Below are 72,089 nucleotides of genomic sequence, written 5' to 3' on the forward strand. Positions count from 1 at the left end.
AAGATTGTCCAACACTATCCTTTTCTTTTCTCTTTTTCTCAATGAACCTTCAATATTATCCTTTTTTTCTTTTCTTTTTTGTAAATTTCATGCATTTTAAAATATAAAACAATATATCATTTTATTTTATTTTCCAAATAACACTGCTCAATTTACAAATAACAATAAAAAAGGGCCTCCTTATAATATAGGCCCTCTGTTTTAGAAAAAGTGCATTTCAGTGCATAATATTAAAAAAAAATGCAAATAAGCCCCTTTAATTACTTTTTGACAAAAAATAAATATGAAAAATCTGATTTTACCCTTTTTATTCCTATTTTGCCCCTCACATTAATCATTAAATTACATATATGCATAACCCTCCCATTTGTGTTAGCTTTTGTTAATTTTCCAAGAGTAAATTATATGTAATTTAATTATTTATTTTATCAAGTATAATTAGATTAATCTTAAATTGCATTTAAAACATCTTCTCATCCTTTTTGCTCATCATAGACTTAAGTTGTTGTAAAGCTAAATATTCACAAGTTAAAAATAAAATGTGACCACAAAGTACATGTTTCTTTAATTAAACTATCTTAATTCATGTTTAAATAACACCTTATAACTATTTCCTAATCACGTTATCAATATTAAAAGTCTTAATCTGAAATTAGCAAATAAGGTTTTGTAACTTGATGGCATCTTTAATACCAATTCAATAGTTAGAATATGTTGTTAGAATGTATAGGTAAGGTGTCTAATAAATGTTGACTTATAAACTGGTGACCGAAACCTTTAAATCAAAATAATATAGAGAAATTAGTGAAAATAACGGGAAGGGATGAAAGTACGGATATTTCTAAGAGAACGAAATACTCGTATCAGATACGTATTGAATATCGATACTTGTAGATTTATGTTCGATACTTTTTAAACAAATCCATGTTTTTAAAATATATATATTTTTTATTTTTTAACATACATTCGATACTTCGATTACGTATTTGATGCTTTTCAAATATTTCATAACATATTTTTAATAAATTTTAAACATTAAAATGTACTAACTTATATATATATATATATATATATATATATATATATATAATTAATGAGAAAAATTCAAAATTTATTAAGTAATGACTACAGATGCTTGTTATATTAATGGTTGCATTTAGATTTATAATATAATTAAAAAATTAAATAAATATTATTTTTTTATATAGTTTTTCAGCTTTACAAAATATATAATTTTCTTGTCCCAAATAAACAAACAAACTGTACGTATTTATAAAACACTAGGTTTATTTTATTTTTGTCCCGAACAAACAAATTTCTACACAAATTGGACAAAGTTGTCATTTTGTATGGCCTAAAATTTATACTTATTAATTTATTATACTGAAATGAGTGCATTATCGTTCTTTTACCTAAAAAAAATCACACATTTAAGTTTATTTTCAACACAACCTCTAAAATTCACTAGAATAACAATTCACACCCACTTCCCTCGTATTCTATATTTCTTGGCCGCCAAATTCACAAAGCTCTTCGAAACCTCTTAGCTAAAACACGGTTAAAGATCGTCTGATCAAGTCGATTCGACTCGAACAAGAAGACGAAGAGTCTGCAAATTGTGAAGCACAGGAAAATGTCGTGGCAAACCTATGTAGATGAGCACTTGATGTGCGATATGGAAGGCAATCAGCTCACTTCTGCTTCTATCGTCGGCCAAGACGGCGTCGTTTGGGCTCAGAGCGCCTCTTTTCCCCAGGTCCTCTCCTCTATCTACTCAGATCTAATTAATTAAATCAATAATTTGTATTTAAATCATTCATAGTTTGAAGTGTTTTCATGGAAACGACGAAAAAACGAGTAAGTTTTATTACTAGTATTATTGAAATTAATTAGATATCGCTAATTGTTTCGGGTTTATATGATATTATATATGTGTTTAGAGATTGGGGTTTGTTTGATTTTGGCGATTGGGTTCACATTACATACAGACTTATGTAGAACATGTATGTATTCGGTTATTGTATTTTCTATACTAGTTTTTGGCTGCTCAACTTGTGTTAATCTATGTGTCATGCAGACTATATTGCTTCAATTGGCCAATTGTCATACCCCAATATATATATATATATATATATATATATATGAACTGGAATAGTCTCATGCTTAAATTGTTCTTTCTTTTTCTCAAGCTCCCACCACTATCCCCCAAGCATGGCCACCAACAACCATTCCTAACATTTTTAATGCAAAAGATAGAGTGATCGCCCAACAATGACATCTAGCGTTGCAGGGTTCTAGTAGGATAAAACGAATTATTTGTCATGATAATGTAGATTGGAGTGAACTTGAAATACTCACTGAAATAATGGAAGTGTAACATATGCTAAATTTAATTAGATTCATGTAAATAAAAAAAAAAAAAAATTGGATTAAATAAATAATGTAATGATAAATAATTGTTTTAGGAAGATTGTTGCTGGGTATTGTGGCCCTGAAACGACTCATTGATTCTACTTGCAAAACCATACCAAGTATATTGTTACTATGATAAAATTTCGACCACAATTGAAACGGATGAGTGTGGATCTAGTTAATTTAAAGCTTTATATAGATGCGTGACTAAGTTTAGAATTAGTTTGGAAAAAGATTATCAATAAGAGAATTGCAAGGACAAGCCATGTGTTATTTGGATTTAAGTATTTATTTGAACCATAAACTACAGTGTTTGATAACCTAATTGAGCACTTAATTTTGAACGAATTCAATGTTTGTCTAAGTAAGTGCATTTAATAACGCAATTTGAATATCACTTTAAAAACTAAGCTTTTTAAGTGACAATAACTTCATATCAGAGAATGTTGAACACTTAGAATTCAAAAAAGGTATAAAAAAATTTTAATTTTTAATTACTACCTAAAAACTTCAGCACTTAAAAAATTTAACTCTTAAAATTTTTAGTTTATCAAGCACCACCTTATTAGATTCATATAATTTTTTAAATTCTGGACAAAGTTATCTAGATTAGAGATTAAATGAAAATTAAGGTCAAAGATGAACAACTCTTTTGAAGGCTGTCAATGTAGCTGTAGTAGTAGATATCCGGAATGTTGTCGGTGTCAAAGATTGTGGCTCACATTTCTTTGAAGGCAGCCTTCTAGATGGTCATCAGTTGCGGCTCGTCAACTTAATTGTTGGTTTCGCATTCTCAATTTCTCCACATGGTTGGCACCAACCATGCAAAATACTTCCACAATTGCGGCTCCAATTTGAACACGGCAGTTCTTGCTTTACCTGTAAATAGATGGGCAAATGGAAGGCTTTATGTAGAGTGCAGAGAAGAAAAAAACATAAGTGAAGCTCAATAGCTCAGATTAGAGCAGAGCAAGTGAGAGATAAGAGAGAGAAGAAAGGAGAGAAATACAGTGTGTGTATTTTTCAGAGAGTGAGCAAGAAAACACAGAGTGTATTTTTCAGGAGTGAGAGAGAGACACACGGTGTATGTGTGTGTGGGATTTGCTGATCCACATCTTGGAATTACTCAACAAATATAGTGAATTTTTGGTGTGCACTGTGGACGTTGGCAAAGTTGGCCGAACCACGTATAATTCTTGTCTTGTGATCTTGTGCATGTTATTGTGCGTATTGACGGCAGGGTCCTAAAGGAATTAGTTGCGTCTAATTCCCTAACATGGAAGGGGTTCGGTGAGCGAGTAGTACTCTCGTAATTGGTCAAGATGAGTTAATGTGTTGGTACCAAAGAGATGCCAAGACTGATTGAGGACGAGTAAGACCACTTCACCTTGGAGGCATTTGACTCCTTGCCGTTTGTAGAAGGCAAAACTAATGTTGCATTAATCTGAGCTACTAAGCTTTACTTGTGCTTTTTTCTTCTCTGCGCTTTACATAAAGCAGACCATTTGCCTATCTATTTACAGGCAAAGCAAGTACTGCCGTATTCAAATTGGAGCCGCAATTGTGGAAATACTTTGCATGGTTGGTGCCAACCATGTGGAGAAACTGAGAATGTGAAACCAACAATTAAGTTGGTGAGCCGCAACTGATGACCATCTATAAAGCTATCTTGAAAGAAATGTGAGCCACAATCTTTGACACTGACGACAGAGAATTGCTTGATTGGAAGGCTCTTGGCACTATTAGATTAATGTTGTCAAAGTTCGTTGCCTTCAACATCAAGAACGAGAAGATGACGAAGTCTCTCATGGCGGCCCTTTCTAGTATGTATGAACAACCATCTGCAGCCAATAAGGTACATTTGATTAAAAAATTGTTCAACATGAAGATGACCGAAAGTGGAAGAGTCAACGAGCATCTAAATGTGTTCAACGAGATTGTTGGCCAATTAGAGTCTGTTGAAATCGACTTCAAAGACGAGCTCCGAGCATTACTGATTCTAGGGCAATTACCCGAGAGTTGGACTGGCACAGCTACTACGATTAGTAGCTTTGCAGGGAAGTCTATGTTGAAGTTCGACGATGTTGTGAGCATAATTCTGACCGAGGAGATCAGAAGGCAAATAACATGAGTTTCTACTAGTGGTTCGGGTTTGAATGTTGACAATAGAGGCAGGAGTTCAAACAAGAAGAAGGGTAATGGTAATAAGAACAGAGACAGATCCAAGTTGAGGAACGGAAGAACGTAGCCTCAAAATGCCAAGAATTCCACAGACCACAATGATGTTGAGTGTTGGAATTGTGGCAAAATTGTTCATTACAAAAACAAGTGTAGATCTCCGAAAGACGGAAAAGGAGAACAAAACAGAGGCGAACGTGGTCTCAGAAGAATCAGACGATGCGCTGATATGCTTTTTGGAGAGCAAGGCGGAATCATGGGTCCTAGATTCCAGAGCATCATTTCATGCAACCTCAAGTCGAGAGCTCTTTGAGATTTATGTACCGGGTAACCTGGGAAAGGTGTATCTTGGCAATGATTAACCCTGCAGTATCGTCGGCAAGGGTAAAATACAAATCAAGCTGAATGGATCTATATGGAAATTGAAAGATGTTCGACACATCCCTGACTTGAGGAAGAATCTGATTTCTGTGAGTCAACTGTCATTAGAAGGTTTCGTTCCAACCTTTAATAGAGACTCGTGGAAGGTTTCCAGAGGCGCTATGACCATTGCACATGGTAAGAAGGCTGACACTCTCTACACAACCACTAGTGCTTATGGGTCAATAGCAGTTGTAGAAAGCAAGAAGGATCACAACCTTTGGCACCAGAGGCTAGGTCGTATGAGTGAAATGGGCTCAAAATCATGCACTCAAAAGGGAAACTACCAGGCATACAGGAGATTGATATTGACTTCTGTAAGAGTTGCGTGATGGATAAGCAGAAGAGGGTTAGTTTCAAAAGGAGTGGCAGAACTCTCAGAAAAGAGAAGTTTGAGCTAGTTCACACAGATGTCTGCCAAGCATCAGTCTCATCAATTGGCGGAAAATCTTACTTCATGATTTTCATTGATGATCATACGAGGAAGGTATCGGTTTATTTCTTGAAACACAAATCTGAAGTGTTTGAGGTGTTCAAGAATTGGAAGGTCATGGTGGAAAATGAGACAGGTTTGAAGATCAAGAGGTTGAGATCAGACAACGGTGGAGAGTATGAAGACACCGGGTTTAAGAAGTTCTGTTTTGAGAATGGAATCAGATTGGAGAGAACTGTGCAAGGAACCCCACAACAGAATGGGGTGGCAGAATAGATGAATCGAACATTGACGGAGAGAGCCAGAAGCATGCGCATACATGCGGGTCTACCCAAGCAGTTCTGGGCAGAAGCAGTCGACACAGCAGCCTACCTAATTAATCGTGGACCTTCGGTGCCTTTGGAGTATCGGATACCGGAGGAGGTATGGAGCGGCAAGGAGGTAAATCTTTCGTGGTTGAAAGTTTTTGGTTGTGTTGCATATGCGCATATTAGTGACCATGCTAGGGGAAAACTTGACCCCAAGGCACTAAAATGCATCTTCATTGGGTATAATGGAGATGAATTTGGTTATCGACTTTGAGATTACCAGAAGAAGAAAATCATCAGAAGTAGAGATGTGATTTTCAATGAGAAGGTGATGTACAAGGGTAGAGATACAACAGAATAAACTAATCCGACACAGAGGAGCCTTGAGTATGTCGAGTTGGATGATGATCCAGAAGATGTTGAGGATCAGACAGTTGAAAGTTCACAGCAGGAACTCATCGATCAGAGTACATCACGAAGTCCAACTCCAACACCCAAACTCTGAAGGTCCCCACGACTTCCTGTTCCAAATCGAAAATATTTGGATTATATGTTGCTTACAGATCGTGGTGAGCTTGAATGCTATGCCGAAGCATGCCAGGTTGAAGACGCTAGCAAGCGGGAATTTGCAATGGAAGATGAGATGAAGTCCCTTATCTCAAACAAGACATGGGAACTTGCCGAGTTGCCCGTGGGAAAGAAAGCTCTTCACAACAAATGGGTCTACAGGGTCAAAGCAGAATATGGCGGTTCCAAGAGATACAAGGCAAGATTGGTGGTCAAAGGCTTTCAGCAGAAGGAAGAAATCGACTACACCGACATTTTTTCACCGGTTATGAAACTGACAACCATTCGGTCAATTTTAAGCATTGTTCCAGCAGAAGATTTGCACCTTGAGCAGTTAGATGTCAAAACTGCTTTCCTCCATGGAGACCTAGAGGAGGAGATCTACATGCAACAACCGGAGGGTTTCTCTGTTAGGGGAAAGGAGAAACTTGTATGCAAGTTGAAGAAAAGCTTGTACGGTTTGAAACAAGCCTCGAGGCAGTGGTACAAGAAATTTGATGGGTTTATGCAGAGACATGGCTACAACAAGTGCAACACTGACCATTGCTACTACTTCAAAAGGTTTGAGACGAGTTACTTCATCCTCCTACTTTATGTTGACATGTTAGTAGCTGGTTCTGATTTTGAAGAAATCAATAAGTTGAAGAAACAACTATCGAGCGAGTTTGAGATGAAAGATCTTGGTGCAGCAAAGCAGAATCTTAGGATGAGGATTAATAGGGACAAGTAGAAAGGTACTTTGCAGCTGTCTCAGGCTGAGTATGTTAAACCGGTTCTGAAAAGGTTTAACACGAGTAATCTAAGTCGGTAAGTTCATTCTTAGCTAATCGCTTCCGATTATCCCAAGATCAGTGTTTGAAGACAGATGATGAGGTGAACTTCATGGCAAAGATTCCGTATGCCTCAGCCATTGGAAGTTTGATGTATGCCATGGTTTGCACGAGACCAGACATTGCATATGCAGCGGGAGCTGTAAGCAGATTCATGACGAATCCAGAAAAGCTATACTAGGAAGCAGTGAAGTGGATATTGAGATATCTACAGGGTACCACAGAAAGATGTCTTTGCTGATGAAGTGGATCACAGAAGAAGTACTACCGGGTATGTTTTCACGGTAGGTATGACTGCAATTAGTTGGGTTTCGCAGATACAGAAGATTGTAGCGTTATCTACTATAGAAGCAGAGTATGTTGTTGTGACAGAGGCCAGCAAGGAGATGATCTGGTTACAGAGCTTGTTGGCAGAGTTGGTATTCAAGCAGGTGAAGAATATTTTGCATAGTGATACTTAGAGTGCTATACATCTGGCAAAGAATTCAGCATTTCATTCGAGGACCAAGCATATAGGACTTCGGTATAAATTCATCAGATCTTTGTTGGAAGATGGGATGTTGACACTTGACAAGATACTTGGCACCAAGAATCCGGCTGACATGTTAACCAAGATAGTGACTACAGAGAAACTGAAGTTCTGCTCAACTTTAGTCGGTCTTCTAGCTTGAAGACAGAAATAAGCGCACCGTTATCACTAGAGTTGAGTTACTGGTTCAAAGTTCGCCAAGTAGGAGATTGTTATCGGTGTTAAAGATTGTGGCTCATATTTCTTTCAAGGCAGCCTTCTAGATGGTCATCAGTTGCGGCTCACCAACTTAATTATTGGTTTCACATTCTCAATTTCTCTACATGGTTGTCATCAACCATGCAAAGTACTTCCACAATTGCAGCTCCAATTTGAACACGACAATGCTTGCTTTGCCTATAAATAGATGAGCAAATTGAAGGCTTTATGTAAATCGTTGAGAAGAAAAATGCACAAGTGAAGCTTAGTAGCTCAGATTAGAGTAGAGTAAGTGAGAGATAAGAGAGAGAAAAAAGGAGAGAAATACAGTGTGTGTATTTTGCAGAGAGTGAGTAAGAAAACACAGAGTGTATTTTTCAGGAGTGAGAGAGAGATACACGGTGTATGTGTGTGTGGGATTTGTTGATCCACATCTTATAATTACCCAACGAATATAGTGAATTTCTGGTGTGTGCCGTGGACATAGGCAAAGTTGGCCGAACCACGTATAATTCTTGTCTTGTGATCTTGTGCATCTTATTGTGCGTATTGACGGCAGGGTCCTAAAGGAATTAGTTCCGTCTAATTCCCTAACACGGAAGGGGTTCAGTGAGCGAGTAGTTCTCTCGCAATTGGTCAAAGATGAGTTAATGTGTTGGTCCCAAAGAGACGCCAAGACTGAACCCTTTGGGGACGAGTAAGACCACTTCACCTTGGAGGCATTTGACTCCTTGCCGTTTGTAGAAGGCAAAACTAGTGTTGGGAGAGAATGGGAATTTGTCAGTCAAATCGACTTCAGACTTGAATGATAACAGAGAAGAAAGACTCTCGATACATATTGGCATTGCAGCAGCGAAATGTCTGTCTCATATTTGACATCAACTAGTGTGGTTAACTTTATCAAAGAATTTAAAGAAGGATATCAAACACACTAAAGTTATAGTTAAAATAAGCGATCATAAATATATATAAATCCAAAGTACATTTGGTCTGTTCTTACAACCTCAAATTGATTATCGTTCTCCATGCTTATTTCATACGTAGTCATGTATCTAAAGGCTTTAGATAAACTAAATTGTACACACGCTTATCCCATAACAATTTATCAATTCTTGTTTTGCAAGCGAATCAACTCCTCACCTGGGTTTACGAGTGGTAGTACGTGGCAACAGTAGTCCAACAAATTTTTTCATAAAATGACTATTGGATCATCAACTCAATTTTTTAATCAAATAAATAGTAACACACATTAACATTACACATGCTGCAACCTTCTTGTTTTATTACTTCATTGAGTAATTCAAGTTCACTCCAATGATCCAATCTACATTGTCTTAGGAAGTCATGTTATTCCAAAAAAGAGCTATTAATTATGAATCTTTACAATATAATTATATGGAGGAATCATTGCATAATATGCTGTTATTTTAAAAATAATGTATATCAGTTAACTAATTCGTCTTACCTTACCACATCTTATCCTACTTGCTCTCAATGTTGGTGCTCCTCTTTTGTTGTTTTTTTAAAAGTACAAGTAATGATTGTTGGTGGCGGAGTGGTTAGGGTGGTGGTGGGTAGGAGGTTGAGAAGAGAGGAAAAAAAAACGAAAGGAGAGAAGGGAAATAATTATAATAATTGGTGAGCAAAGATGTCAATCCACAAGATCTGATTTTTCATTTATAATATTATTGTAATAGTTTGGGTATAATACTAATTTTAGACGCATTTCAAATGGATTGGTGATAAGTGCAACTTTCTTTAAAAAATTGTGCTTGTATTTCCGCTAAGCATAGGAGTGAGTGTGTTTTACCCTTTAGGTAATCGTTTAATCGTATCTCTTCTTTCGTGAAGCTTATTTTTAACGCAACCTTTAGATTTCACAACCCCTTCCCTCGTATTTTTTATTTTTTATCCCCCAATTTCGCAATGCTCTTTGAAGAATCTAAACTAAAAAATGAAGATCATCAGATCAGATCAAATCAAATCAAATCGGAAAACACAGTGGAACTGTTGTGGCAAACCAATGTAGATGAGCACTTGATGTGCAAAATTGAAGGCAATCACCTGACTTTTGCTGCTATCATCTGCCAATAAGACACTGTATGGGCTCAGAGCGCCTCTTTCTCTCCGGTCCTCTATCTACTTAAATCCAACTAATTAATCAATAATGCGTGTTCAAATTGATAGGTTGATATGTTTCTATGAAAACGACAAGAAAAATGAGTGATTTTTTTTGTTAGTACTAGTTGAATTAATTAGATCTCAGTGATTATTTCCAGTTTATATGATATTATATATATGTTTACATATTGAGTTTTATTTGATTTTGGTGCTTGGGTTTACACGTTCGTTCTTGTAATCTATTAATTTATTTTTTTCTGAATCATATATTTAGGTTGGCGTTTCTGGTGAGCATAGAGTGTATATGGAGATAAATCATACATAAATATGTGTCTGTATGTATTCAGCTGTAGTATTTCCTATACTAGTTTTTGGCTGCCGAACTTGTGTCAATCTATGTAATTCATATCATATAATTTCCCTCGAAATGGAAAAAAATAAAAATTTGAATACCCACTTCAATTGGCTAATGCTGCTCTTCTGATCTTAAGTAACCAGTGATGCTTGTTGTTGGGGAAAAGGAGCTAATTGCTTGACATCGTTTGACACAACTGCATGTGTGTAGCAATGCAAAAGATTCAGTTCTTTGATGGTGTTGAACTTCATTAACCAACTTCCCAAAATGAACCATTTAAATGCAAAGACTCGCATTAGTTTTCTAATTAATTGCAAACAGACTTTGACATGTCACCGGGTTCGGAGATACATTTCGCACTTTCATTTCATTTCAACCAGTTTGCGTTCTTTTCCTAGTGGCATTTATCTCATGAGGTGCATCTTGCTAACCAGTATTTCACGAGGGACTCGTATCAACCTGCTTCGACACCTTATGCTTAACTTCTTGTGAGTTGAATAACAGGCTGGTTGGATGTGGTGGAGTTATGAATTACATTGTGCATGGTATAAACATTGTGCATGGCTCTATTAACTTGTAGTGGTAATTAATTCTAAATCTTCAATACTAAAATCTTGTCAATTTCATCTGTCATTTGTCCAAAAGAGTATTTCCTATGAATACACGACCCTGGTTTTAACTTCATCTATATACGACTATGCTTGTGTTTGGATTGTGCATCCCATGCGTGTATTATTGATACATGTACAGAAAATTATACTTGCTTAAATATAATGAACAATTTTGGGTACTCAAGTTGGTGCAAGGTGGATAATAGATTGGAAATCCTTTCACTAAGAAAGATGACCAGAATGCATCACATGGTTGTATATGTATCAGGAATGTTGGTTGTTATCTTTTATTATTTTTGTATAGAATCAAGATTAATTTTTTTATTTTTCAGTTTAAGCCTGAAGAAATAACTGCTATAATGAATGATTTTTCTGAACCTGGGTCGCTTGCACCAACTGGCTTATACTTTGGTGGCACTAAGTATATGGTGATCCAAGGTGAACCAGGGGCCGTCATACGAGGAAAGAAGGTGATGACTATCAAATCCATACTCTTTCACTTGTTTTATAACATTACCTTGATTGATGGTGACCTTTCCAATGTTCGAACATGTTGTATTGATTGAACAAAAGATTGTTCATTTCATTGACAGTAAGAAGTGTTATCATTGGATGGTTCATTTATGGGTGCATATTGGATGTCCCTTGAATCAGAATGTTCTTATTCATGTTTGACGTAGTATTAAAATGAAAAACTCCATCATCCTGGATGGAACTTTTTGGAAAAATGGCAATCATCTCAAAAACAGAATTCAAGTATTTTGAATTTTTATATTTATTTTTTGGGGAAACTCGAAAACAACCACATACAAAGAGCTATGGTGCATTCTCCTAGCCTTCATCGTGACTCAATTTTGTGATGAATTTTCATTTCAAATACAATGAAAATCGCAATGCTGGCATTCAATATTTTAACCCTTTGAACTCCCTTCCCTTTCTCTGGTGTATACAAGTTATGAGCCTATTTTTGCCAACAAAATAAATTCGTTTTGTTGGGCCACTACGGCAAGATGGAAGGGTTCTGAATCATTATCTATTAAAAATGTTTTTTTTAATTTTTTTATTGATGATGCAGCTGTTAATACTCAAAAAAGGATTGTATGGTTTGTTTAAAATATGTGTTTCTATTCAAACCATCTTTGTCATACTGCTGAATCTAGGATCATGCATACTGCTGAATCCTATTTTATGCCACCCGTGAATTTTGAAATTTATGCCACTTTTGTTTTCTTTTCAGTTTGGATAACAATATAACCTGTCCGCTCACTCACATTGAACAGTTTTTAGCTAAGCAGCCAAAATTGCCTTTTTATGCATTAAAAGAATATAATATTATGGTGCATGATTTGCCCAATTTTAATAACAAAAATGTAATCCATTTTATGTTGAAAACTTTTGCTGTGAGAAGGCTTGATACTATTGTTGGGGTCGACACTGTTTTCCCACATAATATGTTTTTGAAACCCTAGTGGTTAAGAAGTTTAGAACTTGATGAACGATTATACCTGCTCCCCATATATATATATATATATATATATATAGATATATATATATTTCAAATAGGAACATTTTGATCTGATGTGGAGAGGGGCACTTCAACCGCTGCAATTGTTTCTATATGTGATAACGTCTTATTCAATCATTGATTATAATTAAGGTGAATATTCCACAATAGTTGTCCCTGGTCTTCCCTGTTTCCTTTAGTTTACACTTATTTCAGGGCCCTGGTGGTGTTACTATCAAGAAGACTAATCAAGCTTTGATCATCGGAATATATGACGAGCCTATGACTCCCGGGCAATGCAACATGATTGTTGAAAGGCTAGGGGATTATCTCATTGATCAGGGTCTCTAGTTGTTCTAGTTTGTTTACTTTTATTTTTATCTTTTATTTTTTTTGACTTTTTTCGGATGAGGGTCTGTATTTTTTTTTCCCCTCTGGGAGCTTGCATCAACCTATTTGAAGTTGGATGGTGTATTTTATGTAATTAGAAGTGATGCTGGTGAACTGTGTGGATTGGTACAATATATATATATATATGTGGTCTCCTGTATGAACTATTTGTCATTGTCCTCTCCCTGTGGAAGGGATTATGTTAATGATATGGGATGTTCATGGAAATGGAGGTGTTCTTGGTAGACTTTTTTCATATTTATTTTATTCATTGTTGCCAGTTGATCTGGAAATATATGCCCTTGTGTTAGAAACTTGAAAGAGCCAGTTTTATTAATTTGTTTCTGAAATTTACTGATGATAGTATGAGAAAGGAAAGTTTGCTTCTTCTTCTTCTTCTGTGCTGCTTTTCTTTTTCCACAATGAGAATTTGGGAGCAATGAATTGGGGTTTTGGATTTGAAACTGAAAGAAATTTAGTATAAAGTGTAAATTAAATTTTCTTTAATTTCAAATTCAAAGTGCAATTTGGTATTCCCAAAAGTAATATATGGACACCAAACACATGTCTAATAAAGCACAAATATGGACACTGAAAGCTCACTAGCAAAGTGATGCGACAAATTTTTTCTTTTAAATTCTTTAAAATAAATAAAAAACAAATAAATACGGGTACAACAAGAACACATCCAAAAACAATAATATAAATGCTATTTATATAAAAAATAAACTTTTGTTGATTTTATCTAAACTACCATGAAAAAAAAAATCACTAATTTTGAACTTAAAACTAGATGAATGTTTTTTTAAAATTCTTCTAAAAATAGATAATTACACAATTATACTTGTTTCAAACGTATTCATGCCACGTTCAAAAAAAAATTCAAAATATTTTTTTTCGCTAACACATATATTTTTTTTTATTATTTTTTTTTAATTTTATAAGTATATAAGTTAAAGTGCTAATATTATATTGTCAAAATATTTTTTTTCGCTAACACATATATTTTTTATTATTATTATTTTTTAATTTTATAAGTCTATAAGTTAAAGTGCTAATATTATATTGAGAATTTTCGGAAAAGCAATATTTCAGTCAAACAGTCAAAGCGGGTTTTGTACCAAACAAATCATAGAAATTGTGGGTGTCACCGCTTCAGCCTTAATACAATGTGCGCCGTCCATACCAGACGCTGTATTTTCTACCTTCAATCCAATTCATATATATATATATATATATTACACACACAAAACACACACCAATGTGAGTGAAACTGCAAACCTCAACACGACTCTCGCCATCTCCTCCTCTCTCCTACCTGCGTTCGCGGTAGTTATTTAGGTTAGAAAACGAAATATTTGTTTATTTTTTTCTTATGCCTCTGCTATTCTAATTTCATCAAATTCGATGCTAATTTTCTGGGGATTCATTGCAATAGAAATTCGAATCAGAGAACAAAATGGTGATTCCTTCGAAAATGAGGGACGCATTTACAGGTCGAAGGAATTCTCCGTTGATTGCTTCTCCCGCTGAAGATCAGAAGATTTTGAGATCAAGGAATTGTACTCAAGGTTTGATTATTTTATTTTCTTATGTTTGTTTGGCAAGAAAACAGGAGGAAAAATAAAAATGAAATTTATTTATGTTTGCTGTTGTCATTTCTTCTGTAAACACAGACCTCAACCCTGATAAATCTGCTAGTTCATTTAAGTTTAATAATGGGTCTTTGATATTGATAAATTTAAGATTCAATATTAAAACTTTAATATTTTTTGCTTTATTTTTTGCACTTTCTCGGTAACGAAACGTGAGATTTGTTGTTGTTTTAGGCTGTATTTGCTAAAAAATTGTTGCATTCACGTTTGATTTGATTTGAATTAATGCTGAACTTGATGAACTACACTATATGAAAGGCCTCATTCTTCCTTTATTTGTTGAACACATTGATTCAGTTAAGAAATTTGGCACCTTATTTTCTTGTTTAAACTTTTTACTTTATGGTATGATTGGTTTCTGAGAAAAATGAAAGAAATTACAATTTAAATCATATAAGTTTTATAATTTGGGAAAGCACATAACTAAGGCACAATTTTTTTCACCAGTGTTTAGTATAACACTGGATTCAGTTATTGATTTTGTCTCCTTATTATCTTGTTTAAACTTTTTACTTTATAGTATTATTGGTTTCTGAGAAAAATGAAAGAACATACAATTTAAATCATATAAGTTTTATAATTCGGGAAAGCACGTAGCTAGGGCCATCATTCACCAGTGTTTAGTATAACTCCTTGGCTTAGTTGAGTTTTATATTTTAGGAAAACATAATGTGTGCCGTTTGTGGAAAAGATAAAAAAAAAAATTGACCTAAAAGGTAGAACTCAGGGAGGGGAAAGGGGAAGAAATTCAACTTCCCGAACCAACCTGCAATTCTGCACGAAGTAAATAAGCTAAGAAGCAAGGACACTTTAAAGAAAGAGCCCTATATATGTTTGACACCAACCCTTCTTGGATACTTCTATATGGGAGGAGGAGTCATTTTAATTGTGTACATATACATAACACATACATAAACAGGGAATGTGCATAAGATTCAAAGTTCAAGTCTCAATTGGTATTGCATTTTAAAACTTATTTCGTTTTTTAGTTTGCGTTTCTGAATAGGAAAACATAAACATATGGCCATATCTAGGTTGTTTTCTGTTTTTAATATACTCAAGTTTTTGAAAATGTGAAAAACTATCTCAAATAGTGTCCTGAATGTCCTTTTTAGGAATTTTTTTATGAGAGTTATTTGAAGATCCGGTGCCAAACACATTCCACATTGTTTTCAATTTTTTTCTGTTTTGAGAAGAAACTTATTTTAAAAAGATACTTTGCAGGCCCTTATTTTCCTACGCTAGCAACACAGGAATAGTGTTTTTTATAAAATTTTCAACGCGTACTGTCATTCATTATAGACAAGTGGAAGAGAAATGTATTTTTGTTTTATGTGATAATTTTCATTTTATGTTGTCATTCATCAAAGCCCCGGATTTGATATTTACATAGTGTTTATAATTAACAGAAGGTGTTCGGGAGGGAGTCAAGGCAGCTTCCATTGCATGCATTGCTAGTGCGGTGCCTACGGTATGTGATCTTTATTTTCATTTATTTTACATGTAATTATGATATAGCATGACATAATATTTTCTTTCTCATCATTTCTCTGTCAGTGTGAGTATATTTTTGGTAGCAAATGAGAATTTTATTAGAGAAAAATGGGACTGCGTAGTGGAGAAGGATAAGAGATTCATCTGAGAGAGAAAATGCTACTTAAAAGAGGAAAGAAAGAAACATAGATTCAAATTACACAGCTCCCAACAATCAAAAGAGCCCCATACTCCTTAAGGAAAAATTGATTTAAGAGTGGCTCTTCTCTGCTCTATATGATCTGCCCACAAAATCATGTAACAACCACATGAAGGAAAATATATAAATTCGAGATCTCCCTCAACAGATTGGCATAGGTGCAAGAATTAAGGATTTGCTTTTTCTTCAACCTCACAATATGTTAATCATCTTTGACTAAATAATACTGAAACTCCACAGTGCTTGCCTCTGTAAGGCCTTCCAACTTCCAAGAAAGCCAAAATATTTTATTTAGTGGCATAAGTGGTTCCATTAGGAAAAATCCAATTTAATTTTGGTTCTTCCTTTCGGGGAGGCTTCCAAGTATACCCAAGGTATTTAGAAGTCATGACTCTTGATAGGTCTTCTTAAGAGCAAAAGGTGAGTATTAGTAGAGATTAAACCAGCTTCTCAGTCAAACAGCCACTAGTGATGTAGGGAAACTAGTGTGATGTTTATCTAGAGAGGAGCTAGTTATGCAAAGCAAGGGAACTAGACTAGTGGTGCATATTTTTTAAGGTATGAAAGCTGCATTTTCCTTGATCTCAACACGAACGGAGTACTATTGAAAATTTTCACATTTCTTTTTGACTTGTACCCCATCGCTGCTTAATCCTTATTTTCAACCTTTTCTAACTAGGAAATGGCCACCAATGAGATTTAGGGACAGGGCGACCCCTTCCCTTCTCAACCCTACCTGGTATGGAAAAATGATTCCTGAACCTGTCTAGAACCAATTTGGGTTGCAGGGGGTTTCTAGTCGGGTCACAGACTATTCAATTCCATCTCTATTTTACACTGGCACTATGAGAATACTAACATGTGAATATGCTGCTTACATGAAAACCTTTAACCTTTGGCTATTCAACCCGTGGAACGTTGGATACGTCGTGTTAGAAGCTATTAAAGCACATGAAAACAATAGCCGCATGTGTTTGATGTTTTGTCTTCCATTGTGAGAGAGAATTTAGTGAAAGCAAAAGCAGATGTAGTAACAGTCATACTCTTTGGTTTAATTAACCATGTGGACCTGCTTTCCTCACTTAGGAGTCAAGAGAGAGAGAACATACAGTTCGGAATAGCACACGTGGGAAAGGGCACCTAAAAATTAACTTTTGAAGCTTCAATGGTATATTATCATTGATGTTGACGCGGGTGAATTAGGCTTTTTACTTTCCTGTACATGGAAAGGAAGCTCATTGTATCTGTGCCTAATGTTTTCCTCATTCATATTGTTAGTTGGTTGCTGTTCGTATGCTTCCTTGGGCAAAGGCAAACATCAATTATACTGGTCAGGCACTCATCATATCAGCTGGTATGGTTGAAAATCACATTTTTACTCAACGTTTTGTTAGCTTTAAATTTGTTATCTTCCTTTATACCCCTTCTGATTGTATGCTTGACAGTTTTGGGGAGTTGAAGAAATGAACCTTGTCCCATTATTGTTTATTAGGATTTTCATGACTGGCTTGATATCTTTAAGGAACTGTATTGTTGACCTCATAATAATTATTAGTTCTGGGCATATTAGACTGCCCACATCGATAGATATGACATTGGAATTTATTCATAAAGCAATTTGATGGTTTTTTTTTTATTTATTATTTTATTATTATTATTATTATTTATCTCAAGGACCCTGAGAATGATTTATTATTATTATTTTTTAAAATAGTGGCGTATATAAAAAATTGTTTGGTAATATGTTTTTACAGAACATTTTTTTGGCAAGAATAGTTGAAGCACTTGTAGAATTATACAGTTTCAGAAAACCTTTACTTTTTCCGGTTAAAACTTATGAGAAACTGTTTTCCTTTCCCTAGAGTGCTGAGGCACGACCATTATCTATGCTTGATACTATTTCCTTGTTTTTAGGTAATTAAACAATTAGGAAGAAAACACATTCTATATCCGCAAAGTTAGAACACATTTTATACTGAACTCCTAGTTTGAGAGCATCATACTTTTTACCATATTATTGCTTTATGTGTGTGTGTGTGTGTGTGTGTATATATATATTTCCCCTTAAGTTCTCTGATTTTGTATTTATAAAAGTAAGAAATTCACTAAAAAGCACCAAGGAAGTGGGACCCACTTGCATGTCACATATCCATAGGAACAAGGGAAAGAATAAGAGAAAAGCAAAAGAAAATTATTTATTTGTACCCATGTCTCCAAAAATATTAATCCAAAAAATAGGGAGTCCGGATAGCCAAGCCAATTTATAAAGGGTGCTAAGAAACAACTTTTTCAAGTCCAAATCTTACATTTCCACCCCTTCACACAAGCACCTTTTGAATTAATTCCACTTGCACCACCGTAGGCATAAATGCACCACTGCTTACAAATCTCACCTCCTAACATGGATCTGGCTATGGCCTACTGGATCCAATCAAGGAAAGGAGGATCCATAACTCCATAGCCTCCTCATGTTTTACCAGCAAATTATTTAGTCTTCACATCATCCTTATACATAGAGTACAGTGTGGGAATTTTTTTCACGGCTTTTTATTGAATATCTATAGTCAAAATTTTCTCTTAAGATGCAGTCTGCTGGAAGAAAAATTACCCTCAAGTTCCTCATGCCTGATCTTCCTTCCTTGAACGGACATTGCCCATTTGTTCCACTCTTCCCCATAGGAGTCCTTTCGGGGCTTCTCTAACCTTCCCTTCGTTGGGCTTGAAAATGTGGGGATTTTATAGTTCTTATTTATTTTTATTGAGACAATTCGTTGAACTCTTGGTGATGGATTTGTAGCTATGCTTGCCTGTTTACCCATCTGGTTCTCCTTGAAGCCCAAATGCCATGTTATGTACATCGTTTCACTTCCCGTGTCCTGTTCATTTGTTGTTGACATGAACCTTTTTATGGCATCTTTAGTTACAATGTGGCATAAAACATTCAATTTTTGATTTCTTAATCGTAGTACATTAAAATATTTTCATGTTAGTAGCAATATCATAAATTCATAATTGTGACCTAGTGTAGTGATCTATCTACATATGTTATCGGATACCATATTGTAAAGGGTTAACGTGAAGTCTCTAGCAACATGCACCAAGTTCAAAGTGCCATGAATTACAGGACAGAGTAATTCATTTTCATGTGTTCTCCAAATGCTTGTACATTTATGTGCCCTAGATTGGAAAATTCACATGCAGTGTTCTTTGTTGTTGAACAGCCTCCATTGCTGCATACTTCATCACTGCTGACAAAACTATATTGGAGTGTGCGAGGAGGAATACACAGTACGAGAGATCAATGGACAGCCTGAGACGCAATGCCTAATACAGTACGATTGGAATCGGCCATGCTTTAGATATATATATTTTTTTTTGCTGTGCTCATTCCTTTTTGACATAAATGTGTCCGAATGTACCAAGACACTTCCATCTTGGCATGGCTTAGTGTTGGATCTTTATGTTCTTATATATATATCTTCTTCACGAGAGAGTTAATATAGTCTGGTTTCCAATTGTGCAGAATTGTCGCGTAGTTCCTAGAATATCGTTTTATAAGTTCTTGATCACGCGAAAGTTACGTTCATTCTTGTTTCTTGTCCAATTTTCTCTCTTGCTGAATGAGTTTTAGCAGAAAGACAAAATCAGGATACTGCCTGCATGAGATAAATGAGTTACGTACAGCACTGGAATATATGGAGGAAAAATGATTTTATTTAAATACAGGATTCATTCTCATTACTTCTAGGAGAACTATTCCTCTTCAGTGATGTATTCTTTAACTTTTGAAGATTATATGTTCAACGCAGGAAAGGCTCCAGCCAACAAACTCGATGACAAGGAGGAATGTGAAATTAGTTGGGAGTCCTGGTGAAAGAAGGTTAACATATAATTCATAGCAGTGACTTTTTATTTTTTTCCCCGGTAATGAAGAATCAACTCGCTCGCTAGTTATTTTAGACACTTGGATGATTTGCAAACTCCGAATGTGAGGAAATTGAAACTGTAAATGTGAACAATCTATTTTCTCCTCATTTTTGGGTCACCGAATAAATAAAAAAAAAAAATTATGTAAAAAGTAAATCCACGTATATTGAACCCAGGGACAACCCTAGAAATGAAGAATTTTATAAAAAATTTAAAAATTACATATACAATTGGACCCAAGAGGCATGTATATTAAAGAGAAACATTGGGCCGTCCTGACTTTACCAGCATTTATTTATTTCGCTTTATGAATTTCTTTTTATTTTTTTTGGAATGTTAATGAGAGTTATGAAATCTTTTGCTGATGCACTATTACTGGTGTAAACATTTCATAAAATTTATGTCACATTCGGAGAAGTTAATGCATACTTTGTATGTCAGCAGGCATATAGTTACAGAATGATTTGGGTGGTCTTTAGAGTGGTTCCAAATCTAATATGTACATGTTAAAGTGATTTGGATTCAGTCCAGTTCACTGTTGATTTAATTGTTCCAATCCATTTTTTTTTTTTGGTCCAGTCCATTTTTTATCAGTTCACTGATTCAGTCTATTTTTTTTTTTTGACTACTGATTTGCCACGTGGTCCTTTCTAAACAGTGACCCAGCAGTGAGCGGCAATCCAAGTTCAACAGTGACTTGGTGACTTGGATTCAGTCCAATTCACTGATTCAGTCCATTTTTTTTTTGGCTACCATTTTGCCACGTAGTCCCTTCTAAATCATGGTTTAGTCCGCATCAAAAAGTGGTTGATTTGCAGAAAGATCAGGTCTTCACCACTGTGCCGTGTTGATTGGTAGAGAAGACCAAGACTCCATGTTCCTGGTTCAGGTCATTTCCTTCTCAAATATGTTGAAAGGGACAATGCTTACTTCTAAATCATGGTTAGTCCGCATCAAAAAGTGGTTTGTAGGTGTAAAATTTCACTCAACCAATAACGATTAAGAGAAATAAAACAACTCACTCAATCAGCAATAAAAATAACCAAGAACAGTATATAGAAAAGCGTAAAATTGCTTGGACGCTTGGGATTCCTTTTATTGGAGGTCTTGGTCTCTATTTATACATAAAAAAGTAATAGAATTATGATAGGACTCGCATTGCTTGTCCTCCAATTCTTTCCATGTATGACTTTCTTTACAATTAGAATTCTTTCCATTATTTAATTTTTCATGCACAGAACTTGCTTTGTGTAGAACTTCCTATTGCAGAGTCTTCCTTCTATGGTAAATCCTTCAACTTATAGGATTTGTTCAACCTTGAATAACTGGGCTGGCTATACCTTTAACCGGCTGGGCTTGAATAACGGGCCGGATGTTGATATTAGCAAATCAGGTTGATAACCTTTTGATTCGGCCTGGATAAAGGTTGGAGGGCAAATAACAATGATCATGGGCTAAGAATACATTCAATTTGGGCTTGAGCATGACGGGCCTTTGAAAGACAGATTTGCATCCGTGATGACGTGGAGTAATCTTATTAGAGGGGATTTTTTCCCTCCACACTTTGCCCCCAATTCCTCTTTAATTGGACTACGGCTCCTAATTAAAAGAGAATTGAAGTTGTGCAGTTACCACTTTTGCACGAGGCGTTTCCAGTTGTGTCTATTGTTATTCTGACTCAAAGACTTCTTCAAGACTTGTTTTTGTTCTTACTGCGCTCGTTTCGTCCCTTGCGTTCTTCATATTCTCATATCACCAGGTTAGTTCTTCATCTTCTTCTTTCAATCTTGCATTATGAGTACTTCGACTACTCCTAATCATGTAGAAATCGCGGATTCTGAATCCATGCTCTCGTCTTCTTCTAACCTCATTAGGGTTCCTCCTCTTAGGGTTTCTAACTTCCTTAGATCTGCAAATGACTCGGCCAATCAGCCGGGTATTTCTCCATTCCAGGCTGAAACATCCACCTCTGGGTCGGATAGTGTTTTTAGTAACGAAGAGAGAAATGCAATTTTATCTGTTCGTCGTATTAAGTTTTTCATTGAATCCATAATAGAGGATTTTGAGATTCCCGAGGAGGTAGAAATTGTAGAATATCCCAAGGGCGCCGATTTTTGTGCCGGTGAGGGCATCGGCGATGACGAGTTGCTCCTCTCTGTTGTTCTGGTTGTTCCCCATGTCGAGTCTTACTCTTTCTTTATATTTATGAATTTCTTGGTCTTGTTTCAGTGACATTTCCTTCCTCTACTGTCAAGAAGGAACTTTCCTTTCTTGAAAAACAAGTTTGGTGCGAGCCCCCTTCTGTTGAAGATTTGCTTACTTCGGCAAACCTTAAGGAAATTGTTTCTAGAGCTGTAGCTGCAGACCTCATGGATCTATCTCTACCAACCTTTGATAACTTCTCAATGACTGAGGAAGAAAAACAGAGGGCTAAAGCCCTAAAGAAGAAAGCTGTTAAAGATCGGCCTTTGGTAGTCATCAGATCAAATGAGCATGAGACAGAGGTTGACGAGCCTCATTTGAAGAAGACTAGGCCCAATCCACCTTCCCACGGCAAGAGTAAGACTTCCTCCAAGAGCAAAGGGAAAAAGGTTGAAGAAACTGACCTTGAGGAAGAGGTCAGAGCATATGTTTTGTCTGAGACTGGGGCACCTTGGACGCCCTCTTTCTCAAGAGCTGATAAATCGGTGCTTCACTCCGGTGATTTTATGATCACCGACCCATCTGCTGCACTGGCAGTTGCTAGGGGGATGTGGTTTCTCAAAGATGAAGAAATTATTGGCAGAATGGGATTGGAACAGTTGCTTCCATCTGCCCCCGTTCGAGCCATAGAGGTTTGCTCTTCTTTCTTCTTCTGTTCTCTTAACTTTCTTCTCCATTTTACTTACATTGCTATTTTTACCGTCTGATGATGTAGGGCTTGTATCATACTATGGCTCTTTGTGCCACTGCTGAGGCTCAGTCTCTTTCCATCAAGAAGTTGGAGAAAGACCTTAGCAATTCTGAGAAGAAAACTTCAAATGCACCTTTGAATGCTGAGATTGCTTTCGAAGCGAGGGATGTCTACATGAAGCATTTGGCCGAGTCTGCATCTAAAGTGGAGACATTGGAAGCTGAAATCCAGCGTCTTAATAAGGCAACAAAAACTTGTGTCATTACTGGGAGAAGATGCAAAGCCGTTACTCCACTTTCGTGCGTTTGTCAAGTGCAAAAGCCTATCGGTCTGGCTTTAATCAAGGCTCATCCAGAAGATCCTCTAGCTCCAAGTTCATCAAATCCTTTAGCTGCTCTTGGCCCCTCAATTCCTCCAACTTCAAGTCCAGCTGTGGTAGACGCTTTTAAATCTGCTCCGTTTGATCCGAAAAGGAAATAGAGTCGTGTAACCTTGTTCTTTGTAATGAAACAATACTTTTAGAATGATATAACTCTGTTTTACAGGCTGTGATGCCTTAAGTTTGCCTTGATTGAATATTCCCGAATGCTCTTAATATTGCACACACTTTGCTGAGCGGTAATGTTTTGAGTAAAGTACCCTGTCTGAGGGTTCCATATTTGTTGTAGTTCGAAGCAAATACAGATAAGAGGTGAAGAAGGGATCTCTTTTGACAGTTTACCTGATGTCTGAGGATTATTTTTTCCTCTAGTGACTTAACCGTTAAGGGAACCCTTCTTGCCATGGATTTGTGTGGAGTAAATATATATATACTCGTTTCTTCTTGTGTTTTTTCGATGTGGGACAACTCCATGGCTCATACTAATGGGCTTAGGGTGAGAGCCAGCCAATTCGATTTCCACAGGACATTTGCTCTAGGCACCTTAAAGCCTGAGACGATTGGTTCCTTTGTTTTGAACCCGAAGAGTAATGTATTGAGCAGGACATTTAGGGTCTGAGGCGAATTATTCCCCGGCGCTGAGCCTAAGAGGAAGTATGCTAAGCCGGACGTTTAGGGTCCGAAGCGAATTATTCCTCGGCACTGAGCCTGAGGGGAAGTTTGCTGAATCGAAAGCTTAGGGTCCGAAGCGAATTATTCCCTATCGCTGAGCCTGAGGAGAAGTTTGCTGAGCCAGACGCTTAGGAATCGAAGCAAGTTATTCCCCGGCGCTGAGCCTGAGGGGAAGTTTGCTGAGCCGGACGCTTAGGGTCCGAAGAGAGTTATTCCCCGGCACTGAGCCTGAGAGGTAAAATGCTGAATTTGGATACTTAGGGTCCGAAACGATTAGTTCCTCGGCGCTGAAGCTACGAGGTAAAATGCTAAATTTGGACACTTAGGGTCCGAAGCGATTAGTTCCTTGATTTCTGTATTCACCTTAGAGGAATTTTATTGATGCCCTCGGATTCTTGAGGTCCGAGGCTTGTATTTTATTTGATACATTCGGACTCTTAGGGTCAGAAGCTTGTGGTTTTTTGGCTTTGCGCCTTAAAGGAATTTATACTGATACTGTCTAAGGTGATAGTATTTACTGAGGATAACTTCCTTAGCTTGTGGGCTGCCCTCAGTCTGGATCGGTACACTTTTTCTAACTCTTGGTCGTCCTCTGATCTCCTTGTATTGTATGAATGAATTTTACTTGATTGCCCTCCACTTTCCGAGGGTTGACCTCCCGAGGCTTCACGTACTCTTTTGGTGTGAGGTAGTCTGACAACTTACCTCTGGTTATCATGTTTTTCACTCGCTGCCTAAGGGATCTACAATCATTAGTTGTATGCCCGTAATCCCTAATCCCTATGGTAGGCGCAGTGCTTGCTCATGTCCCTTTGCTCCAAGGGTTGCCTCATTGGCTGATGGGCTGCGAATCTCACCTTGTTTTCTTGGAATAGCTGAGCCAAGGTGGCACGAAGAGGCGTGAACCTTTCATCTATCCTTTTCCTCTTCTCAAGTACCGGAGCGACCGGTGCTGAGGCATGCTGGCTTCTTTAACTTTTTGAACTTAAAACTTTTCCCAAGACTTATTATCCACTGTGATGAGGGTGGCACGTTGTGCTTGGTGGGCTACATTCTCCTCAAGTTGAAAGTAGGTCTGTGCTCTAGCATTGAGAGTTTACATGTTTGGAGGGGAATATTTGAATGTCTCTATAGTGAGATAATATATATTCTTCAGACTCGTAGGCTCGAAGATTTCAAAAGTGAGAGAATATATTTTCTTTTCTTAATAGCTCTTTAGGGCTGCTTATCTTGCCCTCATTACAGAAGGTATTGCCCCTATTAAGGAAAGAATAATATGTCTCGTTGCTGTTTTCATGAAAGTTTATTTATCGGCACTATTTCGTGCCTTACAAAATTTTACATGAAAATTTAACCTTCGATTTATTTGAGTTCGAGGTAATTTTTATGTAATTTTATTCCTTGGCAGTTCTTTGTGCCTTTAGAGGAATTTGAAATCTTTGGACTCTTGAGGTCCGAAGATGAATTTTCTTCCTCGGCAGTTCGTTGTGCCTGAGAGGAAATTTGAAGTCTTTGGACTCTTGAGGTCCGAAGATGAATTTTCTTCCGCGGCAGTTCATTGTGTCTTAGAGGAAATTTGAAGTCTTCGGACTCTTAAGGTCCGAAGATGAAAATCCTCGTCGTGCCTTAGAGGAAATTTGGAGTCTTTGGACTCTTGAGGTCCGAAGATGAATTTTCTTCCTCGGCAGCTCGTTGTGCCTTAGAGGAAATTTGGAGTCTTTGGACTCTTGAGGTCCGAAGATGAATTTTCTTCCTCTGCAGCTTGTTGTGCCTTAGAGGAAATTTGAAGTCTTCGGACTCTTGAGGTCCGAAGATGAATTTTCTTCCTCGGCAGCTCGTTGTGCCTTAGAGGAAATTTGAAATCTTCGGACTCTTGAGGTCCGAAGATGATTTGAAATCTTCGGACTCTTCGGACTCTTGAGGTCCGAAGATGAAAATCCTCGTCGTGCCTTAGAGGAAATTTGGAGTCTTTGGACTCTTGAGGTCCGAAGATGAATTTTCTTCCTCGGCAGCTCGTTGTGCCTTAGAGGAAATTTAGAGTCTTCGGACTCTTGAGGTCCGAAGATGAATTTTCTTCCTCGGCAGCTCGTTGTGCCTTAGAGGAAATTTGGAGTCTTCGGACTCTTGAGGTCCGAAGATGAATTTTCTTCCTCGGCAGCTCGTTGTGCCTTAGAGGAAATTTGAAATCTTCGGACTCTTGAGGTCCGAAGATGAATTTTCTTCCTCGGCAGCTTGTTGTGCCTTAGAGGAAATTTGAAATCTTCGGACTCTTGAGGTCCGAAGATGATTTGAAGTCTTCGGACTCTTGAGGTCCGAAGATGAATTTTCTTCCTCGGCAGCTCGTTGTGCCTTAGAGGAAATTTGGAGTCTTCGGACTCTTGAGGTCCGAAGATGAATTTTCTTCCTCGGCAGCTCGTTGTGCCTTAGAGAAAATTTGGAGTCTTCGGACTCTTAAGGTCCGAAGATGAATTTTCTTCCTCGGCAGCTCGTTGTGCCTTAGAGGAAATTTGAAATCTTCAGACTCTTGAGGTCCGAAGATGATTTGAAGTCTTCGGACTCTTGAGGTCCGAAGATGAATTTTCTTCCTCGGCAGCTCGTTGTGCCTTAGAGAAAATTTGGAGTCTTCGGACTCTTGAGGTCCGAAGATGAGTTTTCTTCCTAGGCAGCTCGTTGCGCCTTTAGAGGAATTTGAAGTCTTCGGACTCTTGAGGTCCAAAGATAAATTTTTTGTGGTTAAGCTTGCCCCCCCTTTTTGGCGCTCTGATGCCACATATAGTATAACTCTATAGTTGGACTATTTGTCGCTTCACTTGGGGATTGATCTTTATTGCAATGCGAATAAATCAAACCCAAATATTAAGCAACCTACGAACACAGAGCAAATACAAAGTTATTCGTAAGCAAAGTTATCAGAAGCATGCAAAATGATGACACGTAACATATAGCAACTGATTGATGGAAAGTAAGGATTTTAAGAACTTCTTATATATCACAATTGAATTTGTAACTAGAAATTCTAATTAGCAATAAGTATTTACTCGCTCTTGTTTATCAAGTATATTGAAATTACTCAATGTATGTAATATTTTAGGACCTCAAGTAATAGACCAACTGGCACAGCTCATGCATTCAACAATGCCTCTGGCCTCGGATCTTTATTCAATTGTAAATTTCAGAAGTCAATGTAGAGGGTCAAAATCTTCTTTTAGTTGAGTAGTGATGAAGTTGTGCATCCCTCTGAAGAGTCTGAACCAACAATGTCAAGTGATGTGGTCCTAAGGCTCTGATAAATTATCAACCTTCAGTGAACAACTAATAGATATAATCTAAAATTTTTCTCAAAGTGTGAGCAAAACAGCTAGTGAATATAACTAAAATTACAATGCTGAAAATTCTTGATAAGAGAGAGAGGGATGAATCAGTAGAGGATTATAATCGAAGAAAGAAAGACTAAAGAATCTGTTGAGTGTTGACAGAGACAGAAGTTCAAGTGGTTTTTTTTTTACTCAATAGAGTATACTGAATAAGCAATTTGGTTGGTTCAAACTAAGTCATAAATCTTTATGTATAATGACCGTCTACATGAATAACAAAATATGATTGTATCATGTGTGTGTGTGTGTGTGTGTATATATATATATATATTTAATATGTATTTTTAACAAAAATTCGTATCATGAAAAGCTTAACCCAGATTGAAAAAAATCAAAGTTAGGAAACTTATCTGATTAGAGAGATAGAAAGATTCGCGTCTGAAAAGGCCTGGGATGTTTGAAATGCCCGGCCGATGAGTTTACTAAAGTTTGTGGCGTTGAGCGGCAACCCATTTTTAAAACTTTTCTGAAAGCCTTTATTTCGCCGTTAGCCTTGAAAAATGGAATGCTGGGAAGAACTTTGCCGACCTAAAAGACCGACTTCTTCAGGTTCTTGGAAGACCAAGCTATCTTGGAAGACAAAGCTTTGAATGCTCCAAAATGAGTCCCCAATTCGATTTTTTTTTTTTTTTTTTTAATAAATCAGATTTTGCAGTAGATTTCATCAGTAATTCTTTCCCAATATTTGAGATCTTAATATAATGGTCCACCCAAAACCCTCTATTCATGTGATGTAATACTTAAATAATAATACGCCACCAGCAAAGCAAGACTAATTAATCATTTCTAGCTAGTGCTTATATAATAATTATGCATGTTGGATTTGTTGATCAAGAACATATATATATAAATATTAACACGAAATCAAGATCAGAACACTTATCTGATTAATTTATGGCTTGGCTTTTTGAGCTCAGATGGACATTTGATTACCAGGGCGAACACGAGTGATGCCTCCTGGGTTTTCCATTCATCAGTCTTGCTACGAATTATTGTCCGAAAGCCGAATATTGATGGAAAGAACCTTGTGGGAGGTTCGGATGTTGGACTTTGGTCGGCTTGCTACGTGGAGACCTTCGGCCATGAGAGTTGTTGTAGAGAACTTGGGTTCAAATCCTGAACTTGAAGATTTTAATTTCAAGTCATATTGCTGGATTTGGAGATTTGAATTTGAAGTGTTGTAACTTTGGTGGGGATATATTTCTATACGGTTCCCACAGACGGCGCCAAAGTGTAGGTGCAAAATTTCACTCAACCAATAACGATTAAGAGAAATAAAACAACTCACTCAATCAGCAATAAAAATAACCAAGAACAGTATATAGAAAAGCGTAAAATTGCTTGGACGCTTGGGATTCCTTTTATTGGAGGTCTTGGTCTCTATTTATACATAAAAAAGTAGTAGAATTATGGTAGGACTCGCATTGCTTGTCCTCCAATTCTTTCCATGTATGACTTTCTTTACAATTAGAGTTCTTTCCATTATTTAATTTTCCATGCACAGAACTTGCTTTGTGTAGAACTTCCTATTGCAGAGACTTCCTTCTATGGTAAATCCTTCAACTTATAGGATTTGTTCAACCTTGAATAACTGGGCTGGCTATACCTTTAACCGGCTGGGCTTGAATAACGGGCCTGATGTTGATATTAGCAAATCAGGTTGATAACCTTTTGATTCGGCCTGGATAAAGGTTGGAGGGCAAATAACAATGATCATGGGCTAAGAATACATTCAATTTGGGCTTGAGCATGACGGGCCTTTGAAAGACAGATTTGCATCCGTGATGACGTGGAGTAATCTTATTAGAGGGGATTTTTTCCCTCCACATGGTTGATTTGCAGAAAGATCAGGTCTTCACCACTGTGCCGTGTTGATTGGTAGAGAAGACCAAGACTCCATGTTCCTGGTTCAGGTCATTTCCTTCTCAAATATGTTGAAAGGGACAATGCTTACTTCTGAGTAAGTGCTCCATCGGTGAAGTCTAATCATAATTATAAAATAAAAAATGTATAACATATATGTATTAATGCATTACATTATGTGTTATCGACAATTTTTCTACTTATTTATTTATTTATTTATTATATTGAAAATTTTATAATTAAAAGATGGTATTTGTGTGGATCACATCAAGTGGTTAAGATACTTTTAGATATTTATGGAAAATTAAAAGCATTCAAAAGCTTGACCACTGGTATTACAGCCGTGTATCACTTGCATTGGTGAAGACAACAACCGCGAAGTTTAGGAGGAAACTTAGCAGAAATTAGAGAGGAAGCCAAAAGCCTCTAGCTATATATATTATATATATATATTCTACTTACAGTGACCATATGCATCCATTCATTTGATCCATTGTGAAAAAAAACATGGCATCCTTCAAATATTGTGCAGTTGTAGTAGTATGGATAGCATCTAATGTTATCTTAATGGCAACGACTATTCTGTCGAAATCGTCGTCATCAACAGAGGCAGAGGCTCTTCTCCACACCGGTTGGTGGGGGAATACTATTACGGTTAACACTTCTGCAAGTCATTGCGAGTGGTCTGGCATAACTTGCGATGAGCTTGGAAATGTCATTGGGATAGACCTTTCTTATTCCTATTTAGGGGGAGAGCTGGAGAAATTGAACATGTCTTCCTTTCCAAACTTAGAAAGTCTCAATCTCAGCCACTATGGGCTCGATGGAAGCATCCCGTTTGAAATCGGAAGGTTGTCGAAACTCAATTACCTTCAGCTTTCTGCCAATCTTCTTACAGGTATGCTGCCTTTTTCCGTTGCCAACCTCACTCAATTACTCGTGCTTGACATTTCTTTCAATGATATTAGGGGCTCTATCCCCTCAGAAATTGGGAGGATGTGGAAGCTTACCTCGCTTCAACTCTCTAGCAATAATCTTGCAGGTACACTACCCCTTTCCCTCGCTAACCTCACCCAATTACTCGAGCTTTACATTTCTTCCAATAACATTAGGGGCTCTATCCCCTCAGAAATTGGAAGGATGCGGAAGCTTACCTCTCTTGTACTCTCTGGCAACAATTTTACAGGTACACTACCTGTTTCCCTCGCTAACCTCACTCAATTACTCGAGCTTTACATTTCTTCCAATAACATTAGGGGCTCTATCCCCTCAGAAATTGGAAGGATGCGGAAGCTTACCTCTCTTGTACTCTCTGGCAACAATTTTACAGGTACACTACCTGTTTCCCTCGCTAACCTCACTCAATTACTCGTGCTTGACATTTCTTTCAATGACATTAGGGGCTCTATCCCCTCAGAAATTGGAAGGATGTGGAAGCTTACATCTCTTGTACTCTCTGGAAACAATCTTACAGGTACACTACCTGTTTCCCTCGCTAACCTCACCCAATTACTCGAGCTTGACATTTCTTACAAGAACATTAGGGGCTCTATCCCCTCAGAAATTGGAAGGATGCGGAAGCTTACCTCTCTTCGACTCTTCGGCAATAATCTTACAGGTACACTACCTGTTTCCCTCGCTAACCTCACCCAATTATTCGAGCTTGTCATTTATTCCAATAACATTAGGGGCTCTATCCCCTCAGAAATTGGAAGGATGGGGAGTCTTACCTGGCTTATACTCTCTAGCAATAATCTTACGGGTACACTACCTGTTTCCCTCGCTAACCTCACCCAATTATCCGAGCTTGACATTTCTTCCAATAACATTAGGGGCTATATCCCCTCAGAAATTGGAAGGATGTGGAGTCTTACCTGGCTTCGACTCTCTAGCAATAATCTTACAGGTACGCTACCTGTTTCCCTCGCTAACCTCACACAGCTGGCCGGCCTCGAGATTTCTTCCAATCAGATCAGCGGCTCCATTCCCCCAGTCATTGGAAATCTCACCGAGCTTTACTATCTAGACCTTTCCCAAAATTTGTTTAGTGGAACTATACCAAAAGAAATCGGGAATTTCACCAAATTTCAATATTTTGATCACTTGGATCTTTCTCACAATAATTTATCCGGCCCTATTCCCAGATTATTTGGCTTTACTTTTCGGATCACAACCATTGACTTGTCATACAATGATTTGGAGGGAGAAATCCCACGAGCTTTTCAAGTTCGAAGCAACCCAATGCAGGAATTAAAGGGAAATAAAGGTTTATGCGGTCGAGTCACAGGTTTCCCTCCTTGTAAATACAACAGAAAGATAAGTCGAGCCGTACTCTGGGTCATCATTTTGCTTGTCATCTTCATTCCCCTTTCCTTTTTAATCCTTGTAATTATTTTCTTCCGCCGTAATAAGGTTAGTAAAGATACTCAATCTGAAGAAACGGCAATAAAGAACGAAAATATGTTCTCGGTGTGGAATTACGATGGAAGCATTGAGTATGAAGATATAATTGAAGCAACAGATGACTTTGACATTAGATACCGCATAGGAACAGGTGGTTATGGCAGTGTTTACAAAGCACAGTTGCCGAGTGGCCAAGTTTTTGCCTTGAAGAAACTTCACAGGTTGGAAGCCGAGGAACCAAATTTCGACAAGAGTTTTGAGAATGAGGTGCGAATGTTAACAGAAATAAAGCATCGAAACATTGTTAAGCTTTATGGATTTTGTTTGCACAATCGTTGCATGTTCCTGATTTACGAGTACTTGGAAAGAGGAAGCTTATTTTGTGCCCTAAGACAAGATGCTGAAGCTGCGGAGTTGAATTGGACTATGAGGGTGAACGCCATCAAAGGCATTGCACATGCTATGTCTTACATGCATCATGATTGCAATCCACCAATTGTTCACCGCGACATATCAAGCAACAACATCCTGTTGAGCTCGAAAATGGAGGCGGTCGTGGCTGATTTTGGCACAGCTAGACGGTTATATCCTGATTCATCAAACCGAACTGTACTTGCCGGCACTTGTGGATATGTTGCCCCAGGTGAACCATTCTTCATATGCAATTTCAACTCTTTTATTTATTTATTTTTTTTCCAGAGACTCTTGAGTAGCTTTTCAGGTCCGCATTCTAAATTGGAAACTACTTTCTAACAATTGATTAACTATCTTTATTGTTTGTGTAGAACTTGCTTACACCATGGTCGTGAATGAAAAATGCGATGTTTATAGCTTCGGGGTTGTGGCACTGGAAACGCTCATGGGAAGGCATCCGGGAGAACTTCTCCAATCATTGGCATCAGCATCTACTCATAATATAATGTTAGAGGAGGTTTTAGATGCACGCCTCCAAGCTCCAGCGCCCGGACGGATTGCGCGGGATGTTGGTCTGGCTGCTACATTGGCATTTGCTTGCTTACATTCTGAACCAAAGTTTCGGCCAACAATGCAACGCGTCTCTCAGGAAGTTCGTTCTTCCAAGTACTCACTAGCTAAACCTCTGTATAAAATGTCACTGTCGCAGCTAATGAATCAGGATTTATATTTGATCAAATAATCAAGTAATCTTGTTATTAGTCAATACAGAATACCAAATAATAGGATTAGTTTCTTGCTTGTTGGAATTCTACTAGTTAAATGACTTGATGTATTTGTATTTCAGTAACTAATTAGAAATCAAGATGTTTATCTGTTCAATCAATCCATTGTAAAGTAGGTGTGTGGTAAACATATAAATTAAATGCTTTCTTAATCGAGAAAATGGATGATAATTTAAATATAAGGAGACCTGTATCTTCCAAGGAGTGAAGATATAATGGTTAAAGCATCAAAACGTCCCGACTTGTCCAAAAGACCACCGTCTTCATCATTTCGCCACGTTGTTACAGTGTATTTTCATTGGTAAGGTCACTTGTATGCCCTTCAAATGAAAATGCACCGTCCAATAAAATTTGTTATAAAATGTTAGTGTATTTTCATTGGTAAGGTCATCCAGTGATGTAGCAGGTCTGAGACACCCATTTATTTACTCATCAGAGTTGCTAATTGTCATGTTAGGTCATCTTGAACCCTACAACAGAATCTACAACATAATTCAAAGGTATCCTCAATATGCATATTTTAAAATCTAGTCATTTCATCAACAATTATATATGTATCTCATATTTCTTTTGTAACTCTCTTATACTTTCTTTATGCTCTGAGCATGGAGTCACCAGACCCACCTAGGGTTTCAAGAGACCTACAAAACCCCCTTCCATAACTCTGCCGGCATGACACCGGACGAGCTATTGGTGGTGGAGGAATGGGAGTTTTCGCTGATTGATCTGAGCAGGTCGAGCCGTGGAGTTTTCGCTCACTGCTGACAAAACCATCTTAAATGCTGCAAGGAGAAATGCACCACATGATAGAAGTGTTTTGAGATGCAGAGTCCAATATTGTCTATACAACTTAATGCTAAATTTGGTCTATGAAAATGAGGCTCCATCTGTTGTCAACATAACAGCAGTCCAAGACTAAGTCTACCCCAAGGTATGCGGAGGTGTGGGTATATATAGATTTAAATCCTTCAACACGTCCCCTCACTGTGGTCTTCTTTTTGCTCCAACACGTATTATTATGTTCTCACTGTGGTCTTCTTTTTGCTCCAACACGTATTATTATGTTAGCATCCGTCTACTCCAAAAGTTAGCTGTTAGAGATGGTGTAATTACTGCATAATAAAGAAAGAAAAAAAGAATACTCCCCTACTCTAAAGCCCAGTATGTGCACTATGGTAACTAAATTTAGTATTTTTTTCGAACATATCGGCATTTTTTATTACCCACCTACAAAGTGACAAACAGAAATTGGCTCTGTTACTCACCATTTTAGCTCCTCAAATTTCAAATATTCCCAACCAGCCAATTAATCAATTCAAAACTGTAAATGAAAATTAGTGACTTCCTTCTTACACTTCAATAGATAGATAGCTCTTAGATGAAGTCGACAATAATTGAAGAATTGTGGACTTGCTAAGAATTCGTACAAATTCTCTTCTTTCTTGGGAAAGAGGTGACAAGCTTCTCATTTCTACACTACCATGCTAACAAGAAACATTCTTTTGAATAAAATAAATAATCAAGAAAGAAAAATAAATTCACAAACAATAATGAGTGTGTATTGTGTCCTACATTGTAAATAACAAGTAACATCAAGTCCATCCTAATTTTAATGCTGAAGCCTGAAGCTCGGAATGCATACCGGTAGATGGCGTCAGCTACTCCATCTTCGTCGTTGCTGGCACCAATCACGTTAGCCACGGCTTTTGCCTTCTCTGATCCATTACTGAGAGCAATGCCTAGAGAAGCCAACTCGAGCATCTCAACATCATTTTCGCCATCGCCAACAGCCATTATCTAATAACCAACGGTAAGAACCGATAGAGGGTAGGATGGAAACCCCACAGGAATATATCTGTCATTATTCTTGACTTTTTGCCAACTAGGGCAGTCATAGATTCATAGTTTTCTTCTACAAACATCATTAAAGATTATAACCCTGAACATGCGGTCTGAAGGTTCCTGTCCTAAGCCTCACTATGTGAAAATGCATATTCAAGATTGAGAATGCCATTCACCTCCAAAAAGAGGTGCCAATGATTAGATGTTGGTGCTTGCATCCATCTTTCTAAATAAACAATCACCAGCTAATTTTGGAGGTATCTTCTCCGGTGGTGTCAATTCGAGTGTGTTTACTGTGCCAGTTTCTATATTTGTCTTGAATTGGATAGCATCTCTATATGCAGGGGACTAAAAAAAGGTTAACCCAGTGCATGAAGCTCCTGCCACTGCAGGGTCTGGGGAGAGGACTACATATAAATATTTACGGCGTCACAATAATTCAATTTATTCTACTCCATGACAAGTCTATGAATAAAGCCTCTTTTGCTGTTATATAAGAACTAAATAATGAAGAATGACTGGAGTCGTGAAAATGGCTCAAGTAGATGTAGCCTGTAGGCCAATAATTAATTTTGATATAAAATTCTGCCTTGGATATATAGTCTAGGTGTTCAAATCAAATGGAAAATAGACAGTTAAAAATTAACAATGCCTTCAAAAATGATATTCAGATCCATGAAATCCCTTCTTCTTGTTTTTTTTTTTTTTTTTTTTGGTGTTGGGGGTGTTCACAGAATGCTCTTGGGAAGACTTGAACCCTCTATCTTTCACTTTGAAAGGAGAGGAGATACCACTAGGCCACAAACTTGAAAACTTTATTCAAGAGCTTAAGATTTTCAGACTTCTTGGTAAAATGTCAAATTAGTTGGACAGTGTTAGGTTGGTGGCAGTGGTTTGAACGGGATGTAGAAACAGACGCCATGGCCGGAGGTGGGTGAAGGACTTCTCGTCCGCCCTATTCATACTTCCATCTTATCTTGATGACATTAATGGTTCTAAGGATGTCGAAGCTGACACCATGAGTGGAGTAGTGTGAAGAGCTTCTTGTCTTTCCATTTCATACTTCAATCTTATGTTGACGACATTTATGGTTCTAACCAAGGAAATGGAGGAAAAAGAAAAGTGATACACACACAGAGAGAATAAGCTTTGGACGTCATTTGGGGGAAACTTTGAGCCAAGGTAAAGATGCAACTGTTACTCGGAGCAGTTGGCCGATCATGGAGATTGCGGAATCTATATGGGATCATGCTACTTCTCAGTGTAAGTTGAGGACTTAACTAGCTGGTTTAAGCCTTGTAAAGAAGGTATTGAATGTTGTTTTGAACCTATTCACTTAGATGTATAACACGGCTTCAAAGCTGATCGGTAATCAAGATGTTCTTACATCTGGTGCCAGCACCTGTAAGCCAACTTAGGTAATACAAGAAATGGGTCTATTCCAGCCTAGTCTGATAAAATATGGTGTTAAGCAAATAGAAATGCAGCAAGCATTCACTAGTCAATAAGGACCAGTTATGACTTCGACCACAAAGCCCCAGTCCACCAAAATCCATAAATGATTGGTGCTGAAATGGTGCAAAGTGCAACCCTGACCCTCTGGCCTACTAATCCACCATTCCCACATTATCCTACCAATGACATGGCGTGGGTCCATGTTCCTTCCTAATCAAAGCCCAAGCAATCAGTTTAGTGGACTGGACTAACAATAGAGATTAGAGACCTGTTATTTGGGTCATTTCCAGCAAATTGGTAACTGCCCAGTATATATTTGGAATAAAATAACCCAAACAATTAGACGGGTAGGGAATTTGTTGCCGCATAACTCCTTTGCAGTAACACCCAAATGATCAAGTTATGACTAAAAACGAACATTTAACGTTTCAAACTTACAAATAAATGGAGGTAATTTCAAACTTGCAATACTTTTTGAATTTAAACGAAATAAACAGAAACTTTCAATTCAAATTATGACTAAAAACGAACATTTAACGTTTCAAACTTACAAATAAATGGAGGTAATTTCAAACTTGCAATACTTTTTACGAAACGTAGTTTCATGTTTTTGTTTCTAAAAATCCTGTAACTAATTTACGTTAACAAAAAAAAAATTCTAAATAGTGTTGAACACATTCTAAAGTAGAAACATTATTTTTGCTTCTAAAAATTTTGTAACAAATTTACGTTATCAAACAAGCTTCTAAATAGTGTTGAACATACTCTAAAATAAAAACATTGTTTTTGTTTCTAGTCAAAACAAAAACACAAAACAATTGTGATTGTCAAATGGGTCCTTAAATATTAACTTTCATTATTTTTCTTAAAGGATGGACAGTTGTTGAAATGAGTGGAATTGGACATAAATAATTTGACATATAGAATTTGGAATTAAAACGGATTATTTCAAAATCAACATGACACTATTAATTTTTGGGCTTAAGTCCTTAAGTCGGTGATTAGACCTATTAAGACTCTTAATCAAACTTCTCAGAAACTAATAGGAACACTTGGTGACAATGAATGTCGAGTGGTCCAAATGACGCGATTGGAATATTTCAACCTTATGAAAAATACTTACATTAAATATGTCACACTTTTCTTTTTTATCTCTTTTAACCAAAGTATTAGAATTTATTTATTTACTATCATCTGAGTCAAAGAAATTCAATGCCTAGCATTGGGGGGTGCTTCAATGCCTGACTTTGTTGGCTGTACGGCGTACGCCTTTCTCACTGCGAGAGGAAGAAGGGCGGACACGTGGAATGTGATCCCAAGCAATGAGAGATGGCACAAGTCAGCCCACAAAGCTTCTACTGGCTCAAATTTGCAGGGACCACATCTAATTAACAATGTTCCTTCACCCATTGTCTCATTTAATACCTTCACATGCATCCATCCATCCCCTTTTCTCTCTCTCTCTCTCTCTCTCTCAAAATCAATATATATATATATATATATATATATATATATATATATATATCACAAACCCCTGTACTATTATTTTATAACACGTAACATTTTAGAATTGTAGGACTGTAAATAAATCAAGTCCAATCGAGTCGAGCTTGAATTTGTTTGAGCTTAACTCGTTCGTTTGTGGACTCGGCTTGGAATTGTGATGAGTTGGTTGAGCTCAGTCTCGGCTCAGCATTATTTTGAAAAGTTCAAATTCAGCTCGAGCTCGGTTAGTTTAATATCAAAATTCGTTCGGCCTCGATTTAAGTTCATGTTCAACATCATTCGACTCATTTATGAACATAAACTAGTCTGATGTTCATGTACGTACCTACACAAGCTTGTGTTTATGAACGTTTTCACGATCCTACACGAGTCTATGTTCACGAACATATACGAACCCTATATGAGTTTATGTTTACGACCTACATGAGCTGAGTCTAATGTTATACGGGATCAGCTTGTTTACTAACGAGTCTAGAAAAACGAGTCTAAGTTCAAACTATTCATAAACAGTTCAATTTATTTGTCACCCTACTCAATTGTATTTTTGATAAATAATTTCTCTCAACTTTCGAAAAAATGGCACCTTTGGCCTTAAGTTAATTTTCGGTTAAGCATCAGGTAAAAATAATTTTATTATCCATTTAGACATATTTTATATTCAGTAATATATTTTCTATTGATTTGATATTGTTTGCCTGCGGGAGCAGTTGGAAGAGGTGATGAAACGGTTGAGGAGTTGGACGTTGAGATAGATGATCCCGGATTCGGATCGGGATTGGAGGTTGGTGACTAGGCCCGAGTCCGACTCGGAAGTGACGGTGTTGAAGAAAGTGGTGAGAGTTATGAGGAGGAAGATGAGATGGGTGAAAGATGATTGCAGATATGTGAGAGTGCAGAGAGAGAAACTCGGTTACTGTCGCTCCGGCCGGATCCGGCCAATCAAGAACCCGGATCAGTCGAGACTCACCGGAACTAGATGAACGGAGCTCGCTGTTGGGTCAGTCCAGGCTCACATCGGATTTCATGTAAGTCAAAGCCTAGAGCTCTTGTTGGTTTTCATCGACGTCGAAGCTCAGAAGTCGCCGAAACAACACGTTAATTTGGGTACTTGAAAATTCACCGATGAAGTCGCTTAACTAGTTGTTGATGCTTAAGCTTCTCGCCTATCTAACAACAATCTTTCTCCTATCCAAGAAATTTATCCATCTCTCTAATCTCCTTCCCCTTTCTCTCTTTCTATTTTTCTTTTTTCTTTTTTCTTTTTCTTTTTTTCCTTCCAATTTCATCTCAATCCTAGCACTAACAAAAAATTAAGAAAGAACTGTCTAAATTAGACAGGTATGGGATACTGATTCTGAAAAATCAAACCTTCTATGCAAAATTTTTGAAATGATACCTTTATTTCCATGTCTTCCGGCTACTTTATCGCCTACTTTGATTTCACATGTATGGTAGCTAATTAAGAAAGAATTAGATTCCATTTTGAAATATGGAATATTGATTTGTTCTAAGGCCAATTTTGGCGCCCCAGTTATCTCTCTCCATTGACGAAACCCTTACCAAGATGCACAACTGATTGGCACGAAAGCACGATGCATGGCTGATTGAAAACGAAGACAAACCTTAGTAGTTGCAGTTGTCGATTTGGAGAAATTCTGATGAAGGCATGTTTGTGTTAGTGTTCCATTTTAAGAAATTGGAAATTAAGGGCATTATTGTCCTTTCATGTTTTTATGGGCAATATGGTCATTTAAATTTAACAAACCAATTTTAACTGTCATATATCACCAGACCTTGGACGGATGGGATCATCTGCAACAATTTTACATAGTTTAGAAAATTTCTTGCATTTTTAAAAGTTTAAAGGATTAGTTGCAGGTTTTTTCATGTTCCAAGATGGTTTCTTACATTTTATCCTTTTTTCTATGACTTTGGTTGGAACAAATTCCAACGTTTCATACTAGTCTTATTTGTTGGCCCATTTTTAATTATTTTCATTTACTGTCCTTGTATCTCTCTAGCCCTCACAATGGCTTTACCATTAATTCACTGGAACCCCTGGAATCACCACCATCTTTGAGAAGTCACTGCGATAATTGTTTCCTCTTTGAAAATTAAACATCTATCTGTGAATAAAATTATATACTTACACCGAATATTTTTAATTAATTATTTATGTATAGTACATGTAAGTGAAAGATGTTATTTTTTTATTTATGTGATTTGTTGTAATAAATTGTCAAACCTATTTATATTTATTTTAATTGGTCTATTTATATATAAATAAAGAAGTGGGGCCTTCTACTTACATGTACTATGCATAAATAATCAATCAAAAACATTTTGTGCAATAATTCAGTGCAACAAATCGATACAAGTATGTTACTGAATTATACAAACGCCTATCTATTTTTATTACTAATTGATTGATAATTATGAAAATAAATACTTAAAATATTTATTATTGATTAAAAGTTCTTATCTATCCAATATAAGTCATAAATATTTTTCTTTCTTTCTTTTTATTTTATTTTATTTTATTTTTTATTTCTGAAACTACAGTCGACTCTTGCAATTGGGTTAGATGTCTACTTGTCGTAATGATAATATCTTGTATCTGAACCAATGGTTCACCTTTTTTTAAGTAATGACTGAAGAGTACCGAAACGTACATGTCATTGAAAGACTCTAATGAAACAAAGATGAGTTATCAAGAACGTAGAGAAAGTAAGATAGATAATTAATCAAATCTAGTATGAATCGTACATGAACGACAACTCATTCAAATTAAATGATTTGAAATATCAATAAGACCGCCAACACAATCATACAGCAAGAGAAACTAATTTAATACATCCAAGGAAGTCATGTTGGACTATCCTTTCGATATTCTCTCATTGAAGAAAATATTACTATTTTTTCTTCTTTTGAAAATTACTACTGAATATGCATATAAAGAGAAAACTCTTGTAATGTTATTTATGTATGTTTGAGAGCATTAAATAGAAGATTCTTGTAATGTTATTCATGTATGTTTGAGAGCATTAAATAGAAAATTCTTGTAATGTTATTCATGTATGTTTAAGAGCATTGAATAGACATTTTTAAATTTGAAATTAAAAAACTCTCAACTTACCATTTGAGACGACACATACAGAGAGTATATTTGTAACTTCTAGAGTGCATCTATTTTTCTTTACATTCACCATTCTTGCATTAGATTCTAGGTATTTGTAATCTATCCTAGAGTTTTATATATATATAGGCAAATTAGAAGTATAGAGAATAGGTTTTTCAGTTTCTTAAATTGAAGGAAACTGAAGTTCCAAACTGTCCAATCGATTGAGGAACCAGTCGATCGATAGACAAAACTCCAGTGGCCCTTGATTGGTCAAAGTCTACTACATTTTTATACTTAGAAAGTTCTAGAAAGGAATTTTCTAGAAACACTTTATGCATATCAAAAGGGATTTTGAGAATCAAACAAAATTAAAAAAGTGAATTAGAAAAGCTAATGAATGAATGCATGAACCCTAATTTGCCGTTTGCATGCAAGTGTCAAACTACCTTTTTACCCTTGGTGTAGAAGGTTACGCATTTATCCTTGAATGTAGCTTCAATTTCATCATCAAACATGAGCAAGATGTAAAAAGTAACACTACCTTCTGAATTTTCTAATTTAAACTAGAAACTAAAAACAAAAGTCACGGACTCTTAATTTTGATCTACAAAATTTTTCAACCCAAGTCCTACAACCTAACAAACATGATTCTTCAAGTTATATTGAGCACACTTTAGGAAAGGTGAGTGACCCTAAGACTATAGGGTTTAGGTTGGAAAATGAAGTTTTCGATGGCCAAATTAATCCCTGATTGAATTTATATTTGGATGGACACATTTTGAGATTAATTAGGAAGTTTGGCGCGGAAAGTATATGTGGATTGTAGAGATCAATGTCTCACAGAAAAGAAGCCTTATCTGGAGGAGGCTGGATTTTAGACATTGGAGCAAACAAGTCAAATTAGACAGGTGAGAGGGTGTTTCCATTGGGCAGAACTTAATAATAAGAAGGAAATAACATTTTTGGGAGGTTATAATATAAACTAATAAAAATTTTTAAATTAAAATATAAGCAAATAAAAATTTTGAGAGCCTTTGTATTAGCTGGAGTCTAATAATAGAAAAAAAATAATAAAAAATTTAGAAAGAATATAATATTAAAAATTGAGACTTTCCTATTGACTTAAGACTTGAAAACCGTCTAAGAGTTCTGCCGCCCTCACAAGTAGAGAAGAAAATATGTCAGGAATTTGTCTAAGGAGCTTTTATTAAAAACTTTGACAAATATGAATGCATTATGTGTGATCCAAGTCGTTCAAAGCCAACTCCTAAATTGACATTCCAACAACTATATAGAAACATGAATGAAATTGCAAAGATAAAACAAAGACTATAATGAATTGCTCCAATGAATTATGGTCGTTGCGGGGAAAAGTCTACAGTAAATCAAACTTTAAGATAGCATGATCAAGTCTCAAATAGAGTCAGTTGAAATTTTCTTTTATTCAGTACTTTACCCTCTTAATTACAGTAATTGATTGCATGATCATCAGATTATTAGCTACATCTTACATCATTGATATAATACTCCGTACAAGTCTGGGTTACATCATAGCCTTCATAGGTGGCCTCTCCTTAGTGTTGTGTTGTGAAGTCCTTCACCTATTTACAGTGTGAGGCAATTGAAAAAATTCTAGATCAACACTTTTTATTATTACAGAATTATTATTAGTGTCTAAAAGGACAGAAATGTAGTGATATGAAGAATTTTTTTTTTGCAAGGAGACACTTCCACTATGTGCTGTAGTTGCATGTTAACTAACTATTTCTGTCTCTTAAAATTAAAGTGAATGCCCGAGTTTAGTGTTTAAATAGTTCGTGTTTTATCTCTAAGAACTTGTTTATTTTCTTAACAATTGTATTTTTATTGATCATTCAAATTTAACAAGAAAAAATATGTATTTATGATTTTTTGGAATCAAATTCGTTTGGAATTAAAATTTGGAAAAGACAAGACAATAATAGGATTGGGAATGAAAATATTTTCACGTTCCCAAGTTATTAAAGCCTTATCTCTCTCTGTTCTTGTTTTGTTTAGCAGATGGAGATGCACTCGGGATGGACGAACGACGACATGCCGGAGGTTTACAAGAAAAATGACATCTAAACATATTTCGTCACTGGTTGTAAACCAAATAGAAATACACCATTCAATAAAGTTTGTCGCACCTACTTATAAAAAATGCTCTCGATAAGTTGATATGGTGTATTTTCCTTTGGGAGGCCATCCAGTGACATGGGACTCCCGTTATATCTTCTCATTACTAGGAGGATTACTATTTGTTATGTTAGGTCATCTTAAACCTTACAGCAGAATCCCCAAGATAATTAATTAGTCAAAGGTATTCTCAGTATGCAAATTATAGGAATTTTTCTTTTTTTTTTTTTCTTTCTAGTTGGTACTCACACACACATATCTTTTGAGGCTCGAACCCCTAATCTCTCTTTGAGAAGTAAAGGCTTAGTACCGCTAGACTAGTAGCGTATTGGTCAAATTATAGAATTTACCCATTGCATCAACAATTATATATGTGTCTCATACTTGTTTTGTAACTCTCTTTTATTCTCTTTATTCTCTGAGCAAGCAATCACCACACCCACACCGACACGACACCGGAGGACTAGGGCTTGTGGTGGTGTAGAGGAACGCAAGCTTCCGTTGATCGATTTGAGCAGCAGACAGACCCTCTTCCGACATCTAGTGTGATAGTAAACAACCAAAAGAAGCAAAGCAATTATCAAAATACCCTTTATACAACAGAAATGTGGGAAACAAGAAGTCTTATCACTAACTTCAAAATCAACACATTACGGAAAAAAGAAAAAAAAAAGTATACATATATCTATATCTAAATGTGCAAAGTGTTTCAGTATTTCAGTATTTATTTATTAATTGATATAAATTCTATAAAACTTAAAATTACCTAATATAAAGTTAAAATTAATTCAAATTAATAAAATATAAAAAGAGTTTAATTCAAATTATAAAGTCCCACATTGATTTTAAATAAAAAGGATACATGAAAGTCTTCTATAAAACTATAGAGTTAAAGAAATAATAATCACACATTCTCGACCTTTTGGCTAAGATCAAGTGTAATACTTATTTTTTTTTTGTCAGCCTTTTGGCTAACCTTTCTTGGTCTTTTGGCTAAGATCAAGTGTAATATTATTTATTTATTAATTGATATATATTCTATAAAACTCAAAATTACCTAATAAAATTCAAATTAAAATTCAAATTAACAAAATATAAAATAAGAAATACTGAAATTCAATAAAAGTATATCTAAATAGAGGATGAAATATATAATTTATTTTAATAAATACATAACAATAATTCTACATCAAAATATATCAATAATTGAATTTCAATATTTCAATATATTAACTTAATTAAAGCAGAAAATGTATAACAAGTTTTCAAATCCAAATGTTGATTTCATTCGAGGCTTTCTAACTTGTATTCAATGGGACTACTGCCTGTTAGCGATCCCCCGTGCAGTCAAGTCCTTTACTTGATTTCCCCCGTCTTGCCAATGAAATGCTCATTTGCTTGTTGTGCGAGATTTCGCTAGAGCGTCGGGAATAGCGATCTTAGGATTGATAGGCGGTTTGACCATAGATAGATAGGTGAATTAGAGCATTTCCTTATAACGAAGGAACGATTAGGAATTCTTTGGTTAAGGAGGTTTATGCCTATTCCTATGATTAGCATTTGGGTTCATGCAAGCATTAGAAAGATACAAAGAGGCAAGCCAAGTTTTAATTATTGATTGCACTTAATTTGTATGATCATTACCAACAAATAATTTGTATCATTATATTTCTATTTTGAGTTTATCTTATTTTGAGAAAGAGTTTCTACCACATAAGAGTTTCTATCATGCACTATTTTTAGAAATAGTTTCTATCACATATTATTATTAAACATAATTTGTATGATCATTACCGAAAAATAATTTGTATCATCATATTTATATTTTGAGAAAGAGTTTCTATCACATACCCTATTATTAAAATTATGACTTGCACGTACAAAAAATAAAAAATAACAATGAAAATAATGTCTTAATCAAATTAATTTAGAATTATGACATGATTTTAATTATTGATTGCACTTAATTTGTATCAAAAAATTAATTCGTATAATCAAATTCATATTTAGAGTTTTTCATATATATATTTTTTTATATTCTTGGCCGTTTTGGATTTTTTATTGAAAAATTTTAGTTGTTTTAAAACTCTTAACAATTTTTATAATTCTTTTACTATTAAAGTTCTTGACCATTTTTAAAAATTCTCTAACTATTAAACTTGTAATTATTCTAAAAATTACCTAATATAAATTAAAATTAATTCAAATTAACAAAATATAAAAAGAGTTTAATTCAAATTACAAAGTCCCACATTGGTTTTAAGTAAAAAGAATTACATGAAAGCCTCTCATAAAACTATAGAACTAAAGAAATAATAATCACATCTTCTCGACCTTTTGGCTAAGAGATAAAGTGTAGTACAAAATTTTTTGGGTCGACCTTTTGGGTAACCTTTTTTGGTCTTTTGGCTAAGAGATCAAGTGTAGTACTACTTTCTCGACCTTTGTGCAAAGAGTTTCAGTATTTATTTATTAATTGATATAAATTCTATAAAACTCAAAATTACCTAATAAAATTCAAAAAAATTCAAATTAACAAAATATAAAGTAAGAAATACTGAAATTCAATAAACGTAAATCTAAATAGAGAATGAATAATATAATTTATTTCAATAAATACATAGCAATAATTCTACATCAAAATATATCAATTATTGAATTTCAATATTTCAATATATTAACTTAATTAAAGCAAAAAAATGTATAACAATTAAAATAGTGACTTAATCAAATTAATTTGGAATTATGATTTTAATTATTGATTGCGCTTAATTTGTATGATCATTACCAACAAACAATTTGTTTCATTATATTTATATTTTGAGTTTATCTTATACATAAGAGTTTCTATCATGCACTATTTTTAGAAATAGTTTCTATCACATATTATTATTAAACATAATTTGTATGATCATTACCGAAAAATAATTTGTATCATCATATTTATATTTTGAGAATATCATATTTTGAGAAAGAGTTTTTATCACATACCCTATTATTAAAATTATGCCTTCCACGTACAAAAAATAAAAAATAACAATGAAAATAATGTCTTAATCAAATTAATTTAGAATTATGACATGATTTTAATTATTGATTGCACTTAATTTGTATCAAAAAATTAATTCATATAATCAAATTCATATTTAGAGTTTATCATTTTTTTATTTTTATTTTTTTTATATTCTTGGCTGTTTTGGATGTTTTTATTGAAAAATTTTAGTTGTTTTAAAACTCTTAACAATTTTTAGAATTCTTTTACTATTAAAGTTCTTGATGATTTTTTAAAATTCTCCAACTATTAAACTTGTAATTATTCTATTTAAAAGTCTTGGATTTCTAAAACTCTTCACACAATTAACTATTTTTTAAAATTAATACTCCGTATTATTTTGGGATGTCAATTAAACAATAAATTATTTTGCTTTACTCGGTTTCAGTGTGGTTTTATAATTCTAATTTATGCATTTTCTTTTTTTGTCGTAATCGTAGCATTATAAATTTTGTTGATGGGAAAGAATCCAAGTTTTTCTTCCAAAATTTCCCTTGGTAATATTTTATAAAACTCAAAATTACCTAATATAAAATTAAAATTAATTCAAATTAACAAAATATAAAAAGAGTTTAATTCAAATTACAAAGTCCCATATTGGTTTTAAGTAAAAAAAGATTACATAAAAGTCTCTTATAAAACTATAGAGTTAAAGAAATAATAATCACACCTTCTCGGCCTTTTGGCTAAGATCAAGTGTAGTACTAAATTTTTTTGGGTCATCCGCCACCTCCTTCCCATGACCTGAAAATGTTAAATATAAGGAGTGAGCAATCTCCTTTACTATAGTATATAGCACACAAAAAATGTTTTCATGCTGCTAACTGTGGGGGTAGGGGAATTTCGGTAGCAACACCAAAAATGTGGGCCCACTTTATTTTTCTTTCATTCTCTTAATAAAATTCAAATTAACCTATTTATTATTATGAATTTTTAAATAAAATAAAATCTAATTAGACAAGAATTATTAATATAAAAATATTTATTAATTAATATATAAAGTAAAATAATTTTTTTCTAAAATTCTACAGCAAATTAGCTTTTATTATGAGTTTCTTAATAAAATTAAATCTAATTAGACAAGGATATATTTAAAGAAAATAAAATAATTTCTATTAAACTCTATCACAAATTACATATTTTATTTTTAATAAAACTCTATCACATTAGACAAAGATATATTTAAAGAGTTTCTATAAAACTTTAATACAAATTACCTATTTATCTATTTATTATGAGTTTTTTAATAAAAGGAAATCTAATTACACAAGCATTATTAAGATAAAAAATTATTTATTAATTGATATAAAAAGAGTTTCTATAAAATTCTAACACAAACTACCTATTTATCTATTTATTTTGAGGTTTTTTATAAAAGGAAATCTAATTAGACAAGAATTATTAATATAAAAAATATTTATTAATTGATATAAAAAGAGTTTTTTAAAGTGTTTCTATTAAACTATACGTACTACACTTTATTTTAGTCAAAAGGCCGAGAAGGTGTGATTATTATTTCATTAACTCTATATTTTATAAGAGACTTTCATGTAATCCTTTTTACTTAAAACCAATGTGGGACTTTGTAATTTGAATTAAACTCTTTTTATATTTTATTAATTTTAATTAATTTTAATTTTATTAGGTAATTTTGAGTTTTATAGAATTTATATCGTGGGATATAATAATTAATGAAAGCTCTTTATTGCGAATTAAACTCTTTTATATTTTGTTAATTTGATTTTATTAGGTAATTTTGAGTTTTATAGAATTTATATCAATTAATACCACATTCTCCATTTCCGCTCCTATTGAATATGATTGGTGAGTATCAATAGTTATCTTCTCTAGCGACACAACATTCTCAAATAAGTACATGATGAACTCAACTTCAAGCTCATGCCCAGTAAATTGAATCCATTCTACCAACTTGGGACATTTAAGCAGACGTTTCTCAGTCCTTTGTACCACCTTTCCTGGTGAAAAAGGTCCCATAAAAAACCTGCCAGAAGGAAAAATGGAGTTAAAACATGCTTAAATTAATATTGCAACTCCATAACAATAAAGGAATCCTAATTCTTGCACAAGACTTAAATTAAATTGATTATCTATTATGATGGTTTGAACAGTCTGTAGTGTTTAAAGATGGAACGTAGAACATATTGCTAACTACTTCTATGAGAGAAACTATATATTTAAAGAAAATAAAATATTTTTTTAAAAGAGTTTATATAAAACTGTAATACAAATTACCTATTTATGTATTTATTATGAGTTTTTTTTAATAAAAGAAAATATAACTAGACAAGAATTATTAATATAAAAAATATTTAATAATTGATATAAAAAATAAAATAATTTTTCTAAAACTCTACCATAAATTACCTTTTATTATGAGTTTTTTAATATAAAAAAATCTAATTAGACAAGGATATATATATATTTAAAACAAATAAATAATTTATATAAAATTCTACCACAAATTACCTATTTTATTTGTAATGAAATTCTATCACGTTAGATAAGGATATATTTAAAGAATTTTTATAAAATTCTAACACAAATTATCAAAACTTTACTACAAATTAACTATTTTATTTTCTTTAAAACTCTGTCATATATAACCTGTATTTATCTATTTATTATGAGTTTTCTAATAAAATGAAATCTAATTAAACAATGATATATTTAAAGAAAATAAAACAACTTCTATAACTATATCACATTAAATAAGGATATATTTAAAGAAAATATATAATAATATAATAATACATATAAATAAAATATAAATGTTAAAGAATTTAAACATTTCAATATTTATTTTTTAATATAAAAAAATATTTATTTATTAATATAAAAAGAGAACTCTATCACATATAAGTATATAACCCTTGTATTTATCTATTTATTATGAGTTTTTTAATAAAAGAAAATCTAATTTTACAAAGATATATTTAAATAAAATAAAATAATTTATATAAGACTCTATCACAAATTACCTATTTTATTTTCTTTAAACTCTATCACATTAGATAAGGATATATTTTTTAAAAAAATAAAATATAATCTATGATCTTCCAAAAACCACAAACTCTATATAATAAATTTTTATATCAATTTTGATCTAATGTATGATTAGTATAATTGAATTTCTATTTTAAAATTTAATTAAAAATTAATAATTGAATTTCTATTGTAAATTAAAAATAATACTAAATTTCAAATTACCTAATAAAATTCAAATTACCTAAAATAATTTGTTACTTTGCAAAACTCAAATATTTCACTATTAAAATAAAAAATTATTAATTAATAAAAAATAAAATATTAATATTTCAATATTAATATAAAAACCTAAAAGAATTTATTAATTTAAGAAACTTAAACTTTACCACCAATTTCAAAATATTTCAGTATTTATTTATTAATATAAAATAAATATTTATTAATTAATATAAAAAGAGTTACAAAAAATTGCAATTTGTTTGTAACGTTTATTTTTACAAGTTTCAAATCAACAATTAGAAAAAAATATATATATATTCAAAAACAAAAATTCTATAAGTTACAAAACATTCCCCATGTGCATCGCACGTGCCTTTTCCTAATATATATATATATACACACCTATTTAACCTAATTATTTTAAACAATAATTACCATTTTATTATCAGTTTGTTTTAAATAAACAAATGTTATTCTAATTATATTTTAATTAAATATAATTAATAGTCCCTTAAATGTATTTTAATTAAATATATTTTATTCAAAAGTTGGTTTTAATTTTATTCCATTTACGGTTGCGGGTTATGTACAATAAAGCAAGGTAGGTTGTTTTTTTTTTTTTTTTTTTTTTTTTTTTTTTTTGTCATTTGATGACTCAATAAGGGTAATAACGTCTTTTCTCTTTAGTGAATTGGCATTTTGGTCATTTCAATATATATGTATTGAGGACTGATTTGTGCACACAGAGGGGAAGGCTTTGCAAAAAGAGGCCAAACCTTAGGACATATATATAGAGTAAATCTCATAGGCCATTGGTTTTTATGTTTTTTTTCATATATATTTATATATATATACACACACCACGTATATTGAACCCAGGGACAACCCTAGAAATGAAGGATTTTATAAAAAAAATTAAAAATTACATATACAATTGGACCCAAGAGGCATGTATATTAAGGAGAAACATTGGGCCAGGTCCCGACTTCACTATCATCTATTTATTTCGCTTATGAATTTCTTATTATTTATTTCGCTTACGAAACTTGGCAGAAATTAGAGAGGAAGCCAAAAGTCTCTAGCTATATATATATATATATATATATTCTACTTACAGCAACCATATGCATCCATTCATTGATCCATTGTGAAAATAAACATGGCGTCCTTTAAATATTGTGCAGTTGTAGTAGTATGGATAGCATCTAATGTTAACTTAATGGCAACGACTATTCTGTCGAAATCGTCGTCATGGACAGAGGAAGAGGATCTTCAAGGCACTGGTTGGTGGGCGAACAATATTATTGAAGTCATTTTGCTTGTCATCCTCATTCCTTTTTAATCCTCGTAATTATTTTCTTCCTCCGTCGTAAGGTTAGTAAAGATACTCAATCCGAATAAAGGGCAATAAAGAACGGAAATTTGTTCTCAGTGTGGAATTACGATGGAAGCATTGCGTATGAAGATATAATTAAAGCAACGGATGACTTTGACATTAGATACTGCATAGGGATGGGTGGTTATGGCAGTGTTTACAAGGCACAGTTGGTGAGTGGCCAAGTTGTTGACTTGAAGAAACTTCACAGGTCAGAAGCCGAGGTACCAAATTTCAACAAGAGTTTTAAGAATGAGGTGCAAATGTTAGCAGAAATAAGGCATCGAAACATTGTCAAGCTTTACGGATTCTGTTTGCACAATCGTTGCATGTTCTTGATTTACGTACTTGGAAAGAGGAAGCTTATTCTGTGCCCTAAGACACGATGCTGAAGCTGCGGAGTTGAATTGGACTATGAGGGTGAACGCCATCAAAGGCATTGCACATGCTTTGTCTTACATGCATCATGATTGCAATCCACCAATTGTTCACCGCGACATATCAAGCAACAACATCCTGTTGAGCTCGGAAATGGAGGTGGTCGTGGCTGATTTTGGCACAGCTAGACAGTTATATCCTGATTCATCAAACCGAATTGTACTTGCCGGCAGGTATGGATATGTTGCCCCAAGTGAACCATTCTTCATATGCAATTTCAACCTCCCTTTTTTTTTTCTTTTTTTTTTTCCAGAGTCTCCTGAGTAGCTTTTAAGGTCCGCATTCTAAATTGGAAACTATTTTCTAACAATTGATTAACTATCTTTATTGTTTGTGTAGAACTTGCCTACACCATTGTCGTGAATGAAAAATGCGATGCTTATAGCTTTGGGGTTGTGGCATTGGAAACGCTCATGGAAAGGCATCCGGGAGAACTTCTCCAATCATTGGCATCAGCATCTACTCAAAATATAATGTTAGAGGATGTTTTAGATGCACGCCTCCAAACTCCAGCGCCTGGACGGGTTGCGCGGGATTTTGGTCTGACTGCTACATTGGCATTTGCTTGCTTACATTCTGAACCAAAGTTTCGGCCAATAATGCGACGCATCTCTCAAGAAGTTCTTTCTTCCAAGTACTCACTAGCTAAACCTCTGTATAAAATGTCACTGTCGCAGCTAATGAATTAGGATTTATATTTGATCAATTAATCAAGTAATCTTGGTATTAGTCAATACATAATACCAAATAATAGGATTAGTTTCTTGTTTGTTGGAATTCTACTAGTTAAATGACTTGATGTATTTGTATTTCAGTAACTAATTAGAAATCAAGATGTTTATCCGATCAATCAATACATTGTAAAGTAGGTGTGTTGTAAACATATAAATTAAATGCTTTCTTAATCGAGAAAATGGATGATAATTTAAATATAAGGAGACCTGTATCTTCCAAGGAGTGAAGACATAGTGGTTAAAGCATCAAAACGTCTCGACTTGTCCAGAAGACCACCGTCTTCACCATTTTGCGGGGTTGTTACAGTGTATTTTCATTGGTGAGGTCACGGGTATGCCCTTCAAATCAAAATGCACCGTCCAATAAAATTTGTTCCACCCACTTATAAAATGTGCTGTCAACAAGTTGTTTACAGTGTATTTTCATTGGTAAGGTCATCCAATGATGTGGCATGTCTGGGACACCCATTTATCTACTCATCGGAGTTGCTAATTGTCATGTTAGGTCATCTTGAACCCTACAACAGAATCTACAAGATAATTCAAAGGTGTCCTCAGTATGCATATTTTAAAATCTAGTCATTTCATCAACAATTATATATGTATCTCATACTTCTTTTGTAACTCTCTCTTACTTTCTTTATGCTCTGAGCATGGAGTCACCAGACCCACCTAGGGTTTCAAGAGACCTACAAAACCCCGTTCCATAACTCTGCCGGCATGACACCGGACGAGCTAGCTATTGGTGCCGGAGGGAATGGGAGTTTTCGCTGATTGATCTGAGCAGGTTGAGCCGTGGAGTTTTCGCTCACTGCTGACAAAACCATCTTAAATGCTGCAAGGAGAAATGCACTACATGATAGAAGAGTTTTGAGATGCAGAGTCCAATATTGTCTATACAACTTAATGCTAAATTTGGTCTATGAAAATGAGGCTCCATCTGTTGGCAACATAACAGCAGTCCAAGACTTAATTGCAATCTTTTTGTGAACATTTTTTGTTTTCCACCACTAACATTATGACAAGTCTACCCCAAGGTATGCGGAGGTGGAGATTTAAATCCTTCAACACGCCCCCTCACGTGGCCTTCTTTTTTTTCCTAGTTGGTACTCACACATACATGTCTCTTTTGAGAGTTGAACTCCAGACCTCCCTTTGGGAAGTAAGAGACTGATACCGCTACACCATTGGCCCGTTGGTACTGTGGTCTTCTTTTTGCTCCGATACGTATTATTATGTTAACATCCGTCTACTCCAAAAGTTAGCTGTTAGAGACGGTGTAATTACTGCATAATAAAGAAAGAAAAAAAGAATACTCCCCTGCTCTAAAGCCCAGTATGTGCACTATGGTAACTAAATTTAGTATTTTTTCTAACATATCGGCATTTTTTATTGCCCACCTACAAAGTGACAAACAGAAATTGGCTCTGTTACTCACCATTTTAGCTCCTCAAATTTCAAATATCCCCAACCAGCCAATTAATCAATTCAAAACTGTAAATGAAAATTAGTGACTTCCTTCTTACACTTCTATAGATAGATAGCTCTTAGATGAAGTCGACAATAATTGAAGAATTGTGGACTTACTAAGAATTCGTACAAATTCTCTTCTTTCTTGCGAAAGAGGTGACAAGCTTCTCTTTTCTACACTACCATGCTAATAAGAAACATTCTTTTGAATAAAATAAATAATCAAGAAAGAAAAATAAATTCACAAACAATAATGAGTGTGTATTGTGTCCTACATTGTAAATAACAAGTAACATCAAGTCCATCCTAATTTTAATGCTGAAGCCTGAAGCTCAGAATGCATACCGGTAGATGGCGTCAGCTACTCCATCTTCGTCGTTGCTGGCACCAATCACGTTAGCCACAGCTTTTGCCTTCTCTGATCCATTACTGAGAGCAATGCCTAGAGAAGCCAACTCGAGCATCTCAACATCATTTTCCCCATCGCCAACAGCCATTATCTAATAACCAACGGTACGAACCAATAGAGGGTAAGATGGCCATATTTCCAACATTGTAAGGCATGAAAACCCCACAGGAATAGATCTGTCATTATTCTTGACTTTTTGCCAACTAGGGCAGTCAAAGATTCATAGTTTTCTTCTACAAACATCATTAAAGATTATAACCCTGATCATGTGGTCTGAAGGTACCTGTCCTAAGCCTCACTATGTGAAAATGCATATTCAAGATTGAGAATGCCATTCACCTCCAAAAAGAGGTGGCAATGATCAGATGTTGGTGCTTGCATCCATCTTTCTAAATAAACAATCACCAGCTAATTTTGGAGGTATCTTCTCCGATGGTGTCAATTTGAGTGTGTTTACTGTGCCAGTTTCTATATTTCTCTTGAATTGGATAGCATCCCTATATGCAAGGAACTAAAAAAAGGCTAACCAAGTGCACGAAGCTCCTGCCACGGCATGGTCTGGGGAGAGGACTACATATAAATATTTACGGCGTCACAATAATTCAATTTATTCTACTCCATGACAAGGCTACGAAAAAAGCCTCTTTTGCTGTTATATAAGAACTAAATAATGAAGAATAACTGGAGTCGTGAAAATGGCTCAAGTAGATGTAGCCTGTAGGCCAATAATTAATTTTGATATAAAATTCTGCCTTGGATATAGTCTAGGTGAATCGAATGGAAAATAGACAGTTAAAAACTAACCATGCCTTCAAAAATGATATTCAGTTCCATGAAATCCCTTCTTCTTGTTTTTTTTTTTTTTGGTGTTGGGGGGTGTTCACAGAATGCTCTTGGGAAGACTTGAACCCTCCATCTTTCACTTTGAAAGGAGAGGAGATACCACTAGGCCACAAACTTGAAAACTTTATTCAAGAGCTTAAGATTTTCAGACTTCTTGGTAAAATGTCAAACTAGTTGGACAGTGTTAGGTTGGTGGCAGTGGTTTGAATGGGATGTAGAAACAGACGCCATGGCTGGAGGTGGGTGAAGGACTTCTCGTCCGCCCTATTCATACTTCCATCTTATCTTGATGACATTAATGGTTCTAAGGATGTCGAAGCTGACACCATGAGTGGAGTAGTGTGAAGAGCTTCTTGTCTTTCCATTTCATACTTCAATCTTATCTTGACGACATTTATGGTTCTAACCAAGGAAATGGAGGAAAAAGAAAAGTGATACACACATAGAGAGAATAAGCTTTGGGCGTAATTTGGGGGAAACTTTGAGCCAAGGTAAAGATGCAACTGTTACTCGGAGCAGTTGGCCAATCATGGAGATTGCGGAATCTATATGGGATCATGCTACTTCTCAGTGTAAGTTGAGGACTTAACTAGCTGGTTTAAGCCTTGTAAAGAAGGTATTGAATGTTGTTTTGAACCTATTCACTTAGATGTATAACACGGCTTCAAAGCTATTTCTACTTTTAATAGAATACTGAGATTTAGCTGATCAGTAATCAAGATGTTCTTACATCTGGTGCCAGCACCTGTAAGCCAACTTAGGTAATACAAGAAATGGGTCTATTCCAGCCTAGTCTGATAAAATATGGTGTTAAGCAAATAGAAATGCAGCAAGCATTCACAAGTCAATAAGGACCAGTTATGACTTCGACCACAAAGCCCCAGTCCACCAAAATCCATAAATGATTGGTGCTGAAATGGTGCAAAGTGCAACCCTGACCCTCTGGCCTACTAATCCACCATTCCCACATTATCCTACCAATGACATGGCGTGGGTCCATGTTCCTTCCTAATCAAAGCCCAAGCAATCAGTTTAGTGGACTGGACTGACAATAGAGACCTGTTATTTGGGTCATTTCCAGCAAATTGGTAACTGTCCATTATATATTTGGAATAAAATAACCCAAACAATTAGATGGGTAGGGAATTTGTTGCCGCATACCTCCTTTGCAGTAACACCCAAATGATCAAGAAGTATCCTTACTCCATTCCCTTTTGATGTTCCAGGGGGGACAATTTCAAGCATGTCTGGAACAGCCTGGACGACTGTGGCACGATCTCTTGTTGCTCCTGACCAGTATGGCCGCAGAGTAGTAGCCACTCCCTCAGCAGTGTCTAAGAAGATCAGCTTCTGCGAATTCGAACAAAATGTTTCACAATTTGAAAACGATAATCATAAATTAGTATATTGATTTAGTTTACTTGATGACCAGGAGGAGTCATCTGCTACGACTAACAAATGACATTTTTTAAATGTTTCCCTCCAGCTTATTTATGCATATATATTCATTATATATGCAAAATACAAGGAAAAAACTATAACAGAGCCTACCAGTCACCAGTTAATCACAAGAACACAACTACTACAAAGAACTCGCACTGCAGTAGGTTATGCTTATAAACATATATCCAAGTGTTAAGAGAGATGCATTGTTGGCAGATTCTTTTAAATAAAAGTTGAATTACGTTAAGAGGGACTGAGGGATGAGGTGCTCGTCCATGGTTCATCATCAAAGATTGAAGACAGAGCCAAATTTGTTTCTACTCTGTAAGTTCGTTAGAATGCAATAGAGTCATGCCAAGTCCACGATCTATACTTAGACGGGGATTAAGTAGGTCTTGTTGGTTGACTAAATAAGTTTAACTACTTTTTGAATTTAAAAGAAATAAACAGAAACTTTCAATTCAAATTATGACTAAAAACTAACATGTTACTTAATCCATCATCCAATCATGCAATAAACAGGTAAAGCAATTATTAATGAACCGTAGAAAACCCAACTGGAAAAAATCACGGAACTTAATCGAAGCAAACCAAATACACTACGAGAAAGAAGCAGTACAACCTAGGTTAACAATTTCCCAAAACCCTAAAAAAACCTAGTTACCTCTTGACACAGATAAATCCACCAAACTCTCCCCAACTCTCCAGGCATACAATCCGCTAGTCAACAAACTTCATTCCTCACGAATCTGCTTCTCGCACTAGTGATTTAGTCTCAGCCAGTAGTTGTCCGAATCAATCTCTGTTAAATGGATTGACATTGGTGTTGAACTCCGCAGCGATGATGTCAGACACTCTAAGAACGCACTCACTTCTAATGCAAGAATGATGAATGTAAAGAAAAATAGATGCACTCTAAAACTTACAAATATACTCTTTGTATGTGTTGTAAGTTGTATTCTAGGTATATGTAATCTGTCCTAGAGTTATATATATATATAGGCAAATTAGAAGTATAGAGAATAGGTTTTTCAGTATCTTAAATTGAAAAGGAAACTGAAGTTCCAAACTGCTCAATCAATTGAGGAACCAGTCGATCGATCGACACAACTCCAGTGGCCCTTGATTGATCAAAGCCTACTACATTTTTACATTTAGAAAGTTCTAGAAAGGAAGTTTCTAGAAACACTATATGCATATCAAAAAGGATTTTCAGAATCAAACAAAATTAAACCAAGTGAATTAGAAAAGCTAATGAATGAATGCATGTACCCTAATTTGCCGAGTGCATGCAAGCGTCAAACTACCTTTTTACCCTTGGTGTAGAAGGTTACGCATTTATCCTTGAATGTAACTTCTATTTCATCATCAAACATGAGCAAGATGTAACAAGTAACACTACCTTCTGAATTTTCTAATTTAAACTAGAAACTAAAAACAAAAGTCAAGGACTCTTAATTTTGATCTACGAAATTTTTCAACCCAAGTCCTACAACCTAACAAACATGATTCTTCAAGTTATATTGAGCACACTTTAGGAAAGGTAAGTGACCCTAAGACTCTAGGGTTTAGGTTGGAAAATGAAGTTTTCAATGGCCAAATTAATCCCTGATTGAATTTATATTTGGATGGACACATTTTGAGATTAATTAGGAAGTTTGGCGTGGAAAGTACATGTGGATTGTAGAGATCAATGTCTCACAGAAAAGAAGCCTTATCTGGAGGAGGCTGGATTTTAGACATTGGAGCAAACAAGTCAAATTAGACAGGTCAGAGGGTGTTGGATAGCACTCATGTTGTCACAAAAGAGATAGTAGGCCCAGAAAAAGTGACTCGTCTTTAAGTATAACCATCGCAACAAAATAATCTCTGATGTAGTATCAGCAAGGATCCTGTACTCGGCTTCTGCACTAGAGCGAGTATGGTCTCTTTCTCACTCTTCCAAGATAGTTGAGAGTCACCAACGAAAAGGAAAAAGCCAGTAGTAGAGCAACGATCACTATTCAACTGACAGAGTTGATGGTTGACCAATCGAAGTGTGTCCAGTACCTACTCCATCAATTGAGATATAGGGTTGGTCGAACTTAGATCAAACTTTAAGATAGCATGATCAAGCCTCAAATAGAGTCAGTAGAATTGATCAAACTTTTGAGACCTCTAAAGCTTAACCCTCCTAATTACAGTAATTGATTGCATGATCATCAGATTATTTCGTTGATTGATTATGCTGCTAAGCAAATAAACTTTCAATTGGGCATATTCAATAAAAAAAGTATCTATCTAATCATCCACTCGACTGTCTGTGATTCCATATGCCTATCCTCCTGGATTTTTCACCAGTATGGCCTCTCATAAGGATTTCAATCATAATTAGACGATTATTAATAATTGGAGACAGAGTAAACGTGGCTACTCGGTCACATCAAGAATATGAGAAAGTAGTCCAATTCAAATGTTACACGATAGAAACTGTGAGTGAGCACTTTTGGGCAGTGTTACGGTAAAAAACAAGAACTGTGCAGCTTTGAAGTATGAAAATTTTGTGCTCAATTAACCCATGCTTCAAAATGTGGATGAAACTACAAATCTGCCAACTTTAACAGCATACCTGGATGTCAACACCAGCCAAGAGGAGCTCGACTGAAGGAATGATCTCTGCCTGTCAACAAACTTTCATGTCAACCACACATATGAATATCCCCACTCCGGTAATAGCTGAAAGGATTATTACAAAGGAAAAAAATATAAGTGTCATCAGGTACCTTTGGCTCGTAATATACAGTATGAAGCAAGTCTGCAAGAGGGTGATCAAATAATGTTAAGCACCGATCCTCACTGAACGCGATAAGTGGAACTTTATGCTCCAAAGAGTAGAGAAATGCCTGCAATTTAGACATCAGAAACATCTAAAACAGTTTTACCACAGAGAATAAGAATATAACAAGCATAGACTATCCTGCATGCCTTGCCAAGGAATTTGACTCTTGAAAATCAGTTAAAAACCACAGAGAACTGCATATTTAAGGGGCCAGTGAAAAAGGAGAGGCTGCCAAGAAGTTTCTGGTACTTCAATAAAAGGTTGATAATTCTTTCTAAGTAACCAATTAGAAGCACATAAGTCACATAATCACAATTCATGACTGCTTAAGCAGTGGCAGTACCCTTGCACCTAAGACGAGGCCCAGTGGCACATTAGCTTACTATTACCCTCAAATAATAGGACCAACATAGATTGGCACAACTGAGTAGAAAGAGGCCAATGAATGCAATTGATGTATGGCATATTATTTTCCTACTACAGGTGAAGAAGCAGGAAACCACTAGCCCACAAAAAGAAAAAAATTCCTAAGTTGCCTTGTGTGTAATAACAAATTTGATTAAAAAACTTATCAGTAACGCGCAGACATCTCTTGAATCCCAAAATGAGAGACATTACCTCCCTGCAGACATCTCGATCTAAATTCCTTCTGAAAATTTCCCTACCTTGTCTACCATAAACAAGCAACCCCTGAAATAAATTAGAGAACTAACAATAAGAGACAACAGATGGTACATGTAGTGATCAGCTTGAGACTGAACCAAAATGACTACGGCAAAACATTTCAAGAATGCAAAAACTATAAATATGCAAGACCAGTGAGGAGCAGAGGTAATCCAAATAACGCATTTTCCACAGAAGGAACTTTCCCTGGAGATGAAAAAAAAGATAACCTTCATGTTTCCTTGGGGTTCTCATGCAACGAAATTGCAGAGGTCCAGTCAATTTGTCGATCATGGAACTGATAGGTGTTTAAATTAATGTATATATTAGGTGATGGACACTGGAAATAGCATGTATTAACCATATGTGTTGTTTAACATATTACTTTATCAACCTCCATATACTATAATTAAAATACTATAATTTTTATTTTCCTAAACGAATTAAAATACTATAATTAACCAGGAAAAAAAAAAATTAAAGTACTATTATTTAAATGCTCTCAGTAGAAAGACTCAAGTAGTTATCCCTGGCAAAACACTGAAGATAAATGAAGTTGTATCACGAGATACAAGAATATTATGGAAGAGGCATCCAACCAGAAGTGTTGTAAGCATCTTATTATATGTTTAGGGGAACTCAACATAAGCACAGAACTTAAAAATACACCATCAATTTATTCATCCAGAAAGGTCACACATTTGCCTTTAGAACCCTTACAAGAACATGCAGAAGTTATCCCTCATATAAGGCATGCTGAAAGTGATTATAACAGAGGGAATATATAAAAACCTGTAAGAAAACCCCTGGGGAAAACTCTGAAATAATGCCATCAATCCCTGCTAAATCTACCATCTTCAAAGCACTTATGACTGCCGGACGAGTCTGTTCCCAGATATTAGTGATAATTAATATTTAGAATATGTGTCAAAATAACAACACTGTCCAACAGAAATGAAACAAACATAATAATTCAGTAAAAGAAAGCTAAATTATCATCTGTCCTTACTTTCCCAGTGGCTATCACCACTTTTACACCCCTTGACGAGGCCTCTCGTAAAGCTTTTGCAGTTGTTGAGGTAATTTGACTTTTGCTGTTCAGTAGTGTGCCTTGTATTTTAACAGCAAAATCATTATAAGCATATGAAAGAATCCAGAAAACATTTAAAAGCATTTTAGGCAATCTCACCATCCATATCACAGAAGATGTGGCTGAATTTTGGTCTGTAAAATCGAAGACTGCCTTCTTTCTTCCTGTCTTTTAACAATTCACATGTAAGTTTCCCTCCACTATCTCACATGGTGACCATAGCTCAAATGGATAGAGAGAGTTTTCACCCAAGAGGAAGATCTATTGGACTACAAGTTTGTAACCTTAGAATTGATAAGAATGAAATTACCATCTGAATTATCCATCTGAATTTGAGGAATTCCATCAGCTTCAGCATCATATGCACTCCGAATTAATCCTTTCCCCTTCCAACCAAGAGTCCTCAAAAGAAGTTCCTCCGCCTCCTCCATTTCTAATTCAGCCTCATCATTAAACTCATGATCAAATCCTATAAGATGCAACAGCCCATGAACCTGCGGGGGTTTAAAGCAATTACAATTATTATTTTGCATTAAACACTTTCTGACCAAAAAATAATTTCTTATAAGCTGAAAACAGTCAACAATCTACTTCTACTATCAGTTTTTTTCTTTTCTTTTAAAAAAAATAATAAAAAATCCTGAATGTACTATCAGCTGTTTCCTTTCTTCCGTTCACTGGCAACTACTCTTCTAAAGCTATAAGCAAGAGATAAGTAACACATCTACAGTACACATGCCTCAAGACACAAACAGAATGTAAGGGAGTGTAGCAGGTTGATTTTCATCCTAGCTTCTTTGTTCAAACCTAAACCGCACCCTTCACGTGCATGCACGCATGGACACACATAAACACGCACAAGCACACCAAAGGGGGGGAAAAGTCTCACCTTTTTATGAATCTATGTTATATGGACCAAGGTACAATGAATCGGGCACAGGTTTGGGACTAGATTTAGGATATAGAAATATGAATTGAAATGTGTCCAGAAGTTAGGTATGGGTACGCAGACACATCTCCCACATTTACATACATTATATGTTATATATTTTTTATGTTATTGTTATTAAAGAATGTATTTGATTAGAATTTAAATGAGATGTGGTACAACAAAAGGTTTACATCATCTCTCCATGAGAGTTGGAAACCTTCTCCACTATCAATTTTGAGCTTTTGCTTTTTCTCCATCATCACTTGTAAAGGTTCAGCATGTCCAAATTTGAAAAAAAAAAAGAAAAGAAAAGTTATGTTGGAGATATCACATATCCATTACCCATTATGTGTCATATCGGCACAAGAACCTAGGAAGCAAAAAGAGAATTCATGTAACATAATCCTGAATACTTTCTTCAAAAGTGAAGGGTGTCTGACACATATCAACTGCAATTATTCTTGTGATCTTAATGTGTTTTTTTCCCAGGAAGTAGAATAGCTGAATCTCAAACAATTGAAATGTGAAAATAAATGAAAGGAAAAGAAGAAGTGGTGCCCACATCAAGACAATTTAAAGTATAAGAAAATAAACAACATGAGACTTAAGTATGCACTTGCATATAAACACAGATGCGTGAACATGTAAGATACTAGTTAAAATATTGTTGAACCAACCAACAGTATACGGATCTCGTCAAGAAGAGTGTGCCCCCTTTCCTGTGCTTGTCTTGCAGCTGTCTCAACTGAAATTACAATGTCACCCAACATGAGCTGCAAAATGAAAGAGCATGTCAAGTTTGTTAGTCAAGACAGATCACAAAGGTGATGGATTGAGTTCTTACAATTGGAAGCTTCAGTCCAGGAATATGTTGGGACATGGAGAGCACATCAGTAGCATGGTCCTCATCCCTCCAGTCTTTATTAAGTTTGCAGATGAAATCATCATTGCAAAGAAGTATTGATAACTCGACATTTTCAAATCCACTAACATCATCTATAGCATTATCTCTTGTTTTATATACTGAATCTTGCAGATTTTGAAATGCAAACTTCATTGCCATTGGAACATTTAGACGGAGCATTTCTGCAATATCCTGAAACACGTATGGAAACTAATAAATAGATAGAGGGAATAAGTAAAAGATTTAAATAATCGGCACTTCGATGGGATGACGAGGACATGTTCAGATGACACTCGGCTCTTTTTTTAATTTCTTCCTCTTTTTTTGAATTTGAATTGTTCCATGAGGCTATAGTGCTATACACATAAGGGCATTATTTGAATATTTTAAAGTCCTAGTAAGTTAGGATTCTTCTGTGGACAAAAACTATAGACAATTTATTGGCAACTCCTCACTTCGTAGGCTCTGTTAGTGTGCCACATGAACAAGCATAATACATTGCCAGTAAATTGAGGAAAAAAAATTCATGTATTGGTAAAGAGTTTCCATTTTCGAATAAGGCCCATAAGGGTTTGGGATTTCTTTTCTTTTCTTTTTATTTATTTATTTTTAGTGTCAGTTTTACACTGAAATGTTATGATTATAAGTGAGAAAGAACCAACCCGCTCATGAACAACTCGTATTTGGCTTGCTAAGAATCTCATTCAAGCTTGTTCACCAGTTACATGAACTAAGCTTGAATATATATTCTAAACTCAATTTCTTACTAAACCAAGATCGAGCAACACCAAAGCATTACTCATTTCAGCTCATGAAACATACGTATTAGTGTCAAGTAGTTTAGTGATCAGGTCCTTTTATGAAAGTAACATAAAAAAAAATACTATTATAATATGAAGTTACAATCACTGACTTATATCACATGTTAAATATGCTAAGACTATAATTCAAACCTCTTAAATGAAGCTTGTGATCAGCAAAATATAAATAAACCAAGCTTGAATACAAATTTTAAGTTTAACGAATTGAGCTTAAACAGCCAATACTCGGCTCAGATCAGTTCATTTGTATCCCTAACAACGAATGATTCATGGGTAAAACTGCATTGCCTTCAGTGATTAGTCCCTTTACTTGTTAACCTAGTATTCATTCGGCAAATCGATTACATTGTGCAAATGTAGATCATTTCAGAACTTTTTTATTACCCCTAAACCTTCTCCTAATTCCTTTTCAATTTGTTTGCATCTAAACTCATTTTCGCATTTCTGTATTCCAACTATAACTAAAATTTACAAAAAATCACATTAGTGTAAGAGCTATAAATTCAATACTATAAACAAACACACACTAACTTCTATATATATATACACACACACAGAGAAAGACAGAAACCAGAATTTCAGGATCGTCAGGCAATTGCTCTTCGATACAAATCTTGACATCGAGTTCCAATTCCTTCTCTTTACTCTTCGCCGTCCGTTGCCGAACCTTCCGGTACCCTCTCTGCGACGCAAAAACCCTCACAAGCCCTCTCGAAGCCCTTCGATCCTCGAATCGGAAGGCACTGAACCTCCGACCAAATACCGTGGAATCCAAGAACGAAGACGAAACATATAATCGAGTCAAAGAAGGAGCGAGACTCGACTGCAAAGAAGAGGGATGAGATGAAATGGCGAAAGTGGCGGGCATGGCGTGCGTGATTAGACGCGCCGCCATGGCGTCGCCGGAGAAGGGTGGGTGGAGGAGGCGAAGAACAGGAAAAATGGAACGACGATAAATCATTAAATTTGAGAGACCAAAAAGTGGTTTTGTATACTGAGAGCGACGTGTTTTTTTTTTTTTTTTTTTTTTTTTTTTTTTTTTTATGTTTTTTTGTTTCAGCGTGGGTGGTGTTCACCGTAAATTCCTCTCGTCGTTTCGTTTTTTTCGAAGTATCAAACACCCACGGACGAAGGATTTTCTCATAGAAAATCTTTTTACAGTAACAGCGATGTTTGCATACTGTCACGGGCCTAGAGATTTGGCGCAGCGGCACGGCCCGTGCGGCACCAAGGCGTTGCTTCAGCTCGCACAAGCGCCCTGGTCAGCCACCACGACCTGCCCTCCCAAGGATACATGCTGACTGGTTTCGGCCTGCCATGGCCTCGTCAGGGGAACGGCTCCAGCTCCCGACCAGTTTGTGCAGGGATGGCCAACTCCCTTCTTCATAGTCAAGTCCACGACCAGCGACAAGCACCTCGAACTGAACCGAGTCGACCTGCCTGAACTCTGAAGAGGTACCATCCTGTGCTCCTGCACGCCCCTTCCCTGGAACCATTCCCAGTCAATGAATGTTCTTAGCCAATCAGCATGCGTATCTTCTATGCTCATGGCGTCGTTAGGAATCGGATCGTGACATTCTCCCCCACCCAAATCCTGCGACGCCCTCGTCGCAGTGCGGCGCTGACTCCGCTGCGTCCCACATTCCAAAGCTTGTCTCCTCCAAGTGGTATGCTCGCCTGCCCACCATCGCTTCCTTGTACAACCCCTGGCTGCACTCGCCCAATGATAGGGTTTCGGGCTAAAGGGACGCCCACTTCTTCGGGACGCAACCCCACGTTATGCCGCCTCCGCGACACCCCGAGCAAACAAGCGCCCTCCGGCTGACTTGATACCCGCCCTTCACAACGGTTTGCACGCCTCTTGAACTTGCAAGAACTTTGGTGCGCGCGGCCCTCCGGCTTAAAGGACGCCCTCCGGCCATCCTATCACGGACTTGAACCTTTTCAAGCTCCCGTGCGGCCTTAGACACTTTCAAGCCCCCTTGAAGCGCTAAGTCAGCCTACCCGAGTGTGCTAGCTTAGTGAAGACTAAGGCTAGACAAGTGTTTTGCTTACTTGGGTGTGTAGGAAGAGGTTAGGCAAGTGAGCAAGAGAGTTTGGGAATGTATAGAACTTGTATTACTTGAGAGGAGAGATTACAACTTGGTTGCTTGGTGAGGAGCAAATGAACTCCCACCTCCTATTTATAGGCCTTTGGCCTTACAGGAACATTCTAGATGTGTACAAATGTGTGGCCTAGATTTAGTGTCTAGAATCCTCCAGAAATATCTACACAACTCTAGAACTATCTACTATGTACAAGACAAGTCTAGAGAATTCTAGAGAATTCTATACAACTCTAGACAAGTCTAGAAAAGGCTAGACAACTCCACACTAATCTAGAGAATTCCGGAAAGTTCCATACTTGTGTAGAGAAGTCTAGAAAGCTCCAGTCCATGCAAGCTCCATGCTGAAGAGGAAGTTCTCCAACTCCCTCGCTACCCGGTTCCCACCATAGCACTTAGGCTTGGGAATATCAACCCGGGGTGCTACTACCCCCGTAGTAGCTGTGCCGGACGCCACCGCCCGTTTGCACAATGTCCAGTCCGCTCGCATTTCCTCCACTTGCTCGCGGAAAGTGCCAAGCTCCTGATCAACATAGCCACGTAGGGTGGCAAACTCCCCCAACATAAGTTCTCGAAGTGCTTGGAGCTCCTGCCGAAAGTCACCACTTAGGGCATTGAGTGACCCTTTGACAGCATTCTGGACCTCAACGTCCTCCGACTCCAGCCCATGTCCTCCGACTCCAGCCTATCCATGCGCTGGTGAGCATCCTCAAGCTGCTCCAACACGTTGGCTATGGACCCCTCCATCATTGCCACACGTGCCTCTAAGCCCGCCATGATGTCCTTCGACCTAGCCCTCGTCCTCACTCCGCCTGGAGGGGGATTTGTTTCCCTTCCACGTAGAGTCTCCTCTTGGGTGCCAGTCACGTCTGATAGCTCCGCCATAGCTTCCTCCACACAAGGTGTGACGCCTCACGACCTTAGCTCTGATACCAACTGTCACGGGCCTAGAGATTTGGCGCAGCGGCACGGCCCGTGCGGCACCAAGGCGTTGCTTCAGCTCGCACAAGCGCCCTGGTCAGCCACCACGACCTGCCCTCCCAAGGATACATGCTGACTGGTTTCGGCCTGCCATGGCCTCGTCAGGGGAACAGCTCCAGCTCCCGACCAGTTTGTGCAGGGATGGACAACTCCCTTCTTCATAGTCAAGTCCACGACCAGCGACAAGCACCTCGAACTGAACCGAGTCGACCTGCCTGAACTCTGAAGAGGTACCATCCTGTGCTCCTGCACGCCCCTTCCCTGGAACCATTCCCAGTCAATGAATGTTCTTAGCCAACCAGCATGCGTATCTTCTATGCTCATGGCGTCGTTAGGAATCGGATCGTGACAATACGCTTGAAGTAAAATTAAGACCTTAGTTTGGATTTTTCTCTTCTCAAAACAGTTATCAACATTCAACAACCTAAAAACAGAAAATTACTTTCGAATAAATTATAAAATGACTATGGATTTAGCTTGAGGCAAGCCCTTAATTCGGACGTCCCGTGTTCAATCCTCAAGGGGTGAAAAAAGTTTGAAATGGTATACGCGATTTACAGTTGATTTGCACGTATTAAAGGTTTATCTTATAGCCTGCAAAGTGTCAAAGGGTGTTCAATTCTTACACGATTTAAAATAATATTTGTGATTTACACATATAAGATTTACCTTGTAATCACAAGTTCAAAAGGTTAAAGGTTGGAAGGATTCTATGTTTTCAAAAAATAAATAAATAAATAAGGAAAAAAAAAAAAAAATCAAACTTAGAGAAAATAATTTGAGTAAGATGAGCTATCTTTATTAAACAATTGAATTGAAAAAATTATTAAAATACTTATTTGACTTTTCTTACAAAAAAAAATTGTCTCCATCTAATAGTTAAATAAGGAAAAGCTGAGATGGCTCTCATAATAAGATTACTTAAATAATTTTTGAAAAACTAGCAATCAAATTTATGGATTTGTTTAGTTTTCTTTCTTTCTTTTTTTTTTTTTTTTTTTTGAACAACTTTATGTTTTATGATAATTAAAAATCAAAAAGCTCTACAAAAATCAGTTTAGTTGATTGTTTTCTAAAACTTAGGTAAAAAAATATTTGTTTACTGATAATTGTTTTTTTCAGAATTATTTAAAAGTAGTTTTTTAATTTCTGAATTCTTGAAAATTATTTTAGAATACTAAACTACACATGTTTCTTTATAGTTTTGTGAAAACAAAATATTGTTCTAATTATAATTTCCTTTGCTTTTCTATTTATTATTAAGAGTTTTATTTTTACTTTAGGTAAATTTCGACCCGCACTAAAGGCTTAACATACGTGAAGATGCGGACTATCTCCACCAACTTTTAAAAAAAAACCTTATTTCTTTTGTGGAATCAACTATTTTCCTTCTTCTTTTTTTCTTTTTTCTTTTTTTTGATAATTGTCTTTTTTTTTTCTTTTTTTTTTCTTTTCTGAAAGATTTACTTTAGAATACTGAATCACATAGAAACATAGTCTTGTGAAAGCAATAAATTATTCTGATTATAAATTATTTCGCTCGTCTTTTTATTACTAAGAGTTTTATTTATGTATCTCTACGCAAATGACCAATAACTTCTCCGATGAAACAAATTAATTTTATTTTAAAAAGAATTCTTGAGGCTCAAGTATAAAATTGAATTTAAAACAAATTAATTATTGATTTTATGTTTGCCGTTATTTTTTGAGGTTTTAATTTAAAAATAATTTTAGTTCTTTCTTCTATTAGACTATGATTATATTGATTTTATCTTAGCCGTTATTTTTTATTTTTTTATTTTTCTTTTGGAATTTGATGAAGGTTTTTAAGCAACTCAAAGATTAACATAATTAATATTCAATAATTCACTGTTAAATTTTTTTGTTCTTTTTCTTATAGGCGTATTCATATTTATAATTGAACCCAACCCATAAATTCTCTAGCATTGTCCTTTTTCAATCACCCTCGTGACAAAAAACATTACAGTGTTATGTCTCAAAATGTCTAAAACATTCTTTTTGGACATCATATCTATCTCTATACTATTATTAAATGTGCAAAGTGTTTCAGTATTTCAGTATTTATTTATTAATTAATATAAATTCTATAAAACTCAAAATTATCTAATAAAATTAAAATTAATTCAAATTAACAAAATATAAAAAGGGTCTAATTCTAATTACAAAGTTCCACATTGGTTTTAAGTAAAAAAGATTACATGAAAGCCTCTTATAAAACTATAGAGCTAAAGAAATAATAATCACACCTTCTCGGCCATTTGGCTAAGATCAAGTGTGCTACTAAATTTTTTTGGGTCAGCCTTTTGGCTAACCTTTCTTGGTCTTTTGGTTACGATCAAGTTCAGTATTTCAATATTTATTTATTAATTGATATAAATTCTATAAAACTAAAAATTACCTAATAAAATTAAAATTAATTCAAATTAACAAAATATAAAAAGTGTTTAATTCAAATTACAAAGTCCCACATTGATTTTAAGTAAAAAAGATTACATGAAAACCTCTTATAAAACTATAGAGCTAAAGAAATAATAATCACACCTTCTCGCCTTTTGGCTAAGATCAAGTGTAGTACTAAATTTTTTTTTTGTTGGCCTTTTGGCTAACCTTTCTTGATCTTTTGGCTAGTATAATACTACTTTCTCGGCCTTTGTGCAAAGAGTTTCAATATTTATTTATTAATTAATATAAATTCTATAAAACTCAAAATTACCTAATAAAATCCAAATTAATTCAAATTAACAAAATATAAAAAGAGTTTAATTCACAATAAAGAGCTCTCACATGATATATAGAATAGTATTTCAATATTTAAATTACCTAATAAAATTAAAATTAATTCAAATTAACAAAATATAAAAAAAGTTTAATTCAAATTACAAAGTCTCACATTGGTTTTAAGTAAAAAAGATTACATGAAAGCCTCTTATAAAACTATAGAACTAAAGAAATAATAATCACACTTTCTCGACCTTTTGGCTAAGATCAAATGTAGTACTAAATTTTTTTCAGTCGGCCTTTTGGCTAACCTTTCTTGGTCTTTTGGCTAAGATCAAGAATAGTACTTATTTTCTCGGCCTTTGTGCAAAGAGTTTCAGTATTTATTTATTAATTGAAATAAAATCTACATAATAAAATTTAAACTAACCTATTTATCTATTTATTATTATGAATTTTTTAATAAAAGAAAATCTAATTAGACAAAAATTATTAATATAAAAATATTTATTAATTGATATATAAAATAAAATAATTTTTATAACACTCTACCACAAATTAGCTTTAATAATGAGTTTCTTAATAAAATTAAATCTAATTAGACAAGGATATATTTAAAAAAAATAAAATAATTTTTATAAAACTCTATTACAAATTACCTATTTTATTTTTAATAAAACTCTATCAACAAAGATATATTTAAAGAGTTTCTATAAAACTTTAACATAAATTACCTATTTTTCTATTTATCATGAGTTTTTTAATAAATGGAAACCTAATTAGACAAGAATTACTAAAATAAAAAATATTTATTAATTGATATAAAAAGAGTTTATATTAAACTCTAACACAAATTACCTATTTATTTATTTATTATAAGTTTTTTAATAAAATAAAAGATAACAAGACAAGAATTATTAATATAAAAAATATTTTTTAATTGATATAAAAAATCAAATAATTCATCTAAAACTCTACCACAAATTACCTTTTATTATAAGTTTTTTTTTTAATAAGAGTTAATCTAATTAGACAGGAATTATTAAAATATAAAAATATTTATTAATTCATATAAAAATAGTTTTAAAAATATTTTCTACAACACTCTAACACGTATTACATATTACAATTTTTTAATAAAAGAAAATCTAATTTTCGTAGTAAAATACAGAAACTCTACCAAAGTATTTCAGTATTTATTTATTTATATAAAAATTATTTATTAATTGATATAAAAAGAGTTTTTATCTATACTACTATTAAATGTTCAAAGAGTTTCAGTATTTAAGTATCTATTTATATTAAAATATATTTATTAATTGATATGAAAAGTGTTTTTCTAAAAAAAAAAAAAAAAACTCTATCAAACTCCAAAATCTATCTAATAAAATTATTGATATAAAAAATATTCATTAATTGATATATAAAATAAAATAATTTTTCTAAAATACCACAAATTACCTTTTATTATAAGTTTCTTAAGAAAATTAAATCTAATTAGACAAGGATATATTTAAAGAAAACAAAATATTAAATATGCAAAAAGTTTCAGTATTTATTTGTTTATATAAAAAATATTTATTAATTAATATGAAAAGAGTTTTTATAAAAAAAAATAATAATAATAAACAGAAGAAAAAAAAAACTCTAAAATCTACCTAATAAAATTAAAATTAACCTATTTATCTATTTATTATTATGAATTTTTTAATAAAAGTAAATCTAAAGTTTTAGTATTTATTTAAAAAAATATTTATTAAATGTTTAAAGAGTTTACGTATTTCAGTATTTATTTATTTATAAAAAAAATATTTATTAATTTATATAAAAAGAGTTGAATTGCAGAGTAAAATACAGAAGCTTTGTCAAAGAGTTTGAGTAAGTCAATATTTATTTATTATTTATTTGTCTAAAAAATTATTTATTAATTGATATAAAAAGAGTTTTTATCTATACTGTTATTAGATGTGTAAAGAGTTTCAGTATTTATTTATTTATGTAAAAAAATATTTATTAAATTATATGAAAAAACATTAAAATTTACATAATAAAATTTAAATTAACCTATTTATCTATTTATTATTATATATTTTTTAATAAAATAAATCTAATTGGACAAGAATTATTAATATAAAATATATTTATTAATTGATATATAAAAGAAAATAATTTTTATATAACTCCATTATGAGTTTCTTAATAAAATTAAATCTAATTAGACAAGTATATATTTTTAAAAAATAAAATAATTTCTATAAAACTCTATTACAAATTACGTATTTTATTTTCCATAAAACTCTATCAACAGAGTTTCTATAAAACTCTAACACAAATTATCTATTTATCTATTTATTATGAGTTTTTTAATAAAAAGAAACCTAATTAAACAAGTATTATTAATATAAAATTTGTTTATTGACTAATACAAAAAGAGTTTCAGTATTTCGGTATTTATTTATTTATATAAAAAAATATTTATTAATTGATATGAAAAAAGTTTTTATAAAAAAAAAATAAATAAATAAATAAAAACTCTGTAAAACTCACAAAACTACCTAATAAAATTCAAATTAACCTATTTATCTATTTATTATTATGAATTTTTTAATAAAAGTAAATCTAAAGTTTCAGTATTTATTTAAAAAATATTTATTAAATGTGGAATGAGTTTTAGTATGTCAGTATTTATTTATTTATATAAAAAATATTTATTAACTGATATGAAAAGAGTTTTTGTAGAAAAAAAACTTCTATAAAACTCTAAAATTTACCTAATAAAATTCAAATTAACCTATTTATTATTATCAATTTTTTAATAGAAGAAAACCTAATTTTCTGAGTAATATACAGAAGTTGTGCCAAGGTGTTTAAGTATTTATTTATATATATAAAAAATATTTATTAATTAATATAAAAAAAGTTTTTATCTATAGTATTATTACATGTGCAAAGAGTTTCTGTATTTAACTATCTATTTTTATATAAAAAAAATATTTATTAATTGATATGCAAAGAGTTTATATATATATATATATATATATATATATATATAT

General features: G+C 34.7%; 5 protein-coding genes and 1 pseudogene across 5 annotated transcripts; 5 read left to right on the forward strand and 1 right to left on the reverse strand.

Moving 5' to 3' along the window:
* Positions 1-1,489: 1,489 nt before the first annotated feature.
* Positions 1,490-13,194, forward strand: LOC132303747 (profilin-1-like). The gene is made up of 3 exons (XM_059801141.1): positions 1,490-1,756; positions 11,295-11,432; positions 12,683-13,194. Exons 1-3 carry the CDS (start codon positions 1,634-1,636, stop codon positions 12,815-12,817), a joined length of 396 nt encoding a protein of 131 aa, XP_059657124.1. The 5' UTR covers positions 1,490-1,633; the 3' UTR covers positions 12,818-13,194.
* Positions 13,195-14,035: 841 nt separating this feature from the next.
* Positions 14,036-19,706, forward strand: LOC132303748 (early nodulin-93-like). Its single transcript, XM_059801142.1, has 5 exons — positions 14,036-14,197; positions 14,295-14,427; positions 15,921-15,982; positions 17,483-17,558; positions 19,426-19,706. Exons 2-5 carry the CDS (start codon positions 14,316-14,318, stop codon positions 19,530-19,532), a joined length of 357 nt encoding a protein of 118 aa, XP_059657125.1. The 5' UTR covers positions 14,036-14,197; positions 14,295-14,315; the 3' UTR covers positions 19,533-19,706.
* A 10,113-nt stretch (positions 19,707-29,819) lies between these two features.
* Positions 29,820-30,994, forward strand: LOC132305252 (LRR receptor-like serine/threonine-protein kinase RGI5). The gene is made up of 2 exons (XM_059802925.1): positions 29,820-30,930; positions 30,975-30,994. Exons 1-2 carry the CDS (start codon positions 29,820-29,822, stop codon positions 30,992-30,994), a joined length of 1,131 nt encoding a protein of 376 aa, XP_059658908.1.
* On the forward strand, positions 30,909-33,088 carry LOC132303750 (MDIS1-interacting receptor like kinase 2-like). The gene is made up of 2 exons (XM_059801145.1): positions 30,909-32,358; positions 32,501-33,088. Exons 1-2 carry the CDS (start codon positions 31,029-31,031, stop codon positions 32,869-32,871), a joined length of 1,701 nt encoding a protein of 566 aa, XP_059657128.1. The 5' UTR covers positions 30,909-31,028; the 3' UTR covers positions 32,872-33,088.
* Positions 33,089-50,431: 17,343 nt separating this feature from the next.
* On the forward strand, positions 50,432-51,413 carry LOC132305253 (MDIS1-interacting receptor like kinase 2-like; annotated as a pseudogene).
* Positions 51,414-53,366: 1,953 nt separating this feature from the next.
* Positions 53,367-64,174, reverse strand: LOC132303749 (endoribonuclease YBEY, chloroplastic). The gene is made up of 12 exons (XM_059801144.1): positions 63,783-64,174; positions 62,331-62,582; positions 62,164-62,259; positions 60,866-61,049; positions 60,655-60,723; positions 60,475-60,575; positions 60,258-60,350; positions 59,421-59,492; positions 58,747-58,866; positions 58,593-58,643; positions 55,703-55,891; positions 53,367-53,789 (listed from the first exon to the last, which is right to left on the reverse strand). Exons 1-12 carry the CDS (start codon positions 64,170-64,172, stop codon positions 53,622-53,624), a joined length of 1,785 nt encoding a protein of 594 aa, XP_059657127.1. The 5' UTR covers positions 64,173-64,174; the 3' UTR covers positions 53,367-53,621.
* Positions 64,175-72,089: the final 7,915 nt, after the last annotated feature.

This window comes from Cornus florida, unplaced genomic scaffold (assembly GCF_030987335.1).
Source record: "Cornus florida cultivar Cherokee Brave unplaced genomic scaffold, ASM3098733v1 CherokeeBrave_3.0.0_Hap2_Chr04, whole genome shotgun sequence".
In the NCBI taxonomy this organism is placed as follows: Eukaryota; Viridiplantae; Streptophyta; class Magnoliopsida; order Cornales; family Cornaceae; genus Cornus; species Cornus florida.

What these genes read in the sequence shown, in the direction of transcription:
- LOC132303747 (XM_059801141.1), top strand. Translation starts at nt 1,634, where the DNA reads ATGTCGTGGCAAACCTATGTAGATGAGCACTTGATGTGCGATATGGAA. An exon ending in AGAGCGCCTCTTTTCCCCAG is followed by an intron (nt 1,757 to 11,294) that starts GTCCTCTCCTCT and finishes TTTATTTTTCAG; the next exon opens with TTTAAGCCTGAAGAAATAAC. An exon ending in CCGTCATACGAGGAAAGAAG is followed by an intron (nt 11,433 to 12,682) that starts GTGATGACTATC and finishes CACTTATTTCAG; the next exon opens with GGCCCTGGTGGTGTTACTAT.
- LOC132303748 (XM_059801142.1), top strand. Translation starts at nt 14,316, where the DNA reads ATGGTGATTCCTTCGAAAATGAGGGACGCATTTACAGGTCGAAGGAAT. An exon ending in TTGCTAGTGCGGTGCCTACG is followed by an intron (nt 15,983 to 17,482) that starts GTATGTGATCTT and finishes TCATATTGTTAG; the next exon opens with TTGGTTGCTGTTCGTATGCT. An exon ending in GGCACTCATCATATCAGCTG is followed by an intron (nt 17,559 to 19,425) that starts GTATGGTTGAAA and finishes GTTGTTGAACAG; the next exon opens with CCTCCATTGCTGCATACTTC.
- LOC132305252 (XM_059802925.1), top strand. Translation starts at nt 29,820, where the DNA reads ATGGCATCCTTCAAATATTGTGCAGTTGTAGTAGTATGGATAGCATCT. An exon ending in CTTCGGCAATAATCTTACAG is followed by an intron (nt 30,931 to 30,974) that starts GTACACTACCTG and finishes CAATTATTCGAG; the next exon opens with CTTGTCATTTATTCCAATAA.
- LOC132303750 (XM_059801145.1), top strand. Translation starts at nt 31,029, where the DNA reads ATGGGGAGTCTTACCTGGCTTATACTCTCTAGCAATAATCTTACGGGT. An exon ending in TTGTGGATATGTTGCCCCAG is followed by an intron (nt 32,359 to 32,500) that starts GTGAACCATTCT and finishes TTGTTTGTGTAG; the next exon opens with AACTTGCTTACACCATGGTC.
- LOC132303749 (XM_059801144.1), bottom strand. Translation starts at nt 64,172, where the DNA reads ATGATTTATCGTCGTTCCATTTTTCCTGTTCTTCGCCTCCTCCACCCA. An exon ending in TGGTGATAGCCACTGGGAAA is followed by an intron (nt 60,351 to 60,474) that starts GTAAGGACAGAT and finishes ATCTGGGAACAG; the next exon opens with ACTCGTCCGGCAGTCATAAG. An exon ending in CCCCAGGGGTTTTCTTACAG is followed by an intron (nt 59,493 to 60,257) that starts GTTTTTATATAT and finishes AATTTATTTCAG; the next exon opens with GGGTTGCTTGTTTATGGTAG.